This window comes from Aegilops tauschii, chromosome 4 (genome assembly GCF_002575655.3).
Source record: "Aegilops tauschii subsp. strangulata cultivar AL8/78 chromosome 4, Aet v6.0, whole genome shotgun sequence".
Classification (NCBI taxonomy): domain Eukaryota; kingdom Viridiplantae; phylum Streptophyta; class Magnoliopsida; order Poales; family Poaceae; genus Aegilops; species Aegilops tauschii.
In genome coordinates, this window is record NC_053038.3 from 135892276 (window position 1) to 135964364 (window position 72089).

The 72089-nt window shown below is 45.6% G+C and overlaps 1 protein-coding gene and 1 long non-coding RNA gene across 2 annotated transcripts; one reads left to right on the forward strand and one right to left on the reverse strand.

Annotated features, from left to right (window-relative positions):
* Positions 1 to 42904: 42904 nt before the first annotated feature.
* LOC109747884 (uncharacterized) lies at positions 42905 to 45622 on the reverse strand. Its single transcript, XR_002229247.4, has 2 exons — positions 45154 to 45622; positions 42905 to 43164 (listed from the first exon to the last, which is right to left on the reverse strand). It is a non-coding gene; the product is annotated as an uncharacterized lncRNA (long non-coding RNA).
* Positions 45623 to 45988: 366 nt separating this feature from the next.
* On the forward strand, positions 45989 to 48128 carry LOC109747883 (uncharacterized). Its single transcript, XM_020306924.4, has one exon. The coding sequence runs from the start codon at positions 46042 to 46044 to the stop codon at positions 47965 to 47967; it is 1926 nt and encodes a 641-aa protein (XP_020162513.2). The 5' UTR covers positions 45989 to 46041; the 3' UTR covers positions 47968 to 48128.
* The last annotated feature ends 23961 nt before the right edge of the window (positions 48129 to 72089 follow it).

The following is a 72089-nucleotide window of genomic DNA, read 5'->3' on the forward strand; positions in this document are numbered from 1 at the left end:
TCTACTCTTGCTCGCGCTGCTACTGCACGAGCAGCAGCTTTGACTCTCGCTTGAGCCCCTGCTGCTGCTACCTGAGATGCTACTACACGACCAACTGCCTCGGCTCTCGCGCGCGCTGCTGCTCCGGGCGCTGCTGCTGCACAACCAGCTGCCTCGGCTGCTCTCTGGTAGTACGTTCCCTGTTGGAGCGGCTACCGATTTAGATCACTACTGATCCGCCAGTAGTGCTTGAGCGGCCAAAACTATTAGTGCACTGCTTTTCCACTACTAGTGTGTTCAGTTCCGACAGTAAAATTCAGTTTCGACAGTTAAGTTCAGAGATGAGTGACTGATGTATTTTACATTTAGCACTTTTTGGTGATGTATTTTACATCATCTATTGGAGATGCTATTAGAATACCACTTCATGTTAACATTGTCTCTCTTGTCCTGCTTCATCCTCACCGTCGTACACCTCATCGGAGCTGCTCCAACGACGAAACCCTCCACAGCGGAGCAGTACCCTCAGCTCCATCTCCAGACGCCTAAGATCTTCTTCCCCTCCTCCGACAGCCACATCAACCGCAGCATCCTCAGCGACCAACCCAAAGAGGTTGTACACTTGTTGCATCGCTTTTTTACTCTACATGTTATATATATATATTGTGCACTTAGCACATGTAGTAATGTGAAATACGATTAGTTTCTCCTATATGACAAGCAATGAGGTACTAGGAAACTTAGCTATCCGTGATGGACTCTCTCGAAAGCCATCATTATTTATATCTATGTGTTTGAGTTGTGCATGTGTAGATGGGCCTGGGAGTAGAGCTAGTAGGGCAGTGTCCTGGGTCCAAAGTAGTAGAAGTAGTACAAAAACATTTTTGGAGTGTAGGCTTTTGCTTGTTCAAGCCTGCCTACCAGAATCGCCAATGGTTGAAAGGGAAGGTGTAGGAAAAACATAGGAATTGAAAAGTTTCCTATGGTACTAATATTTATGCATTTGGTTCAAAGGAATGGAGCAAAGGAAAATTGTAGGATTTGTTCCTTTAGTGTCTCTTTCAGAGAAAAATCATAGGAATTTTAATATCCACTTGGCCCTCCTTTTTGAATTCCTATTTATGAAGCACAAGACTAAGTGATAGTAGCATAATACCATTATAACTGTACATTTTCTTATGGTTTGACTTAATTTGACCATGCTTCTTTGCATTCCTGTGATCTTCCAATTCTTGTGAACCAAACACACAGATTGACAGAAATCTTATGTTTTTAAATTCTCTGTTTTGCATGTGCATTCCTATCCTATTCCTGTGTATTTCCTACCCCGGCGTTGTTAGAATCCTCCAATTCAAACAAGCCCTTACAGAATTACTTCAGTTACAAATATGTGTCAAAGAAAACCTTGTGTGGTTTGTCCTGCTCCTGCCGCGCCGTCGTCCACCCTAGCTCAGTTGCTCCAATGACGGAAGGGTTCACCACAAAAGGGATCCGCCCTCCAGACCATCTTTTGCTGCCTCGGATCTTCTTCCCCACCGCCGGCAGCCACGACAACTGCATTACCATCATCAACTAAGGAGATGACCTTGAAGACTACACGGGTCCGCAAGAGAGCTCACACTCTTTCGTGTGTGCTTACATAATGCGTCGCTTAATATTACATGCTACTTTATCGTCCTGTTCACCTCTTAGACTCTGAGTCGTGTCCAAACTAATACTCAAACTTGAGTTTTTAAATGGTTGTGGGGTACATATTGGGCCAGCAATCAATAGCATCTATCTACTATCTGGTTAATCTCGGGTGTCTACTATGAGTTTCATGTTGGGTGGGAAACAAGTAGTAAAGGAGCCATTATTTGTATTTTTTAACTGAAGCTATTATCTGTCTGCTATCATTGGTTTTGGGTCTATCCACAGCTTGCTACCATCACTCTGGATTTCTGCATGCACTCCTTACATAATCTCACTATGTTATATTCCTATGCATGTTAGTTATTATACACAATGGTACTGAACATGTAGAGAAAAAGAGACGAGCTTTGTGTGGCAATAAAATTTCATGTAGACGTCCCTCCATGGTGGGCACAAAAGCAACCCCCTCCCCCATTCCAGACTGTAATCAAGAGGAACATAACTATTCAGAGGGGGATTCACAGGGAGCAGACCACTCCTATTTACCCCCTGAGGTCTTTGCTCTAACTTGGCATGATGATGTTGGTCATATCATGCATATGACGCCTTGCATTGCTTACTTTATACATCAAATATGTCATCTGCTTAGTTTAGACATGATTTGTGTGAATGCCATCTGTTTAGTTTGTATATCATATATGTGAATTAAGAAATGCCATCTTGTTTAGCCAGGCATCATATGTGTGAATTTTGCAATGCCATCCTGCTTAGCCAGTCATCTTGTATGTGAATTATATCATGCCATCCTTTTTTCCATTATGTATTACATTTGTCAAAAATGTTAGTACATTCAACTACACTTCCAGTGCATCGGCCATTTGACACGGTCATGGAAAAATCTGGAGTGAAAACAAGGTCTTCAGAGCAGACAATGCTATCTGATGAAGCACACATCTTGCTGGTTACGGATTTCTCCTCAGAGGAGGATTCAGAGACAGATGACCAGTCCTATCCCCCCCCGAGGTGCATGCTCTAACTTAGCAGGGTTATATTGCTCATATTATGCATATGGTGTCTTGCATTGCTGTGTCATTTGCTTAGTTTAGACATGCTTAGTGTGAATGCCACCTGTTTACTGTCTAATTACCATATATGTGAATTATGCAATGCTATCTTGTTTCAAGACATTATATATGTGAATTATGCAATACTATCTTGTTGCAAGGCATTATATATGTGAATTATGCAATGCCATGATGTTTAGCCAAGCATCATATATGTGAATTATATCATGCCATCCTTTTTTGTATTATGTATTCCATTTGTCGACAATGTTTGTATATTCAACTACTCTTCCTGTGCATCAGCCATTTGAATCGGTGATGGAAAAATTTGGAGTGAAAACAAGGTCTTCAGAGCAGACAATGCTACATGCTGAAGCAGATATCTTGTTGGTTACACACAGCTCCTCAGAGGAGGATTCAGAGATAGATGACCAGTCCTATTTCCCCCCTGAGGTGTATGCTCAAACTTGACAGGGTTATATTACTCATATCATGCATATTTTATCTTGTAAAGCTTAGTTTTTACATCATATACACAATATTGCATGCCATCTGCTTAGTTTAGACATCATATATGTGATTGCCATATGCTTACTTGCTTAGTATATAAATCATATATTTGAATTATACCATGCCATGATGTTTACATAGACAACATGTATCTGAATTATGGCATGCCAACCCATTTTCTAAAGACATAATATAGTTATATCATCTCATCCTGTTTACATAGTCATCATATTTTGAATTATGTCCTTCTATCCATGATTATATCATGCCATCATGTTTCCGTCGATGGCATATATGCGAATTATGGCATGCCAACCACTTTAATGGACACATCATATAGTTATATCATGTCATCTTGTTTACAGAGTCATCATATTTTGAATTATGTCATTCTATCATTTTTAGTTAGCCACCATATATGTGAAATTTTGTCATGCTATCATGTTTAGTTAGCCATCATATAGGTATGTTTTAGACCTATTTATTTAACTGGATTGTTGTTCTAACTTCTTGTTCTATGTTAATTTCAGTTTCAATTGTATAAATAGTTATGTTCTCATGTCAAGCACATTACAAGTGTTGTGTAGTTTCCCACACTTATATTTTGTCTATGCTGCTTTGTCTTAAACAAATATGATTTGAACTGTGTCCCTATCTTGATTTGGCAACATAAACTTGAATGATATAGACAATACAGTGACCGTAGTACATAGATATATGTTTGTTTCATGCTGTTATCCTGTCCACCTTACTACTGAACCAGTTTACCAAAATGAGTTACATATACTGCATGCTAAACCCGTGATGTGTCTGCTTGTTTCTCTTGTAGAATGCCGACAGAATATTGGAGAAGAGCACCCCATTATGCAATGGTAGAGAAAGTAATGCAGATAAGGTTCAAGATAGTGAGACAACCCTGTTGGTCTCCAAAAAAGCTGATAAAAAATATCTTGTAGACAGTGAGACAACCCCAAAGTCCTGCCTTGATGTAGTGTTCGAGTTACTTGCCACTACCGCTGGCACAAGCTCTTCGAACTCGCTGCCTACATCACTTCGGCTTCTTGAGTCTCAGCTACAAGCTGAAAGGCATCAGTCAGCTGTGCTGCAACAAGAAGCCGAAGGACTGAGGATGTCCCTACAAAATTCAGATGCATACTTTCTGGTCCAACAGCAAGCGTTGGAGGATTTTAGCGCCAAACAAGAGAAAACTAATAAGCTTGCTAAGCTTGGTGGGTACCCAGGATATCGTTTCTTGAGCTCTTGTAAAGTGGTTTCAGTTCTGGACTTGTTTTGCTGCTGCGTTTATTTGCACTGGTGGCCAATTTAGACGCCCAATGTATGTAATATGCTGCTTTCTTCACTATATTTGCACTAGTAGCGAACTTTGATGCCCAGTGGATGTAATATATGTAGTAGCCATAATAGCCTAGCATAAGTTGCTTGCTTATTTATTTCCTTATTATCTTGTTCATTTATTTGCATGTAGTCACTGTAGTTCTTTTTCCGCGGTTTGTTAGTGGCCCCAATAACCATGGGCCACATACGGACCGTTGTAACCATGGCTTGCTACCTACTATAGTAGTATAGGCCTCCTACGGACCATCGGTGTGATGCCCGGATAATTAAGCTACACTGAACCTCTGTTAATGATGCCACGTCACCTCGGTTACTGTCGTCAATCTCCCGATGATTCAATCCCGTTCGAATTCAAAATTCAAACTCAAGTCAAACGGCAAAAGTTTTCAAACATTAAAGCTAAAATGTTCTATTTGTGACAAATAATCCCTAGCTAATAATGGTGAAGAAACCCCATTTTTATAAAATGTTTAAATACCCTTAGGTGAATAAAATGGTAGCAAAAACCAATATTTAAATGCTTTTATAATTAACAAAATACTAAACTAAATTGTTTTGGGGTAAAACCATTTGTTGTAGTGGGTTTTAATGTATTACTAAATTAGGGATCATTTTAATATTAGATAAAAACTAAATGACAGAGAAACTAGAAATAAAACAGAAAAGAAAAATAAATAAAAAGAAAAAAGAAAAGAAAAGAAAAGAAAAGAAACCCCCCGGCTCCCCAAGGGCCTTGGCCCACTGGCCCAGCTGCCCGGCTAGCCCAAACCGGCCCAGGCCGCCCAGCTCCCCCTCCCGCGTCGTCTTCACTGTGCGAGCAACCGAGCGCCCGTGCCTGCGGTCGCCGCCCGACCGGCTCGCCGCCCCACGCCGCGGCAACACCGAGGAGAAGGACGAGCCCTCCCCCCTCGACCTCATCCTCGTCAGCCCCCTCGCCGCGCAGATATCTTTCCCTCTCCCCCAGATCTCGCCCACTCTCCACCTCACGCGCTCCGTCTCGCCTGAGCGCCGCGTCGCCGCCGTCTGGCACCACCGCGGCGAGCGCCGCCCCCTCTTCCCTCCGACGTGCCCTTCCGCTTCACCGGCCTCCGCTGCATCTTCTCCGACCGCACGCTCGAGCGGGACGCCCCCGCGGCGCCGTCCCCGCCACCGGCTTCTTCCTCGGCTCCGACACACTCTGTCGACGAATCCGGCCACCTCGAGCCTCCATCAAGCCCGCTGCCATCCCCTACGGCCCCACGGTGAGCTCCCGCGCGTAACCCCTCACCCCCCCATCTGTTTCCATGCGTGTAACCGCCATCGCCATAGCTCCCGTAGGCCACCGCCGCCCTGCTCCATCGCCGCCATGGCCACCGCTCGTTCCGAGCTAGCCGAGCACGTGCTAAGAGCCTCCCGGTGAAGCCGCTAGTGCCCTCTGCTTGTCCTCCCATGTCCCCTTGCACCGGATCCATCTGCGCCCGACTCCGGCCGGCGCGTCGCTCATCGTCGTCGTCCCCACGGGCCTCCCCGCAGCCTCCCGCTACCTCCATTGGACGCGCGCGAGCGCCAGCAGCTCGTAGGCCCTCTCTGGGCGCCGACCCGTGCCCTGCATCGCCGAATCCACCATCGCCCGCCGCCGCCGCCTCTGCTCGACGCCGCCGTTGTTGCAGCCCGCCTCAGCCCGAGCTAAGGCCACAGTTGGATGCGCCGCTCCTCCCGCGTCCGAACGAGCCGGGCCGCGCTCGAAACGGCCCTCTGTGGCGCGTTTCCGGCGAGGTCCCGAGCGCCTCCGCCATGTTTTCGGTCGCCGGTGTTCAGCCGCCGGCCACTGCCAGCGTGGCACACCTGGGGCCACCCCTGGGTCACTGCCAGCAGGCCCCACAGGCCCCGTTGACTGGGTTGACCCAGTCAACGTACTAACTGTGCAGGCCCGTGCCACTGACATGCGGGCCCCGTGCTATTTTAAACAGGTTTTATAAATAATTAAAATGTTAATTAATCTGTTAACTAATTAGTAATTAGTTAGTCACTGACACCAGGGGCCCACCCCTCTAATTAGGCTGTTAGTTTAGTTTAAATTACTGTTAGACTAACAGAGGCTGACATGTGGGTCCCACTGGACCCACAGGCCCGGTTTGACCCTGGTCAGCGAGTCTGTTGACTGCTGACGTCATCCCCACGCAATGCTGACGTCATATTCCTTTTCTATTAATATAAATAATTCCAGAATATTGTTAAAACTTTCAAAAATCATATAAAATAATTCGTAACTCGGATGAAAATGTTTTCTATATGAAAGTTGCTCAGAAAAATCCAACGAATCTGAATACGCGGTCCATTCATTTGTCACATGCCTCTAGCATGCTGAACATGGAACTTTCCCCCTCCGGTCATCAGTCTAGCACAGGTGTGGAACCGGGAAAACATTCCCGGTTGAATTTCCCCCTTCACCTATTAGTGTAGACATACATTCGGTCACACCCGACACGTCGTATTACCACGTTATGCTTTGTGATGCTATGTTTGCTTTATATTTACTATTTCTTCCCCATCTTCTCTCCGGTAGACCCCGAGACCGATGCTGCCCCTGTGATCGACTACGTCGACGACGACCCCTCCTTGCCAGAGCAACCAGGCAAGCCCCCCCCCCCTTGATCACCAGATATCGCCTATTCTTCTCTATACTGCTTGCATTAGAGTAGTGTAGCATGTTACTGATTTCGGTTAATCCTATTCTGTTGCATAGCCTGTCATTGTTGCTACAGTTGTTACCCTTACCTGCTATCCTACTGCTTAGTATAGGATGCTAGTGTTCCATCAGTGGCCCTACACTCTTGTCCGTCTGCCATGCTATACTACTGGGCCATGATCACTTCGGGAGGTGATCACGGGTATATACTATATACTTTATATACATGACACATGGTGACTAAAGTCGGGTCAGCTCTTTGAGTACCCGCAAGTGATTCTGATGAGGGGGCTGAAAGGAGCCATCCCGGTAGAGGTGGGCCTGGGTTCCTGACGGCCCCCGACTATTACTTTGTGGCGGAGCGACAGGGCAGGTTGAGACCACCTAGGAGAGAGGTAGGCCTGGCCCTGGTCGGCGTTCGCGGATACTTAACACACTTAACGAGATCTTGGTATTTGATCTGAGTCTGGCCATTTGGTCTATACGCACTAACCAACTACGCGGGAACAATTATGGGCACTCGGCGTCGTGGTATCAGCCGAAGCTCTTTTTGACGTCAGCGACTGAGTGGCGCACGCCGCATTGGACCGTAAGCTCGCGCTTGTATTAAGGGGGCTAGGTCTGCTTCCGGTCGCGTACGCAACATGCAAGTGTGCAATGGGCGATGGGCCCAGACCCCTGCGCGCATAGGATTTAGACCGGCGTGCTGACCTCTCTGTTGAGCCTAGGTGGGGCTACGACGTGTTGATCTTCCAAGGCCGGGCATGACCCAGGAAAGTGTGTCCGGCCAAATGGGATCGAGCATGTTGGGTTATGTGGTGCACCCCTGCAGGGAAGTTTATCTATTCGAATAGCCGTGTCCCTCGGTAAAAGGACAACCCGGAGTTGTACCTTGACCTTATGACAACTAGAACTGGATACTTAATAAACCACACCCTTCCAAGTGCCAGATATAACCCGGTGATCGCTCTCTAACAGGGCGACGAGGAGGGGATTGCCGGGTAGGATTATGCTATGCGATGCTACTTGGTGAACTTACCATCTACTCTCTTCTACATGCTGCAAGATGGAGGTGGCCTGAAGCGTAGTCTTCGACAGGATTAGCTATCCCCCTCTTATTCTGGCATTCTGCAGTTCAGTCCACCGATATGGCCCTTTACACATATACCCATGCATATGTAGTGTAGCTCCTTGCTTGCGAGTACTTTGGATGAGTACTCATGGTTGCTTTTCTCCCTCTTTTCCCCTTTTCCTTTCTACCTGGTTGTCGCAACCAGATGCCGGAGCCCAGGAGCTAGACGCAACCGTCGACGACGACACCTACTACACCGGAGGTGCCTACTACTACGTGCAGCCCGCTGACGACGACCAGGAGTAGTTTAGGAGGATCCCAGGCAGGAGCCCTGTGCCTCTTTCGATCTGTATCCCAGTTTGTGCTAGCCTTCTTAAGGCAAACTTGTTTAACTTATGTCTGTACTCAGATATTGTTGCTTCCGCTGACTCGTGTATGATCGAGCACTTGTATTCGAGCCCTCAAGGCCCCTGGCTTGTATTATGATGCTTGTATGACTTATTTATGTTGTAGAGTTGTGTTGTGATATCTTCCCGTGAGTCCCTGATCTTGATCATATACATTTGTGTGCATGATTAGTGTACGATTGAATCGGGGGCGTCACAAGTTGGTATCAGAGCCGACTGCCTGTAGGAATCCCCCTTTCCAACTCCTTGGCTGAAGTCGAGTCTAGTCATTGAAAAACTTTTACTAACATGGCTGTGTGGCTTACGGGCACACGTCGCCATTGGGTGGTATTAGGATCTTTTACTCCTTGTCTATACTCTGGGACTCTGATCTCTCTTCTATTCGGGTTAAGTGAATTTTGCTAAATCTAACATTAGGATCTCGTTATCACTTTCACCCGGAGAGCCCCTTATTACTGATGATCGTCTGCTGCACGTGAAGACCCTGAAGATACTCTCCGCTGATAACCCGAGAACTTGTGTTCATCGCTTTTGCAATTCCCTTTCATCGATAAACTCCTATGGATAACCACGTATACTCACCATTCATACAATGTTTCCCAGTTGATCTTGTTATTACAAGATACCCCGAAATTCTCTCTGTTGTTCAGAGAATCCTTTGAGCTTACTGCCTTGTTGTTCTTTCTCACCTGAATACTCCTACGGATAATTCTCGCACTTACCGAGTATCCGCTCATCCCCAGTTGATTCAAGTATTTCACAAAAGTGTTCAAAATACCATTCGATCTTCCGAAAATCCTCAGGAGCCTTTTGCTCTTGAAATTCTTGCTTACTTGCATTATGATTAATCTCAAGTCTCGTAATCTTATTGGCATCTCTTGTCATTATCATTTTGAGTTCGTTGATTCAATTTGTTGCGAATGCTCGCAATCCTCAATCAGAGCCTAGAATTCATCCTTCCGGCTCAGACGTCATTTGAAACGTGAACTGGTTATGGACCCATCAAATTGCCATCGATTGTACCCCTAAGTCTATTCAACTTATCCATTCTTAATCAGACCGTTGGTTTCCGATCCCTTGATTTGGAAATGATAATTCCTTTGCATTTGAGCTTTGAGTTAGTCAGTTGTTTCTATAATCCGATGCACTTGCATTCCTTCTTCCTTGATAGAGTACCGATACTCACATTAGCTCCGTTGTAGACCACCAGACTTCTTGTTGGATTATTATCCGGCAGTGTCCTCCATATGCAAATAACCTTGTGAGCCTTTCCACGGATATATAAAGCCTTCGGTAAATTGTATCCTCTGCTTTCTCAACCATGCTCAGCTTTCGAGCTGGTGGTATTTACTATTGAAGCTTGTGGTATATATTTCCACGATACCCTGATGGGTTGAACCTATGCCTTAATATGTGTGGACTCGAAAGTTTTCACGAGTCATACTCTTCTGGTATTTTGCCAGATAAAATTTCAACACTACAACTTCTTCGAAAGTGAGGAGTAAATGAAAAGTTATGCATTAAAGAAGTGGGAGTCGACCTTGAACTTTGTGTTCATGCCCATGGACCCGATGTGGAACTTATCATGGAAGCTTCTTGCAAAATATTTAATCATTTGGGTAATTCTTTCGGCGTCATTAAATTGGATCCCCTGCAGCTATGGTTCCGACCATATTATTCTCCTTTGATCCCATTTCTCGGACAAGTTGAAGTACTTGTCTTCTGCAGGTCAATACATCTATCCAACCTCTATTCTGTTATACCTTCGAGTATACCCTCAGGTATCTCGAGAATATCACGGAACTAGATAACTTCTTATGAGTTCTTCATCAACTATTATTCTCGCCGATTCCAGTGCCCCCCCGGTTATGAGTTAATTGTCACTCGAGAACACCGATAAGTGAATCGATCCAGCACTCCGATTTAATAACTCTAAGTAATTTTTGTGGCTTATGAGTTTAATAATCCTTCAAGTCATTGCTAGCCTGATTGGCTATATCTTTATCGTGCTAAATTTTAACTGTGCCACCCGTTCCTTATTACCGGAGCACATCTTTCGACAATAAGCTAAGCTTACGTCGATTTCCTCGTCTTCTCATTTCACCTCGAACCACAAACTGGATTCTGAGTTTGTGTCGTACCCATGGTTCCAATAACCCTTCGCTTCATCATTCCTTTGGCCTGATGTCGTCGCTGATTGATTACATCTTCATGAGATCTCTCGACAAATGTGTTGTGATCATCATCAACATCCTGAGGTCTTCCAAGGTATCTATCGAATTCTTGATGAGAAATACCACCCTTTGCTCTCGATGATTTGTGTTATCATCGACCACTTTATTGCCTTTCGTTCAACACAAACTTGTTCGTGCTTTGTGATGTACCTTGAGATCCTTGCTATCCAGCAATTGTTCTTCTCTACCTTGGAGTATTACCATCTTTATGTTAGGGATGTCGTGAGAATCTCACCACCTCTTGAGAATTTTTGATATAAGTGATACTTCACCATCACCATTCTTTTCTTGGTCCCCGTGTTGTTCCTAACAGGAATACCGACATATGGACTAGTAATTTTAAAACTTCTAGCAACCTTATTGCTTTGAAGTTAATGGTCAACATTTCATTCTTAGACCATTGGTTATCGAATCGCCATTCTAACATTGTTTGTGCTACCTAAGTCCGTATTTCGGGTGCACCGTCAACCAATGTTTAATCGTGTATGTTTCCTCGAGCATACCTCATTATATCATTTGAACTGACAAAAGCTATCTCCTTGTTCACATAATTGTGGAAATCCATCTTTTGGAAATCTCGATGAATTGTCACTGAGTTAATCAACCACCTCCTCATTCTCTCCTTGATTTAATAATGAACTCATGATTCGGAACTTGCTTCCATAGTTCATTTACCGAGAATCTTACAATGTCATGTCGACAATTTGTGTTGCACCTTTTCTTCTCAGACATCCCGAGCCTGAGGTATCCTCACACAAATCAGATCTGAATCTTGGTCAGATATGATGGTTGGAATATATTTCCAAGAGTTATAACATTGGTCTTTTATATGACCCGGTAAGATGATGTCATGCCGAGTGCACCTTGCCGTAGGACCTATTGTTATAGTTTCCATTTTAGCAAGATTAACCATTCTTCCATGAGGAAATTGTAAGACTTATTCTATAAGTTGTTCCTAATGGATCCTTTGTGTATCGAAAGTCTGATCTTTGCTTGAAGACCATGCCAGTGCTATCTCTAAGCATGTCTGTGGTACTCCGATTTTCAACAAGAACATTTGAAGCCCAATGCTAAATGTTTCTTGCTCAATTATCCAAACACCGTTCCATGGGTATTGTCATGAAATTTCTCTCCCCTTACCTAGAGGGTTTTCTACATTATACCCTGTCACGGATACCATACTCTGTTTGTCCTTGGGAAGGAAATACCCCTGAAATATGTGTTTTAACACATTTTCCTTTCCATTGTTCTGTTTAATCTGATAATCACATTTTCCTTTCCATTGTTTGGTTTAACCTTTCTTGTGATCTATATGATCTAAGCAGAAATATTCTCCTGCTTACGTAAACACCACGGTGTACAATTCTGTCAGGAAGACCCTGTTACTATTGTTGATGACATTCCAGTAGCCACCGATGGACAAGAACTTTGCCTATTGGTCCGCCTCGTTCAACAAGCAGGAAAATAGTTCTCTTCGTCCCTCGCCCTTGGTACCGACGTTGTTGCCGACATAATCGACAGGCTACCCTCTGACATGCCTTTCTTGCATGATCACGCAAGACGTCTCCACCCTTCCAACTTTTATCCCACATGGTGGGCCCATAACCCACAGGTCCCGTACCCCTGTTCCCAAGGTTATTCCTCGCGCTTGCCTCCGTATGCAAGTCACGGGCCACCTACGTAGTAGTCTATTCTGGTATCAGACACAAGATTCATTCTTCGACGCTTTGAACCCATTTCACTCTGTTTCAGACATCGAACGATTGTCTATCCGCTTGGAACTCCTTATTGTACCTTCTTACTTTGCTCTCGAGGTCTTTCATTTGTTCAACTCGAGAGATATTCATCTGTTCTTTCATGGGATACTCCCAGACGATTACCCCTTATAGCATTCTATCATTGTCGAACTGCCCCTTATTCGTAAGTACGATGGAGTTTCCTAAGGAAGGAGGCTGACTTCATCATGATGACCTGGAGCAGAGAAATCAAGACATCAACATTAGGGATCAACTTCTTCGAGAAGAGCAAGCAAGACCGAGAAGGTTCGTTAGAATTTCGTAACCAGACCTTTCCCCTTACTCCCCCTCTTAAATCTCGGGACGAGATTTCTTGTAGTGGAGGAGAATTGTGACGCCCGGATAATTAAGCTACAGTGAACCTCTGTTAATGATGCCACGTCACCTCGGTTACTGTCGTCAATCTCCCGATGATTCAATCCCGTTCGAATTCAAAATTCAAACTCAAGTCAAACGGCAAAAGTTTTCAAACATTAAAGCTAAAATGTTCTATTTGTGACAAATAATCCCTAGCTAATAATGGTGAAGAAACCCCATTTTTATAAAATGTTTAAATACCCTTAGGTGAATAAAACGGTAGCAAAAACCAATATTTAAATGCTTTTATAATTAACAAAATACTAAACTAAATTGTATTGGGGTAAAACCTTTTGTTGTAGTGGGTTGTAGCGACCAGACCTCAAATGGTCTGTGCTGCTGTGCACCAGTGTCATCCCTGGATCAGTAATGCTGACACGCACAGTACAAATGGAGGATTTATAACAGAGTAGCAATCACACACTTATTACATCGAATATCTCCAAAGAGATTAAGTATGATAAACATGGCTTAAGGCCATCTAATACGATAACAGCGGAAGACTTGGAAGATAAGTGAGTCCATCAACTCCAGCGGCATCACTGAGTATAAGACCACGACCCAAAGCACCTTACTCGTCGTCTGAAAAGTCTGCAACATGAAACGTTGCAGCCCGAAAACGGGTCAGCACATAGAATATGCTGGCAAAGTAACACATAGAGAGTAATGAACAGTAATAATGCTATACTACATGCATATATGGCTGGTGGAAAGCTCTATGGTTAAAGTTTATGCGAAAAGCCAATTTTTCCCTACTACAAAGGAATAAATTTTATTTAACTATCATGGTGGTTGTTAAACATTGAGAAGGTACCTCCAACTCAATCCCAATTAAGTGTCATCATTAACCCAACAAAATTAATTAAAAGTAACATGGTGATGAGATTCAAATGATAATCCAGGTACTAGATACTCAAGTTGTCCATAACCGGGGACACGGCTAACCATGATTAGTTTGTACACTCTGCAGAGGTTTGCGCACTTTTCCCCACAAGACTCGATCGCCTCCGTTTTATTTCTCGCACTGCATGGTGTTTGAGCAACGGATGACCGAGACACAGTCTTTCAGAAACAATCACTCTTTACTCTGGATGGACCGGTACACCTACTTTTCCCTACATCTGCTAGCCCACCTCTTCAAGAGATCATGTAACCTACTCAACTATGCTAGAGCCCATAATAGCTTGTGGCTGCACACAGAAGTTTCTAGCATGAACAATCTTATGATCCCTTTGAGCCTGGGTGGCGGACCTTATAAAATCAGACAACACTGGATTCTCCAGGTGCCTCAATACACCCAGATGTGAGTTTTAGTTGCCACCTTAAGTAAACCATTATTAACAATCTCACATCTGTCATGAATATCACTCAAACCCAATCCACGTCTACGAGCATAGCATGGCAATAAAGTAGCAACGTAGAAGTAACTCCCAAGGGTTTGATAGATAAAACAGGCAGTAGGTACTACCTCAACTACTTCCCAGTTCCCACAATTTAAATAGATCCTAATCATGCAATGTTTGAGGAATAGATCTAATGCAATAAAAACTGGGTATGGAAAGTATGATCAAAGTGTTACTTGCCTTGCTGATGATCCGCAAAACCTAGCGATTCGAAGTAACAAGCGGCACACTCCGGGTACTCTATCGCAAAAAAACAAGCATACAATCAGTACTCATCTAATGCACAGGTAAAACTCGAATGAAAGATCCAACCAGAAAGTTCAACTAAAGAACTCCGGTTTGCAAAAAGAATCAACTCGAAAGAAGCAACGAAAGTCAAACGGCAAAAGAAACAAGCTTCGTTTACTAATCTGGATCTAGGTCAAATTTTACTGTAGCAAAAACTTGTTTGAGTAGGTTAAACGGAAAGAGAATTTCGAGACGAAACTCTAGGCGCTTGAATCGCCTGATTCCGATAAACGAGCGAGAAGTTAAACAGAAACAAAGATTCGATCAGAAATCGAATTTGAGATAATCGCAGAAAAATCCGACAAAAAAGAAAAACGGACGAACGCTTAAAGAACGGACGTTCGTTAACAGAGAAAAACCGACGAACGCGTTCGTTAAAACAAACGGTTCGGTGAACGCTCGCAAAATAATAAAACCAAAAAAAACCGATCTAGGTTTTTTTTAAACAAAGGTTTTTTTTAAAAAACGAAAACCGGCAAAGAACGGGCGGCGGCAGTACCACGGGGACGGGCTCCGGCGAAGCTCCGGCGGGCTCCGGGCTCGGCGACGGGGTGCGGGGCTCGGGGGGGGGGGGCGCGGCGGCGAGGGGCGGCGGCTCCGGCGGGCGAACGCGGCGGCGGCGGCGAGGCTACGGCGGCGGCGGCGGGGCGTGTTGCGGGCGGCGGCGGGTGCGGCTCCGGCGGCGGCGGTGGTGAGGAAAGAGAGGGAGGGCGCTATATATATAGGAGGGGGGGTCCGAGATTAGGGAAGGGGGCATCGGGCGGCGGCGTAGCCGGCCGGGACTCGGCGGCGATCCCGTCTCCAGGACGGAGACGACGGGCGGCGGGGCTGGGCCGTCGGCTGGGCCTTTGGCCCAGTCGGCGCGCGGGTGGATCTTTTTTTTAAATAAGTTCCGCGGAAAGAAAATTCGTAAAAAAATAAATAAAAATCAGAAAAATAAAAAATAAATTTTCCCCGTCTAGTTAGAAAATCTAGAATAGGGTGAACATTTTTTTAAACCAAAAAACATATTTTGAAAATATGCAATATTTTTAAAGCAATAAAAATTGCAAATAAAATCCAAATAAATCCAATAAATGATTTTAATATTTTTCCTCCAGTATTTCAATTGTTTTGAAGAAGTCATATTTTCTCCTCTCGTTTATTTTTTTTAAATTGAAATATTTTTCCGGAGAGAAAATAATTAAAATAAAATCCTCGTCTTATTATTTGATGAAAATCAAATATGAAAATTCGAGAAAATCCCCAACTCTCTCCGAGGGTCCTTGAGTTGCTTAGGATTTATCAAGGATTTGTTAAAAATGCAACAAAACATGATATGCAATGATGATCTATGTATAACATTCCAAATTGAAAATTTGGGATATTACAAACCTACCCCCCCTTAAGATGAATCTCGCCCTCGAGATTCGGGTTGGCTAGAAAACAGGTGGGAGTGGTTTTTCCGTAGATCTTCCTCTCGCTCCCAGGTGGCTTCATCTTCTGTGTGGTGACTCCACTGAACTTTGCAAAACTTGATAACCTTGCTGCGGGTAACTCGGCTGGCATACTCAAGAATCTTAACTGGTTTCTCCTCATAAGTCAAATCACTTTCCAGCTGAATCGCTTCCAGTGGCACGGTATCTCTCAGTGGTATCTCAGCCATCTCTGCGTGGCACTTCTTCAACTGGGAAACATGAAACACATCATGAACTCCAGACAATCCTTCGGGCAATTCCAGCTTGTAAGCAACCTCTCCCATACGTTCCACAACTCTGTATGGTCCGATAAAACGGGGTGCTAACTTTCCCTTAACTCCAAAGCGCTTCACTCCTCGAAGTGGTGATACTCGAAGATACACTCTGTCTCCGACTTCGTGAACTATCTCCTTTCGTTTAGAATCAGCATAACTCTTCTGCCTGGACTGGGCTACTTTGAGCCTATCGCGAATCAACCTCACTTTCTGCTCAGACTCCTTAATCAAATCTGGTCCAAACAACTGACGATCTCCAACTTCGTCCCATAACAACGGTGTTCTACACCTCCTTCCGTACAAAGCTTCGAAAGGGGCCATCTTCAAACTGGTTTGATAACTGTTGTTATATGAAAACTCCGCATATGGCAAATTGTCGTCCCAACTAGATCCATAATCTAGTGCACATGCTCTGAACATGTCCTCCAAAATCTGGTTGACTCTCTCGGTCTGTCCATCTGTCTGTGGGTGGAAAGCTATACTAAATTCCAGCCTGGTTCCCAACGTTTCATGTAACTGCTTCCAAAATTTCGAGGTAAATTGGGTTCCTCTGTCTGATACAATGGTCCTCGGCACTCCATGCAAACATACGATCCTGGTCATGTATATCTTTGCCAACTTAGCACTGGTGTAAGTGGTCTTCACTGGAATGAAATGAGCCACTTTCGTCAAACGGTCGACTACAACCCATATCAAGTCATAGCCTGAACGAGTCCTGAGTAATCCCGTGATAAAATCCATGCCTATTTTATCCCACTTCCATTCGGGTATCGGCAATGGTTGTAGCAATCCTGCTGGCTTCTGATGCTCTGCCTTCACTCTCTGACATACATCACAAACTGCTACATACTCCGCAATATCCTTCTTCATTCCGGTCCACCAGAAAGTATTCTTCAAATCCAAATACATCTTGGTATTCCCTGGGTGAATCGAGTATGGTGAATCATGGGCTTCTTGCAAAATCAACTTCCTGATCTCCGGATCATTTGGCACATATACGCGGTCCTCGAACCATAAGGTATCGTGCTCATCCTCACGAAATCCCTTGGTTTTTCCTTTGCTCATCTTCTCCTTTATCTCTTCAATCTCCTTGTCTGACTTCTGAGCTTCTCTGATCCTTTCCATCAAGGTAGACTGAATCTCCAATGTCGCTAAATAGCCTCTAGGGACTATCTCCAAGCATAGCTCGCGAAGGTCCTCGGCTAACTCCTGAGGTAACTCTCCTGTCATGAGGGTGTTGACATGACTCTTGCGGCTCAACGCGTCTGCTACTACGTTAGCCTTTCCAGGGTGATAATGCAATCTCATATCATAATCTTTAATGAGCTCCAACCATCTCCTCTGTCTGAGGTTTAACTCCTTCAGCGTGAAAATGTACTTCAAACTCTTGTGATCCGTGTACACCTCACAATGGTTTCCGATGAGAAAATGTCTCCATGTCTTCAATGCATGCACCACGGCTGCTAATTCCAAATCATGCGTAGCATAATTCTTCTCATGGGGTTTAAGTTGTCGTGAAGCATACGACACAACTCTTCCTGCATAAGCACTGCTCCAAGTCCTCGACGAGAAGCGTCGCAATAAACTTCATAGTCCTTGCGTTGATCTGGCAGAATCAACACTGGTGATGTAACCAATCGTTTCTTCAACTCTTGGAAACTAGCTTCACATTCCTCAGTCCAATTGAATTTGGTGTCCTTCTTCAATAGCTCAGTCATGGGCTTAGCAATCCTTGAGAAATTCTCGATGAATCTCCGGTAGTATCCTGCAAGTCCAAGAAAACTCCGGATTTCTCCAACTGTCGCGGGTGATTCCCAACTTGTCACTGTGTCAACCTTGGCAGGGTCTACTACTATTCCTTCTCCAGAAATAACATGTCCAAGGAATCCAACTTCCTTCAGCCAAAATTCACACTTGCTGAACTTGGCATATAACTGATGTTCTCTGAGCTTCTCAAGTACCAATCGCAAATGCTCCTCATGCTCTTCCTCGTTCTTGGAAAAGATTAAAATATCATCAATGAACACCACGACGAACTTATCCAAAAACTCCATAAACACTTTGTTCATCAGGTTCATGAAATAGGCAGGGGCGTTAGTCAGACCAAATGACATAACGGTATACTCATACAATCCATATCTGGTGGTAAAAGCCGTCTTAGGTATATCCTGCTCTCGAATCTTTAACTGATGGTATCCTGATCGTAGATCGATCTTGGAGAATACTTTAGCTCCTTGTAGGCGGTCAAACAAATCATTGATCATCGGCAGTGGATACTTGTTTTTGATGGTCACTTCATTCAATCCTCGATAATCAACAACCATCCTCAGCGATCCATCTTTCTTCTCCACTAGAAGTACTGGTGATCCCCAAGGTGACGAACTTGGGCGAATATAGCCTTTATCCAGTAACTCCTTGATCTGCTTCTTAATTTCCTCCAAATCCTTTGCTGGCATCCTGTACGGTCTCTTAGATATTGGCCCTGTGCCTGGCAAAAGTTCAATCAAGAACTCAATGTCTCTATCTGGTGGCATGCCTGGCAACTCTTCTGGAAATACATCCGGATAATCCTTCACCACTGGTACTTCCTCCTGTACAACTCCTGATAAGGAATTTACTTGAGTCCTCTTCGGCATATGCCGGGATACATACTTGATCCTTTTTCCTTCCGGGGTGGTAAGCAAAATCGTCTTGCTGGCGCAATCGATGTTTCCTCCATACAACGATAGCCAATCCATTCCCAAAATCACATCCACACCTTGCGATTCCAAAACAATGAGGTCTGAGGGGAAAACATGCCTTCCAATGGCCAATGGTATCTGAAAACATCCTTGGGTTGCCATATACTCTGCTCCTGGCGAGGTTACTAACATAGGGGTTTTGAGAACTTGGGTAGACATCTTAAACTTATTCACGAATCCCCTTGATATGTATGAATGCGATGCACCAGTATCGAAAAGAACGGTTGCAGTAAATGACTTAACCAAAAACTTACCTATTACTGCATCGGGCTGAGCTTCAACCTACTCCACGCTCACGTGGTTCACATGTCCTTTGTTGAACGGGTTCGGCTTCTTCCCAGAGCTTCCATTGCCATTTCCATTTTGGGCTTCAGGACAATCAGTTGCATAATGTCCGGTCTTCTGGCACTTGAAACAAGTAATGTGACTTAGATCCCTCTTGGTTGGGGTAGATGGGTTGGTGCGGTTCTGTCCGTTGCTTCCTCCATTCCCATTACCATTCTTGGAGCCATTATGGTTGTGCGAACTACCTCCTCCATGGGTATGCTGAAACTGTCCTCCCGGCTTCGGGGTAAATCGTCGCTTCTGCTGAGCTCCGGAATTATACTTCCCTTGTCCATACTTCCTCTTACGATTTTCAATCTGCTGTTTCTTTCCTTCAATCATGAGAGCTCTATCTACCAGCTCCTGGTAGTTGTTGAAGGTTGCTACCATCAACTGCATACTCAGTTCATCATTCAGCCCTTCCAAAAATTTCTCCTGCTTAGCAGCATCTGTAGCAACGTCATCTGGTGCATAACGTGCTAACTTACTGAAATCCTCCACATACTGTCCTACGGTGCGTCCTCCTTGGCGTAGGTTACGAAACTCGCGCTTCTTCATAGCCATAGCTCCTGCTGAAACATGTGCTGTACGGAAAGCTTGCTGAAACCGGTCCCATGTGACAGTGTCAATAGGGTGCGTGGCTGTATAATTCTCCCACCATGATGCTGCGGGTCCATCAAGCTGATGTGCGGCAAAACGCACTCTTTCCGCATATGTGCATCCTGCAGTGGTCAACTCCCTTCCAACTTTGCGGAGCCAATCATCTGCAACAATCGGCTCGGTGCTACTGGAAAACACCGGCGGATTTAGCCTCAAGAAACGGGCTAAGTGATCAACAGGTGGTGGTGGCGGTGGGTTGTTGTTGTTGTTGTTGCCTTGGTTCTGCACTAACACTTGCATCAGGGCATTCTGTTGCTGAATCAACTGGGTGATCTCTGGCGGGAAAACAAATCCGGTGTCGCGTCTCGGAGGCATCTGATAGGTTTAGAAAAGACGAGAATTAAGAATAGAATGAGGTCTAGAGAGAAACACTACCCATATGCTCATGAGACAAATACAATCAATATCACTCAATCAATTCAAACAAGGCATAACAATCGATCTAACTAGCGTTACAAAGTGCTTGAACTATACTATTAAATGGGGGAAAACTACTACTGATATGGTGGTCTACTAGAATTTCTGATCCGTTGAAGACTCCATGATGTCTGCTCCAGCTTCGTCAACCCAGTCATCTTCACTTGGTTCCGAGTCGGTGTCGTCGATGATGATGTAGTTATCCGGACAAGTGCATTCGTCGACTTCTGCTTTTGGCACTGGATTTCCCATGAATACTCCAATCTTCTTCTCCAGGTCGTCATTCTTCCCTACTAGTGCGTTGATTTCCTCCAAATAATCCTCGCGTGTAGCCTTGAGTTCTTCCTCCAGCTCCTTGATCTTGGTTAATGCCTTCTTTAGTTCTTCCTTGTCCGTGCACATCTGGTTCTCCTGGCGACGAATATGTTGATTTTGCTCCTGGATGAAAGCTGCAATTGATCCATCCTTCTTGGTTCTGATCATCTCCCATTGCGCGTCTCGGCGTCCACAAATTTGGTAAATTGTATCCTTAAGCTCCTGGTGATAGACTTCTCCAATGCGTCCCATGGCGATGTGTGCGGCCATGCTCTTCCCTAAACTCCAGGTTGGTGCTTCGAAACCAATCTTATGGGTTCAGTAACTGGCACAAACGTCCTTCCTGGAATGTGAACTTGAATCTTCCAGCTCTCCTCTTCGGGTAATGTGGCGTTGTAGGTTCCGGTGATGCTTGGTATTCCTATGTTCAAGTACTTGGTGACTTCCTTCAAGTGTCGACCAAAAGGCGTGCCTTCATCTGGTTGCATGAACTTGCTCCTTGCATCCGCCATTCCTAAAAGAGTAGAAAGTGGAGAGGGGTCAGAAATGAGAAGAGAGAAGCTTTATAGGGCTTAAGCTTAGTGGTCGTGTCCTACAGTCAGCGTGTGCTCTGATACCAACTTTGTAGCGACCAGACCTCAAATGGTCTGTGCTGCTGTGCACCAGTGTCATCCCTGGATCAGTAATGCTGACACGCACAGTACAAATGGAGGATTTATAACAGAGTAGCAATCACACACTTATTACATCGAATATCTCCAAAGAGATTAAGTATGATAAACATGGCTTAAGGCCATCTAATACAACAACAGCGGAAGGCTTGGAAGATAAGTGAGTCCATCAACTCCAGCGGCATCACTGAGTATAAGACCACGACCCAAAGCACCTTACTCGTCGTCTGAAAAGTCTGCAACATGAAACGTTGCAGCCCGAAAACGGGTCAGCACATAGAATATGCTGGCAAAGTAACACATAGAGAGTAATGAACAGTAATAATGCTATACTACATGCATATATGGCTGGTGGAAAGCTCTATGGTTAAAGTTTATGCGAAAAGCCAATTTTTCCCTACTACAAAGGAATAAATTTTATTTAACTATCATGGTGGTTGTTAAACATTGAGAAGGTACCTCCAACTCAATCCCAATTAAGTGTCATCATTAACCCAACAAAATTAATTAAAAGTAACATGGTGATGAGATTCAAATGATAATCCAGGTACTAGATACTCAAGTTGTCCATAACCGGGGACACGGCTAACCATGATTAGTTTGTACACTCTGCAGAGGTTTGCGCACTTTTCCCCACAAGACTCGATCGCCTCCGTTTTATTTCTCGCACTGCATGGTGTTTGAGAAACGGATGACCGAGACACAGTCTTTCAGAAACAATCACTCTTTACTCTGGATGGACCGGTACACCTACTTTCCCCTACATCTGCTAGCCCACCTCTTCAAGAGATCATGTAACCTACTCAACTATGCTAGAGCCCATAATAGCTTGTGGCTGCACACGGAAGTTTCTAGCATGAACAATCTTATGATCCCTTTGAGCCTGGGTGGCGGACCTTATAAAATCAGACAACACTGGGTTCTCCAGGTGCCTCAATCCACCCAGATGTGAGTTTTAGTTGCCACCTTAAGTAAACCATTATTAACAATCTCACATCTGTCATGAATATCACTCAAACCCAATCCACGTCTACGAGCATAGCATGGCAATAAAGTAGCAATGTAGAAGTAACTCCCAAGGGTTTGATAGATAAAACAGGCGGTAGGTACTACCTCAACTACTTCCCAGTTCCCACAATTTAAATAGATCCTAATCATGCAATGTTTGAGGAATAGATCTAATGCAATAAAAACTGGGTATGGAAAGTATGATCAAAGTGTTACTTGCCTTGCTGATGATCCGCAAAACCTAGCGATTCGAAGTAACAAGCGGCACACTCCGGGTACTCTATCGCAAACAAACAAGCATACAATCAGTACTCATCTAATGCACAGGTAAAACTCGAATGAAAGATCCAACCAGAAAGTTCAACTAAAGAACTCCGGTTTGCAAAAAGAATCAACTCGAAAGAAGCAACGAAAGTCAAACGGCGAAAGAAACAAGCTTCGTTTACTAATCTAGATCTAGGTCAAATTTTACTGTAGCAAAAACTTGTTTGAGTAGGTTATACGGAAAGAGAATTTCGAGACGAAACTCTAGGCGCTTGAATCGCCTGATTCCGATAAACGAGCGAGAAGTTAAACAGAAACAAAGATTCGATCAGAAATTGAATCTGAGATAATCGCAGAAAAATCCGACGAAAAAGAAAAACGGATGAACGCTTAAAGAACGGACGTTCGTTAACAGAGAAAAACCGACGAACGCGTTCGTTAAAACGAACGGTTCGGTGAACGCTCGCAAAATAATAAAACCGAAAAAAAACCGATCTAGGGTTTTTTTTAAAACGAATGGTTTTTTTTTAAAAACAAAAACCAGCGACGAACGAGGCGAGGCAGCGAGGTACCTCGTCGGGGCGGGGCTCCGGCGGCTCGGGGGGGAGCGCGGGGTGCGGCGGGGCTTGGGGCTCGGGCGAGGGGCGGCGGCTCCCGTGCGGGCGGTGGCGGCGGGCAAGTGCGGCGGCGGCGGCTCCGCGAGTGCGGCGGCGGCGGGCGAGGTGAGGGGAGAGAAGAGAGGGGGGGTATATAAAGGGGGGGCGGAGGTGGCTTGGGGAAGGGGGCGGCGGCGGCTCCCGTGCGGAGCTCGGACTCCGAGCGGCAGCGGCGGTCGTGCGCGAAGGGGACGACGCGGGCGGGCCGGCGGCCTGGCGCGGCTGGGCTCGGCCCAGCGGGCGCGCGTTTTTTTTAAATGTATCGCGGAAAATAATTCGTAGAAAAATAAATAAAAGTCCAAAAAAATATAAAATAAATTTTCCCCGTCTAGTTAGAAAATCTAGAATAGGGTGGACATTTTTTTTAACACAAAATAAATATTTTGAAAACATGCAATATTTTTAATGCAATAAAAATTGCAAATAAATTCCAATAAATGATTTTAACATTTTACCTCCAGTATTTCAATTGTTTTGGAGAAGTCATATTTTCTCCTCTCATATATTTTTAAAATGAAATATTTTTCCGGAGAGAAAATAATTAAAACCAAAATCCTCGTCTTATTATTTGATGAAAATCAAATATGAAAATTCGAGAAAATCCCCAACTCTCTCCGAGGGTCCTTGAGTTGCTTAGGATTTATCGAGGATTTGACAAAATGCAATAAAACATGATATGCAATGATGATCTATGTACAACATACCAAATTGAAAATATGGGATGTTACATGGGTTTTAATGTATTACTAAATTAGGGATCATTTTAATATTAGATAAAAACTAAATGAAAGAGAAACTAGAAATAAAACAGAAAAGAAAAATAAATAAAAAGTAAAAAAGTAAACAAAAGAAAAGAAACCCCCCCCCCGGCTCCCCAAGGGCCTTGGCCCAATGGCCCAGCTGGCCGGCTAGGCCAAACCGGCCCAGGCCGCCCAGCTCCCCCTCTTGCGTCTTCTTCACTGTGCGGGCGACCGAGCGCCCGTGCCCGCGGTCGCCGGCCGACCGGCTCGCCGCCCCACGCCGCGGCAACGCCGGGGATAAGGACGAGCCCTCCCCCCTCGACCTCATCCTCGTCAGCCCCCTCCCCGCGGAGATATCTTTCCCTCTCCCCCCATATCTCGCCCACTCTCCACCTCGCGCGCTCCGTCTCGCCTGAGCGCCGCGTCACCGCCGTCTGGCACCACCGCGGCGAGCGCCGCCCCCTCTTCCCTCCGACGTGCCCTTCCACTTCACCGGCCTCCGCTGCATCTTCTCCGACCGCACGCTCGAGCGGGATGCCCCCGCGGCGCCGTCCCCGCCACGGGCTTCTTCCTCGGCTCCGACACACTCCGTCGACGAATCCGGCCACCTCGAGCCTCCATCAAGCCCGCTGCCATCCCCTACGGCCCCACGGTGAGCTCCCGCGCGTAACCCCTCACCCCCCGTCCGTTTCCATGCATGTAACCGCCATCGCCATAGCTCCCGTAGGCCACCGCCGCCCTGCTCCATCGCCGCCATGGCCACCGCTCGTTCCGAGCTAGCCGAGCATGAGCACGTGCTAAGAGCCTCCCGGTGAAGCCGCTAGTGCCCTCTGCTTGTCCTCCCATGTCCCCTTGCACCGGATCTATCTGCGCCCGACTCCGGCCGGCGCGTCGCTCATCATCGTCGTCCCCACGGGCCTCCCCGCAGCCTCCCGCTACCTCCATCGGACGCGCGCGAGCGCCAGCTGCTCTTAGGCCCTCTCCGGGCGCCAACCCGTGCCCTGCATCGCCGAATCCACCATCGCCCACCGCCGCCGCCTCTGCTCGACGCCGCCGTTGTTGCAGCCTGCCTCAGCCTGAGCTAAGGCCACAGTTGGATGCCGCTCCTCCCGCGTCTGAACGAGCCGGGCCGCGCTCGAAACGGCCCTCTGTGGCGCGTTTCCGGCGAGGTCCCGAGCGCCTGCGCCATGTTTTCGGTCGCCGGCGTTCAGCCGCCGGCCACTGCCAGCGTGGCATACCTGGGGCCACCCCTGGGTCACTGCCAGCAGGCCCCGCAGGCCCCGTTGACTGGGTTGACCCAGTCAACGTACTGACTGTCCAGCCCAGTGCCACTGACATGCGGGCCCCGTGCTATTTTAAACAGGTTTTATAAATAATTAAAATGTTAATTAATCTGTTAACTAATTAGTAATTAGTTAGTCACTGACACCAGGGGCCCACCCCTCTAATTAGGCTGTTAGTTTAGTTTAAATTACTGTTAGACTAACAGAGGCTGACATGTGGGTCCCACTGGACCCACAGGCCCGGTTGACCTTGGTCAGCGAGTCTGTTGACTGCTGACATCATCCCCACGCAATGCTGACGTCATATTCCTTTTCTGTTAATATAAATAATTCTAGAATATTGTTAAAACTTTCAGAAATCATATAAAATAATCCGTAGCTCGGATGAAAATGTTTTCTATATGAAAGTTGCTCAGAAAAATCCAACGAATCCGAATACGCGGTCCGTTCATTTGTCACATGCCTCTAGCATGCTGAACATGGAACTTTCTCCCTCCGGTCATCTGTCTGGCACAGGTCCGGAACCGGGAAAACATTCCCGGTTGAATTTCCCCCTTCACCTATTCGTCTAGACATACATTAGGTCACACCCGACACGTCGTATTACCACGTTATGCTTTGTGATGCTATGTTTGCTTTATATTTACTGTTTCTTCCCCCTCTTCTCCCCGGTAGACCCCGAGACCGATGTTGCCCCTGTGATCGACTACGTCGACGATGACCCCTCCTTGCCAGAGCAACCAGCCAAGCCCCCCCCCTTGATCACCAGATATCGCCTATTCTTCTTTATACTGCTTGCATTAGAGTAGTGTAGCATGTTACTGATTTCGGTTAATCCTATTCTGTTGCATAGCCTGTCATTGTTGCTATAGTTGTTACCCTTACCTGCTATCCTACTGCTTAGTATAGGATGCTAGAGTTCCATCAGTGGCCCTACACTCTTGTCCGTCTGCCATGCTATACTACTGTGCCGTGATCACATCGGGAGGTGATCACGGGTATATACTATATACTTTATATACATGACACATGTGGTGACTAAAGTCGGGTCGGCTCGTTGAGTACCCGCAAGTGATTCTGATGAGGGGGCTGAAAGGAGAGGTGGCTCCATCCCGATAGAGGTGGGCCTGGGTTCCTGACGGCCCCCGACTGTTACTTTGTGGCGGAGCGACAGGGCAGGTTGAGACCACCTAGGAGAGAGGTGGGCCTGGCCCTGGTCGGCGTTCGCGGATACTTAACACACTTAACGAGATCTTGGTATTTGATCTGAGTCTGGCCATTTGGTCTATACGCACTAACCAACTACGCGGGAACAGTTATGGGCACTCGGCGTCGTGGTACCAGCCGAAGCTCTTTTTGACGTCAGCGACTGAGTGGCGCGCGCCGCATTGGACCGTAAGCTCGCGCTTGTATTAAGGGGGCTAGGTCTGCTTCCGGCCGCGTACGCAACGTGCAGGTGTGCAATGGGAGATGGGCCCAGACCCCTGCGCGCATAGGATTTAGACCGGCGTGCTGACCTCTCTGTTGAGCCTAGGTGGGGCTGCGATGTGTTGATCTTCCGAGGCCGGGCATGACCCAGGAAAGTGTGTCCGACCAAATGGGATCGAGCGTGTTGGGTTATGTGGTGCACCCCTGCAGGGAAGTTTATCTATTCGAGTAGCCGTGTCCCTCGGTAAAAGGACGACCCGGAGTTGTACCTTGACCTTATGACAACTAGAATTGGATACTTAATAAAACACACCCTTCCAAGTGCCAGATATAACCCGGTGATCGCTCTCTAACAAGGCGACGAGGAGGGGATCGCCGGGTAGGATTATGCTATGCGATGCTACTTCGTGAACTTACCATCTACTCTCTTCTACATGCTGCAAGATGGAGGTGGCCTGAAGCGTAGTCTTCGACAGGATTAGCTATCCCCCTCTTATTCTGGCATTCTGCAGTTCAGTCCACCGATATGGCCCTTTACACATATACCCATGCATATGTAGTGTAGCTCCTTGCTTGCGAGTACTTTGGATGAGTACTCACGGTTGCTTTTCTCCCTCTTTTCCCCTTTTCCTTTCTACCTGGTTGTCGCAACCAGATGCCGGAGCCCAGGAGCTAGACGCCACCGTCGACGACGACTCCTAATACACCGGAGGTGCCTACTACTACGTGCAGCCCGCTGTCGACGACCAGGAGTAGTTTAGGAGGATCCCAGGCAGGAGGCCTGCGCCTCTTTCGATCTGTATCCCAGTTTGTGCTAGCCTTCTTAAGGCAAACTTGTTTAACTTATGTCTGTACTCAGATATTGTTGCTTCCGCTGACTCGTCTATGATCGAGCACTTGTATTCGAGCCCTCGAGGCCCCTGGCTTGTATTATGATGCTTGTATGACTTATTTATGTTGTAGAGTTGTGTTGTGATATCTTCCCGTGAGTCCCTGATCTTGATCGTACACATTTGCGTTCATGATTAGTGTACGATTGAATCGGGGGCGTCACAATCGGATCCATGGGCCTCCTACGGGCTGTAGGATCCATGGGCCTTCTACGTGCCGGAGAATAAATGGGCCTTCTATGGGCAGTATGATCGATTGGCCAAACATGGGCCGTACAATTTGTGGACCAATAATGAACCACAATATGGGTCGTAAACACGCTAAAATTGGACTCTTCTTTTTATGGGCCCGATCATAATGGGCCATTAATAGGCCGGTATGTATGACGGGCTTAATTCTATCGGCAGACATAACATGTCGTTTATGGGCCATATTAGATGACGCTAGGAAAATGGCCCAATGGATTAACTGGCCACAAACGGGCCGACTGTAGCTACAGGCTGAATTTGGCTCATCAGCGGAATAGGCCACTAACGGATCGTAAGGAGTTGAGGGCTGGAAATGAACCCAAGAATAAAATGGGCCCTTATAAGGCCGAAAGTTAACACGGACTGAAAATGGCCCAACTGAATAATGGGTCGTTAATGGGTATAAAGTGATATATTGTTCATTGTGGGCCAGTTTCACCACAGGCCGCTAAAGGGCCCATAATTACAAAGGGCCTCATATGGGCCGAAAGACATCATGGGCCATACATGGCTAGAAGTTACAACGTGCTTAGAATCATATTGGACGACCCACATGACGCTGCTGGGCATAATTCGAAGAGGCCATAACGCGCTGTGAGTTAGCGGGCTATAAATGGGCTATATGCGACCATGCCGTTAACATGCCTTCTGTGGGCCGGCCTGCTAACTTTTGACCAAGTCAAACAGGCCGGCCTTTTAACCTAAATGGGTCGTTGTTGGGCCGAGCAAGGTGTCGACGTATCATAGGCTCGTCCCGTCCATCCGGTGGATCACATCTGTCCCAACGAGGAGCTCACACATGTTTCCTTCGACCAATGAGAATTTTACACATGGAAAATCGCCATTGGTCGTTGCTGTTAACAGGCTATCGGGTCCAAAACCAGGCCCAGTAGCTTAACGGCGGCCCGTTACGGTAGATGGCACATGCCGGTTACCGTTGAGGGAAACACTTCCATGACGCAGGATTTATCGTCATGGAAGTGGACACCTCCGTGATGATAATTTCAGTATTGTCATGGAAAATTTCTACGACAGCACAGGTATGACTATCTTGATTCTGTCATAAAATCGTCATGGATGTACATGCATGACAGAAAACGTGACCTACCGGGAAGTGTTTTTTTGTACTGATGATCACCCAGTTATGAAGTGGCGTTTGATACCCACAAAGCATTCTTCCGCCATTAGGGAGTGGCACGATCTCATTGTCTAAGGAATAGATACTTGACATGAAGAAAATTGTAGCAATTAAACTAAGTGATACGATCAGATGCTAAGCAAACGATTGGGTATGTCCATCACATCATTCTCCTAATGATGTGATCCTATTATTAAATGATAACTCATGTCTATGGTTAGGAAACCTTAACCATCTTCACTCAACGAGCTAGTCTAGTAGAGGCTCACTAGGGACACGGTGTCTGTTTATGTATCCACACATCTATTTGAGTTTTCGGTCAATACAATTCTATCATGGATAATAAACATTTATCAAGAACAAGGAAATATGATAATAACAACTTTATTATTGCCTCTAGAGCATATTCCCAACAGTTTCTGCCCCAGGCCTCTGCTCATAGGGCATATCCAACATTAAACCCCAAATCTGACATTGCATGCGTACCATAGCCGCAACACTGATGTGGGAGCCGGCCATCCTACCATAGCCGCAAATCTTCCGCTGTTTTTTTAACTTCGCAAGCTCAAAATAACCACATATCAAGCCATAGTTCTAACTTAAATATTACAATCCTACAAAGTTTTCAAATTAATGTAGTTCATACTTGAAATCAAATAGCATGTACGTTCTAGTTGTCCCCTTTTACCGCCCACATTGCTCAATCAAATCTTCCTTGAGTTGCTCGATGTCGAATTTGTCGATGCATTTGAACAAACTTATCAAACGTAGCCAGATTTTGATTTGGAAGTTTGATAGGAATCACCCATGTTCTCAAATCAAGAGCTGCAGTAGCATCCTCACCCTCACCCTCCACGATCATGTTGTGCATGATCACACAACATGTCATCACATCCCACAAGGTCTCTGGACCCCATTGTTTAGCAAGTCCATGACAACTGCAAAACGGGCCTACAGTACTTCAAATGCCCTCTCAACATCCTTGCTAGCTGCTTATTGTCTTTGGGCAAAGTGAGACCTTTTCTGACCAATTGGCTCAGAGTTAGAGATGGTCTTGACAAAGGTAGCCCAAGGAGGATAGATATCGTCAACCAGATAGTAGCCCATATTGTATTCATGGCCATTGATAGTATAGTTGCAGGAACAATTTTCCCTTCAGTCAACCTAGCAAACAATGGAGATTGATACAGATACATCGATGTCATTGTGAGACCCGGGTATTCCAAAGAAAGTGTGCCAAATCAAAAGATCATGCGATGCAGTTGCTTCAAGAATGATGGTGGGCTTGTTAACATGACCCTGATATTGCAAAGAGCCTGTTGAACAGGTATTGCCAAGAGCCTGTTGAATCCGTCGGGCGGATGGTACCTATGCGGCAAACGAAGGAGAGGTGTGGTGAGTACCGTAGGGGTAGATGGTACCTGCATGGCAAACGGAGGGGAGGTGTGGACCGGCGGTGGAGGAATGCGACGTGGGAGCCCAAGTGTAGCGGTAAAGGTCACGGAACTCCGGGAAGGGTTTGGCGGATGGCCATGGAGGTGTAGCGGCGGAGAGAGAAAATGGATGCAAAGAAAGAGGGAAGGATGGAGAAGTAGGGCCCGGGAGGGATTTTGGGTGAGGTTTCAGATGGGTCGAGGGTGTCGGAGTCCTACCTGGCTGTTGTCCGGACTCCCGTAAGGCCCCTCCTAGTTTTGCTTTCGGTTTGCGGGGAAAAAGACATTCGAACGGGCCCGCGGACGGATATAGCATGTAGCGACCAGACCTCAAATGGCCTATGCTGCTGTGCACCAGTGTCATCCCTGGATCAGTAATGCTGACACGCACAGTACAAATGGAGGATTTATAACAGAGTAGCAATCACACACTTATTACATCGAATATCTCCGAAGAGATTAAGTATGATAAACATGGCTTAAGGCCATCTAACAACGATAACAGCGGAAGACTTGGAAGATAAGTGAGTCCATCAACTCCAGCGGCATCACTGAGTATAAGACCACGACCTAAGGCACCTTACTCGTCGTCTGAAAAGTATGCAACATGAAACGTTGCAGCCCGAAAACGGGTCAGCACATAGAATATGCTGGCAATGTAACACACAGAGAGCAATGAACAGTAATAATGCTATACTATATGCATATATGGCTGGTGGAAAGCTCTATGGTTACGGTTTTGCGAAAAGCCAATTTTATCCTACTTCAAAAGGAATAAATTTTATTTAACTATCATGGTGGTTGAAACATTGAGAAGGTACCTCCAACTCAATCCCAATTAAGTATCATCATTACCCCAACAAAATTAATTATAAGTATCACGGTGATGAGATTCAAATGATAATCCAGGTACTAGATACTCAAGTTGTCCATAACCGGGGACACGGCTAATCATGATCAGTTTGTACACTCTGTAGATGTTTGCGCACTTTTCCCCACAAGACTCGATCGCCTCCGCTTGATTCTCGCACTGCATGATGTTTGAGAAACGGATGACCGAGACACAGTCTTTCAGAAACAATCACTCTTTACTCTGGATGGACCGGTACACCTACTTTCCCCTACATCTGCTAGTCCACCTCTTCAAGAGATCCTGTAACCTACTCAGCTATGCTAGAGCCCATAATAGCTTGTGGCTGCACACGGAAGTTTCTAGCATGAATAATCTTATGATCCCTTTGAGCCTGGGTGGCGGACCTTATACATACAGACAACACTGGGTTCTCCAGGTGCCTCAATCCACCCAGATGTGAGTTTTAGTTGCCACCTTAAGTTGAACCATTAATAAACATCTCACATCTGTCATGAATATCTCTCAAACCCAATCCACGTCTACGAGCATAGCATGGCAATAATAAAAGCAACGTAGAAGTAACTCCCAAGGGTTTGATAAAGTAAAACAGGTAATAGGTACTACCTCAACTACTTCCCAATACCCACAATTTAATTAGATCCTAATCATGCAATGTGTGAGGAAAACAGATCTAATGCAATAAAAACTGGGTATGAACGGAATATGATCAAAGTGTTACTTGCCTTGCTGATGATCCGCAAAACCTAGCGATTCGGAATAACAAGCGGCACACTCTGGGTACTCTATCGCAAACAAACAAGCATACAATCAGTACTCATCTAATGCATAGGTAAAACTCGAATGAAAGATCCAACCAGAAAGTTCAACTTAAGAACTCCGGTTTGCAAAAAGAATCAACTCGAAAGAAGCAACGAAAGTCAAACGGCGAAAGAAAGAAACTTCGTTTGCTAATCTGGATCTAGGTCAAATTTTACTGTAGTAAAAACTTGTTTGAGTAGGTTAAACGGAAAGAGAATTTCGAGACGAAACTCTAGGCGCTTGAATCACCTGATTCCGATAAACGAGCGAGAAGTTAAACAGAATCGAAGATTCGATCAGAAATCGAATCTGAGAAAATAACGAGAAAATCCGACGAAAAAGAAAAACGGACGAACGGTTAAAATAACGGACGTTCGTTAACAGAGAAAAACCGACGAACGCGTTCGTTAAAACGAACGGTTCGGTGAACGCTCGCAAAATAATAAAACCAAAAAAAACCGATCTAGGTTTTTTTTTAAACAAAGGTTTTTTTTTAAAACGAAAACTGGCAAAGAACGGGCGGCGGCAGTACCACGGGGACGGGCTCCGGCGAAGCTCCGGCGGGCTCCGGGCTCGGCGACGGGGTGCGGGGCTCGGGGGGGCGCGGCGGCGAGGGGCGGCGGCTCCGGCGGGCGAACGCGGCGGCGGCGGCGAGGCTACGGCGGCGGCGGCGGGGCGTGTTGCGGGCGGCGGCGGGTGCGGCTCCGGCGGCGGCGGTGGTGAGGAAAGAGAGGGGGGGCGCTATATATATAGGAGGGGGGTCCGAGATTGGGGAAGGGGACACCGGGCGGCGGCGTAGCCGGCCGGGACTCGGCGGCGATCCCGTCTCCGGGACGGAGACGACGGGCGGCGGGGCTGGGCCGTCGGCTGGGCCTTTGGCCCAGTCGGCGCGCGGGCGGATCTTTTTTTTTAAATAAGTTCCGCGGAAAGAAAATTCGTAAAAAAATAAATAAAAATCAGAAAAATAAAAAATAAATTTTCCCCGTCTAGTTAGAAAATCTAGAATAGGGTGAACATTTTTTTAAACCAAAATAAATATTTTGAAAATATGCAATATTTTTAATGCAATAAAAATTGCAAATAAAATCCAAATAAATCCAATAAATGATTTTAATATTTTTCCTCCAGTATTTCAATTGTTTTGGAGAAGTCATATTTTCTCCTCTCATTTTTTTTAAATTGAAATATTTTTCCGGAGAGAAAATAATTAAAATAAAATCCTCGTCTTATTATTTGATGAAAATCAAATATGAAAATTCGAGAAAATCCCCAACTCTCTCCGAGGGTCCTTGAGTTGCTTAGGATTTATCGAGGATTTGTCAAAAATGCAACAAAACATGATATGCAATGATGATCTATGTATAACATTCCAAATTGAAAATTTGGGATATTACAAACCTACCCCCCCTTAAGATGAATCTCGCCCTCGAGATTCGGGTTGGCTAGAAAACAGGTGGGAGTGGTTTTTCCGTAGATCTTCCTCTCGCTCCCAGGTGGCTTCATCTTCTGTGTGGTGACTCCACTGAACTTTGCAAAACTTGATAACCTTGCTGCGGGTAACTCGGCTGGCATACTCAAGAATCTTAACTGGTTTCTCCTCATAAGTCAAATCACTTTCCAGCTGAATCGCTTCTAGTGGCACGGTATCTCTCAGTGGTATCTCAGCCATCTCTGCGTGGCACTTCTTCAACTGGGAAACATGAAACACATCATGAACTCCAGACAATCCTTCGGGCAATTCCAGCTTGTAAGCAACCTCTCCCATACGTTCCACAACTCTGTATGGTCCGATAAAACGGGGTGCTAACTTTCCCTTAACTCCAAAGCGCTTCACTCCTCGAAGTGGTGATACTCGAAGATACACTCGGTCTCCAACTTCGTGAACTGTCTCCTTTCGTTTAGAATCAGCATAACTCTTCTGCCTGGACTGGGCTACCTTGAGCCTATCACGAATCAACCTCACTTTCTGTTCAGACTCCTTAATCAAATCTGGTCCAAACAACTGACGGTCTCCAACTTCGTCCCATAACAACGGTGTTCTACACCTCCTTCCGTACAAAGCTTCGAAAGGGGCCATCTTCAAACTGGTTTGATAACTGTTGTTATAAGAAAACTCCGCATATGGCAAATTGTCGTCCCAACTAGATCCATAATCTAGTGCACATGCTCTGAACATGTCCTCCAAAATCTGGTTGACTCTCTCGGTCTGTCCACCTGTCTGCGGGTGAAAAGCTGTACTGAATTCCAGCCTGGTTCCCAATGTTTCATGTAACTGCTTCCAAAACTTCGAGGTAAATTGGGTTCCTCTGTCTGATACAATGGTCCTCGGCACTCCATGCAAACATACGATCCTGGTCATGTATATCTTTGCCAACTTAGCACTGGTGTAAGTGGTCTTCACTGGAATAAAATGAGCCACTTTCGTCAAACGGTCGACTACAACCCATATTGAGTCATAGCCTGAACGAGTCCTGGGTAATCTTGTGATAAAATCCATGCCTATTTTATCCCACTTCCATTCGGGTATCGGCAATGGTTGTAGCAATCCTGCTGGCTTCTGATGCTCTGCCTTCACTCTCTGACACACATCACAAACTGCTACATACTCCGCAATATCCTTCTTCATTCCGGTCCACCAGAAAGTATTCTTCAAATCCAAATACATCTTGGTATTCCCTGGGTGAATCGAGTACGGTGAATCATGGGCTTCTTGCAAAATCAACTTCCTGATCTCCGGATCATTTGGCACATATACGCGGTCCTCGAACCATAAGGTATCGTGCTCATCCTCACGAAATCCCTTGGTTTTTCCTTTGCTCATCTTCTCCTTTATCTCTTCAATCTCCTTGTCTGACTTCTGAGCTTCTCTGATCCTTTCCATCAAGGTAGACTGAATCTCCAATGTCGCTAAATAGCCTCTAGGGACTATCTCCAAGCATAGCTCGCGAAGGTCCTCGGCTAACTCCTGAGGTAACTCTCCTGTCATGAGGGTGTTGACATGACTCTTGCGGCTCAACGCGTCTGCTACTACGTTAGCCTTTCCAGGGTGATAATGCAATCTCATATCATAATCTTTAATGAGCTCCAACCATCTCCTCTGTCTGAGGTTTAACTCCTTCTGCGTGAAAATGTACTTACAAACTCTTGTGATCCGTGTACACCTCACAATGGTTTCCGATGAGAAAATTTCTCCATGTCTTCAATGCATGCACCACGGCTGCTAATTCCAAATCATGCGTAGCATAATTCTTCTCATGGGGTTTAAGTTGTCGTGAAGCATACGACACAACTCTTCCTGCATAAGCACTGCTCCAAGTCCTCGACGAGAAGCGTCGCAATAAACTTCATAGTCCTTGCGTTGATCTGGCAGAATCAACACTGGTGATGTAACCAATCGTTTCTTCAACTCTTGGAAACTAGCTTCACATTCCTCAGTCCAATTGAATTTGGTGTCCTTCAATAGCTCAGTCATGGGCTTAGCAATCCTTGAGAAATTCTCGATGAATCTCCGGTAGTATCCTGCAAGTCCAAGAAAACTCCGGATTTCTCCAACTGTCGCGGGTGATTCCCAACTTGTCACTGTGTCAACCTTGGCAGGGTCTACTACTATTCCTTCTCCAGAAATAACATGTCCAAGGAATCCAACTTCCTTCAGCCAAAATTCACATTTGCTGAACTTGGCATATAACTGATGTTCTCTGAGCTTCTCAAGTACCAATCGCAAATGCTCTGCTCTTCTTCATCCTTGGAAAATATTAAAATATCATCAATGAACACCACGACGAACTTATCCAAAAACTCCATAAACACTTTGTTCATCAGGTTCATGAAATAGGCCGGTGCGTTAGTCAGTCCAAATGACATAACGGTATACTCATACAATCCATATCTGGTGGTAAATGTCGTCTTAGGTATATCCTGTTCTCGAATCTTTAACTGATGGTATCCTGATCGTAGATCGATCTTGGAAAATACTTTAGCTCCTTGCAAGCAGTCAAACAAATCATTTATCATCGGCAGTGGGTACTTGTTTTTGATGGTCACTTCATTCAATCCTCGGTAATCAACAACCATCCTTAGTGATCCATCTTTCTTCTCCACTAGAAGTACTGGTGATCCCCACGGTGACGAACTTGGGCGAATATAGCCTTTATCCAGTAACTCCTTGATCTGCTTCTTAATTTCCTTCAAATCATTTGCGGGCATCCTGTACGGTCTCTTAGATATTGGCCCTGTGCCTGGCAAAAGTTCAATCAAGAACTCAATGTCTCTATCCGGTGGCATGCTTGGCAACTCTTCTGGAAATACATCCGGATAATCCTTCACCACTGGTACTTCCTCCTGTACAACTCCTGATAAGGAATTCACTTGAGTCCTCTTCGGCATATGCCGGGATACATACTTGATCCTTTTTCCTTCTGGGGTGGTAAGCAAAATCGTCTTGCTGGCACAATCGATGTTTACTCAATACAACGATAGCCAATCCATTCCCAAGATCACATCCAAACCTTGCGATTCCAAAACAATGAGGTCTGAGGGGAAAACATGCCTACCAATGGCCAACGGTATCTGAAAACATCCTTGGGTGGCCATATACTCTGCTCCTGGCGAGGTTACTAACATGGGGCTTTTGAGAACTTGGGTGGACATCTTAAACTTGTTTATGAATCCCCTTGATATGTATGAATGCGATGCACCAGTATCGAAAAGAACAGTTGCAGTAAATGACTTAACCAAAAACTTACCTATTACTGCATCAGGCTGAACTTCAACCTCCTCCACGCTCACGTGGTTCACATGTCCTTTGTTGAACGGGTTCGGCTTCTTCCCAGAGCTTCCATTGCCAGTTCCATTTTGGGCTTCGGGACAATCAGTAGCATAATGTCCCGTCTTCTGGCACTTGAAACAAGTAATGTGACTTAGATCTCTCTTGGTTGGGGTAGATGGGTTGGTGCGGTTCTGTCCGTTTCCTCCTCCATTCCCATTACCATTCTTGGAGCCATTATGGTTGTGCGAACTACCTCCTCCATGGGTATGCTGAAACTGTCCTCCCGGCTTCGGGGTAAATCGTGGCTTCTGCTGGGCTCCAGAATTGTACTTCTCTTGTCCATACTTCCTCTTACGGTTTTCAATCTGCTGTTGCTTCCCTTCAATCATGAGAGCTCTATCTACCAGCTCCTGGTAGTTGTTGAAAGTTGCTACCATCAACTGCATACTCAGCTCATCATTCACTCCTTCCAGAAACTTCTCCTGCTTGGCTGCATCTGTAGCAACGTCATCTGGTGCATAACGTGCTAACTTACTGAAATCCTCCACATACTGGCCTACGGTGCGTCCTCCTTGGCGTAGGTTGCGAAACTCACGCTTCTTCATAGCCATAGCTCCTGCTGAAACATGAGCTGTACGGAAAGCTTGCTGAAACTGGTCCCATGTGACAGTGTCAATAGGGTGCGTGGCTGTATAATTCTCCCACCATGATGCTGCGGGTCCATCAAGCTGATGTGCGGCAAAACGCACTCTTTCCGCATCTGTGCATCCTGCAGTGGTCAACTCCCTTCCAACTTTGCGGAGCCAATCATCTGCAACAATCGGCTCGGTGCTACTGGAAAACACCGGCGGATTTAGCCTCAAGAAACGGGCTAAGTGATCAACAGGTGGTGGTGGCGGTGGGTTGTTGTTGTTGTTGTTGCCTTGGTTCTGCACTAACACTTGCATCAGGGCATTCTGTTGCTGAATCAACTGGGTGATCTCTGGCGGGAAAACAAATCCGGTGTCGCGTCTCGGAGGCATCTGATAGGTTTAGAAAAGACGAGAATTAAGAATAGAATGAGGTCTAGTGAGAAAACACTACCCATATGCTCATGAGACAAATTCAATCAATATCACTCAATCAATTCAAACAAGGCAAAACAATCGATCTAACTAGCGTTACAAAGTGCTTGAACTATACTATTAAATGGGGGAAAACTACTACTGATATGGTGGTCTACTAGAAATTCTGATCCGTTGAAGACTCCATGATGTCTGCTCCAGCTTCATCAATCCATTTGTCTTCACTTGGTTCCGAGTCGGTGTCGTCGATGATGATGTAATTATCCGGACAAGTGCATTCGTCGACTTCTGCTTTTGGCACTGGATTTTCCACGAATGCTCCAATCTTCTTCTCCAGGTCGTCAATCTTCCCTACTAGCGCGTTGATTTCCTCCAAGTAATCTTCGCGTGTAGTCTTGAGTTCTTCTTGGAGTTCCTTAATCTTCGTGAATGCCTTCTTCAGTTCTTCCTTGTCCGTGCACATCTGATTCTCCTGGCGTCGAATATGTTGGTTCTGCTCCTGGATGAAAGCTGCAATTGATCCATCCTTCTTGGTCTTGATCATCTCCCATTGCGCGTCTCGACGTCCACAAATCTGATAAATTGTATCCTTAAGCTCCTGGTGGTAGACTTCTCCGATGCGTCCCATGGCGATGTGTGCGGCCATGCTCTTCCCTAAACTCCAAGTTGGTGCTTCGAAAACCAATCTCATGGCACTAAACATCCTTCCTGGAATGATAACTTGAATCTTCCAGCTCTCCTCTTCCGGTAATGTGGCGTTGTAGGTTCCGGTGACGCTTGGTATTCCTATGTTCAAGTACTTGGTGACTTCCTTCAAATGTCGTCCAAACGGCGTGTCTTCATCTGGTTGCATGAACTTGCTCCTTGCATTCGCCATTCCTAAATGAGTAGAAAGTGGAGAGGGGTCAGAAATGAGAAGAGAGAAGTTTTCTAGGGCTTAAGCTTAGTGGTCGTGTCCTACAGTCAGCGTGTGCTCTGATACCAACTTTGTAGAGACCAGACCTCAAATGGCATGTGCTGCTGTGCACCAGTGTCATCCCTGGATCAGTAATGCTGACATGCACAGTACAAATGGAGGATTTATAACAGAGTAGCAATCACACACTTATTACATCGAATATCTCCGAAGAGATTAAGTATGATAAACATGGCTTAAGGCCATCTAACAACGATAACAGCGGAAGACTTGGAAGATAAGTGAGTCCATCAACTCCAGCGGCATCACTGAGTATAAGACCACGACCTAAGGCACCTTACTCGTCGTCTGAAAAGTATGCAACATGAAACGTTGCAGCCCGAAAACGGGTCAGCACATAGAATATGCTGGCAATGTAACACACAGAGAGCAATGAACAGTAATAATGCTATACTATATGCATATATGGCTGGTGGAAAGCTCTATGGTTACAGTTTTGCGAAAAGCCAATTTTATCCTACTTCAAAAGGAATAAATTTTATTTAACTATCATGGTGGTTGAAACATTGAGAAGGTACCTCCAACTCAATCCCAATTAAGTATCATCATTACCCCAACAAAATTAATTATAAGTATCACGGTGATGAGATTCAAATGATAATCCAGGTACTAGATACTCAAGTTGTCCATAACCGGGGACACGGCTAATCATGATCAGTTTGTACACTCTGTAGATGTTTGCGCACTTTTCCCCACAAGACTCGATCGCCTCCGCTTGATTCTCGCACTGCATGATGTTTGAGAAACGGATGACCGAGACACAGTCTTTCAGAAACAATCACTCTTTACTCTGGATGGACCGGTACACCTACTTTCCCCTACATCTGCTAGTCCACCTCTTCAAGAGATCCTGTAACCTACTCAGCTATGCTAGAGCCCATAATAGCTTGTGGCTGCACACGGAAGTTTCTAGCATGAATAATCTTATGATCCCTTTGAGCCTGGGTGGCGGACCTTATACATACAGACAACACTGGGTTCTCCAGGTGCCTCAATCCACCCAGATGTGAGTTTTAGTTGCCACCTTAAGTTGAACCATTAATAAACATCTCACATCTGTCATGAATATCTCTCAAACCCAATCCACGTCTACGAGCATAGCATGGCAATAATAAAAGCAACGTAGAAGTAACTCCCAAGGGTTTGATAAAGTAAAACAGGTAATAGGTACTACCTCAACTACTTCCCAATACCCACAATTTAATTAGATCCTAATCATGCAATGTGTGAGGAAAACAGATCTAATGCAATAAAAACTAGGTATGAACGGAATATGATCAAAGTGTTACTTGCCTTGCTGATGATCCGCAAAACCTAGCGATTCGAAGTAACAAGCGGCACACTCCGGGTACTCTATCGCAAACAAACAAGCATACAATCAGTACTCATCTAATGCACAGGTAAAACTCGAATGAAAGATCCAACCAGAAAGTTCAACTTAAGAACTCCGGTTTGCAAAAAGAATCAACTCGAAAGAAGCAACGAAAGTCAAACGGCGAAAGAAAGAAACTCTGTTTGCTAATCTGGATCTAGGTCAAATTTTACTGTAGTAAAAACTTGTTTGAGTAGGTTAAACGGAAAGAGAATTTCGAGACGAAACTCTAGGCGCTTGAATCACCTGATTCCGATAAACGAGCGAGAAGTTAAACAGAATCGAAGATTCGATCAGAAATCGAATCTGAGAAAATAACGAGAAAATCCGACGAAAAAGAAAAACGGACGAACGGTTAAAATAACGAACGTTCGTTAACAGAGAAAAACCGACGAACGCGTTCGTTAAAACGAACGGTTCGGTGAACGCTCGCAAAATAATAAAACCAAAAAAACCGATCTTGGTTTTTTTTAAAACAAAGGTTTTTTTTTAAACGAAAACCGGCAAAGAACGGGCGGCGGCAGTACCACGGGGACGGGCTCCGGCGAAGCTCTGGCGGGCTCCGGGCTCGGCGACGGGGTGCGGGGCTCGGGGGGGGGGGGGGGGCGGCGAGGGGCGGCGGCTCCGGCGGGCGAACGCGGCGGCGGCGGCGAGGCTACGGCGGCGGCGGCGGGGCGTGTTGCGGGCGGCGGCGGGTGCGGCTCCGGCGGCGGCGGTGGTGAGGAAAGAGAGGGGAGGCGCTATATATATAGGAGGGGGGTCCGAGCTTGGGGAAGGGGGCACCGGGCGGCGGCGTAGCCGGCCGGGACTCGGCGGCGTAGCCGGCCGGGACTCGGCGGCGATCCCGTCTCCGGGATGGAGACGACGGGCGGCGGGGCTGGGCCGTCGGCTGGGCCTTTGGCCCAGTCGGCGCGCGGGCGGATCTTTTTTTTTTAAATAAGTTCCGCGGAAAAAAAATTCATAGAAAAAGAAATAAAAATCAAAAAAATATAAAATAAATTTTCCCCGTCTAGTTAGAAAATCTAGAATAGGGTGAACATTTTTTTAAACCAAAATAAATATTTTGAAAACATGCAATAAAAATTGCAAATAAAATCCAAATAAATCCAATAAATGATTTTAATATTTTTCCTCCAGTATTTCAATTGTTTTGGAGAAGTCATATTTTCTCCTCTCGTTTATTTTTTTTAAAATTGAAATATTTTCCGGAGAGAAAATAATTAAAATAAAATCCTCGTCTTATTATTTGATGAAAATCAAATATGAAAATTCGAGAAAATCCCCAACTCTCTCCGAGGGTCCTTGAGTTGCTTAGGATTTATTAAGGATTTGTCAAAAATGCAACAAAACATGATATGCAATGATGATCTATGTATAACATTCCAAATTGAAAATTTGGGATGTTACATAGGACCACGTTGGATGGCAAAACATGTTGAATCGCGCGGTCCAGATGTTTGCAGACGGTCTGGGGTCCGCTTTGGAGATGCCCTTATCTATATATATGTGATGATCCTCACTGACACTACACAAATACTAGAGAATACTGTACGTACCATTTGGTAAGGAGCTCAATTTTTCTCTATTACATTGGTTCTCCATTGGTTCAACGGAAAGAAGACCTCGAGTTTGTGTTTATACTGCAACTAACATCTTGTCCTTCATCGACAGAATGCATGAATCAATGTTTGATACTCGGTAAAATCAGACTTTTTGTTGCATTCACAAAATAATTATTTTGTTGTCTGCCCAGATGCATAAAAGTACATTGTGCCCCCTCCTTGTGCATGGTGGGATATAGAATCAGAGTCTATGGTGAAAGAATAGAAAAAATGAATCTGGGCCATTGGATGGAAGATGACTGGTATAGATTTAGATGGAGGGTTCTTGGTGTATATTTCTTGGAAACCCCCAGTACTAGTTACATATAGAACATAACTTTTACAGTAACCACGTCAAATCTCTCATATATCAATCAAGTTGTCCTTACAGTAACCACCTCAAATCTCTCATACATCAATCAAGTTGTCCTTACAATAACCACCTCAGATCTCTCATATATCCTCAGATCTCTCATATATCAATCAAGTTGTGCTTCATAAATAAGACAATTTTTCAAACCTGTACGAGTGCCCCTCTCCTCTTAGGTTTACACAAAACCGCACATACATATGTACTATACGAGATTCCATGTATATTGATTTCATTAGTAGCTTCTACTACATCACGGACCATGCAAGAAATCCATACATTTGAGCATGCTAGTCACTAAAAGTATGTGAAGATCATCACCAATACTAGAGTACATGAGAACATTAATCTATCCACTTGAAATCATAACTAAACATACATTTCAAATTGCATGATCGCGGACCAAACACAACAGAAGAGACACACATACATAACTTATCAAGTGTAACATAGCATGCGAGGATCATTTTCGGTACATCTCATGCAAAACTAATTATGAAGGACCAAAATAATCACATTGCATCAACTTTTGCTACTTGATGGCACATAACAGAAAAGCTATTGCCTCTGCCTCCATTACTAGTGCTTATTGCTCATCGAGCTTCTTGTGCTGGGAGAGATCAAACCTAATAACAAATCAGATTCAGTTAGCACATGTCTGTACAAGTGCCAAGCACTTATTGCTCATGATCTAATCAAATAAATATGCATCAACAATGCCATCTCGCTGTGTGCTGCACATACCACATGGAAGGAAAAATAGAGATGAATCAAATTCATCCCAAAACACAACCTGAGGTATGCTTCTATGCTGGAACTGGCAGAACTGCTAGCTATTTTGTGGATCATCCTAACTCTAATAATGGAACAGATTATAAAACATTATTTATCTTGTACAAAAAAACACTCTGGTGCAGATTCTGTTCATAGGTGAGATTGGCAACTACTGGCGGAATTAGGCAATACAAATATTTACATATAAAGTTTGGATAAACTTAGGTTAACAAGCAAATGCAGAATCATATTAGACATCAATCCTATAAACCTTTGGGATTTTCAAATAGATCATCGTATGTTCAAATAAGAAAATAGCCGTATGATCAAATAGTATCCCTCGATGCATCTGGACAGTTCTATCACTCAAAAGCAGTCATAATTCAAGAACAATAGTAGCTATAACTAGTTAACCACATAGATAGTACAATATTACACACACAACAATGGCAATTGTTCACATGTGAAAGAAAAATGTGCACCTAGAAAGTATAGAAGGCAAAATAGGAGCTACCTTGTGCATATTGGAAATCATGAAATCACCAAGTTAGGTCATCCTGTAATTAATCGTTGACCCTCAGGTCACATTTTCGTTGACAAGAAGATTTTTCGGCAAACAAGTGCGACTACTTTTCTTTTTCTGGAAGAAGACATTCAGTTTTCTTTTGACTATAAAGCTTGAACAGAATGCATCGATCATATTAACCAAAAAAATAGGCATTCTCCAAAGCACCTACGGCCCTCCTCCTTAAATCTACAACCCACACCAGTAAATGGATTTTATTAGTTATTGATGCTTAGAGAAAAAATAATTTTCAATGAGAAAAATAAAAGGACCATGGTCTTTTCCGCCCTTTCAAAGAGAGAGGAATTTGTTAAAATCTGCGAGCTCCAGGGTTCAAATACATGGAGATCGACAGGAAGCACAAAATGTAACAATACTTTTGTCGATTGACGGTCACTAGTCACCACTATCAAACAACACTAGAGACCAGGCCGCCAACTAAGCATATGCTACCATGCGATACAACCTAAAGGGGGTACTGAGAGTCTCCTGATACTGAGAGTCTAAATGTGTTGTACACAAAATCCAGATACTGAGAGTCTTCTGAAACATATCAAATTAAGGAAGTCATCTCCAATTGCCAGGTTGCAAATTAGAAGGTACAGTCTTATTTTACACGTGGAAGGTTACAATGAATGCAAACTGAAACAAGAATGATATACTTCAACTTCTCGGTTAAATATATACCCTATTCTCTAAATATTTTGGTCACGTGAATTCGATATTTAAAAATCTAAAACAACACATGAACACACTGCTAGTCATATTCAAGTTTCTCAGCCTCTCACCAGAATCTACTATGTCCATCTGGTTTTGCTCCAACTCTCTGTGCACTCCTTCGAAAATTAAAGGAGTAAGCTTGTCCGTTTCATCAAATATAGTTAAAACCACGGGTGAGGCGCTTTGGAGCTCAACCTCCATTGAACCACTTTTTTTGGAAAATACAAAATGCATATTTAAAAGTAGAACGAAATTCTGAACAAAAATCTAACATGTACGTATACACTGCATATGTGTAAATTTTCAATAGATGGATATGCTTCTTCTTGAACACAACACAGTACAAAATATGAGCTACAATGACAAATGTTGACAGACCCATGTGTTTTTGGTTAGCATACCACAACTAAGTCCTATCAGTAAGCATCATGCTATGTTTAATCATCAAAGAATACCAGTGAAAGCCATCCACGTCATCACAGGAGAGGGAAGCTACCATTAGAGATAAATCTATAGGAGGGAGAGGGGAGAGGGGAGTGGGAGAAACGCAGCTCACCTAGCTGCTGATCCTGCGAGGTGAAGGAGGCGAGGAGATCGAGCACCACCGGCTTGCCTCCGGTGAGATATTATTGGATCTAGGAGCACCGGGGAGGAGACCGTGGCAGCATCACGGCGCACTAGACCAGTACCAGGTTGCCTCCAGATCTAGAATATGCAGCTGAGCGGGCGGACCGCCCGCGGCCACCAGGGAGGAGGAGACCGTGGCGGCAGCGGTGGCCCGGTCGCTGACGACGATGCGCAGCGTGATGTTGCCCTGGGGACGGCCCCAAGAGACATGGATGCCGGAGTAGAAGGGGACGAGGCAGGGAGCAGGTGCCGTGGGAGTAGCTGTCGTCGACCAGGGAAGCACCGGATCTGCCTGGCCGCCGCCCCCGTCGACGAGGGATTGTTGGGGAACGGTGAAGCGAGCGACAGAGAGAGTCTGTTTGAAGGGGAGGGACCTGACGCAAATTACTGGGAGCACAGGGACATATTTGCACAGAGTTGTGTCGTTATGAATACAGATCTATCCTCATGAATCAGTAGCGTACATCAATGATCCAACAGCCCAGGATCTTTTTTCTATTCTTTCACCGTATGCCTAGATTCTATACTAGCCCCATCCGCCAAGGGTGGAAGCACACGGGAAATTTGTTATATTATTATACTATTTTTAGCGGATCAATGTGTGGTAATTTCTAAGTCTTTTGTAGTCCATTTGTTGTCCTGCCTTCACGGCATGCGCTTAATTATGCAGGATGATGATGACTTGCATGTTATCGGCTACAGTTCTCAGAGGAAATGGTAAAGACCAGCACGACCTCCCATTCCCCCCCCCCCCCCCCCCCCCTAAACGTGGCCAACCACCTACTACCCTTCCCGGTTCAAATACCCCTCATCTCCTATGGCCTCCAGTCCAAACTTTTCACCGTACCACCGCCACCCTGTCCCGATGATCACAATGAGGGCGCAGCTCGCTCCAGCCCTCCTCCTCCTCCTCCTCATGGTTGCCGCCGCGCCGCTCATATCGGCGATGACTGTTGAGGAGGAAACCAAGGAGAAATTGCTACAGGGCGCCCACAAAGAGGACCTCGCCAATAAACTCAGTATCGCGAGTGTCGACTCAGACGCTTATGCAGCCGAGCAGAAATCAGTTGGGCCCGATAGCAAGAAGCAGGCCGCTAAGGATGTCGTCGATAACACAAGCTATATTATGGGTGCTGTGCCTGAGAAGAAACCTGAAAGTAAAAGCGACGAGAAGAAACTCAAGGAGGAGGCCAAGGTCATCGCTCAAGTCAAAGGAGAGACGAACTACGAGGATGCCGCCGCTGAGCAGAATGCCAAGGAGGAGAAGAAATCCAAACTCAAGAGTGACATCTCCGAGGATGATGATGCTGAGAAGAAGGAGAAGAAATCAAAAAACAAAGACGACGACGAGGACAAAGAGAAGAAATCTAAAAATAAGGATGATGACGATGTTGAGAAAAAGGAGAAGAATTCCAAAAGCAAAGACGAGGACTCTATATATGACACCGAGAAGAAATCCAAAAACAAGGATGCTGATGATGATGATGATGATGAGAAGAAAGATAACAAGTCTAAAAGCAAGGACGACGACGACGACAATGATGATGATGATGAGAAGAAAGAGAAGAAATTGAAAAACAAGGATGATGACGATGATGATGAGAAGAAAGAAAAGAAATTGGAAAACAAGGATGATGACGATGATGAGAAGAAATCCAAAGAAAAAAGCGACTCGTCCGAGGATGATGATGCCGAGAAGAAATCTAAAAGCAAGAGCGAGTCCTACGAGGACGACGATGACAATAAGAAATCCAAAAGCAAAAACAAGGCATCAGAGGAAGATTTTGATGCCGTCCCCATGGAGGTCAAGGCCGATGAATCTATGCCAGCTGTCGACACGCCCGACGGGTACCAAGCGCCAATGACCAAGACCAAGCCACAGTTGCCCGCGGCCGACACACCCGACGGCCACACCGCGCCGACCACGGCCCAACCAAATATGTCTGCAGCAGACACTCCCGACGGCTATGCCATGCCGACAACAAAGATGTCAGCGACTGACACACCAGACGACTATGTCACGCCGAGCAAGGCCCAGCCGGCGATGTCCGCGACCGACTCACCCGACGGCAACGTCCCGGCGACCGACTCACCCGATGGCAACGTCCCCGCGACCGACTCGCCCGACGGTAACGTCCAAGCGACCGACTCGCCCGACGGCAACGTCCAAGCGACCGACTCGCCCGACGGCTACGCGACGCCGACGAAGCCCGAGGTGGACGTGCAGTCCTACTCGGAGACGGTGCCCCAGCCGGTGCTCCGGATGCTGAGCCCGCTGGTGAAGTCCATGTGCGCCAGGACGAGCTACCCGTACGAGTGCGAGGCATCGATCGCCAGGCTGCCGGAGACGACGGCGGTACCAGGGCGGCAGAAGAACCTCTTGGGCGTGCTGACCCTGGCCATAGATGCCGTGCGCGCGAAGATCGTGGAGGCGAAGAACGCGGCCACGGACGTGTCCAAGGACCCGCACGTGGACAAGCTCGCCAAGGGCGCCGTCAAAGACTGCATCAGTAATTACGACGACATGAACTACGAGTTCGACTCGGCGCTGACCGCGCTCAAGCGAGGAGACAAGGGGACGGCGGGCAGCGCGCTCGACGCGGCGCGCACCGCTGTTGACACCTGCGACGAAGGTTTCCTCGACCGCCCGCAGCTGAAGCCAATCCTGGGAGGTTACGAGAAGGTGCTCGCGGAGCTCTCAAGCAACGTCCTCGCCATTAATGCCAACGGCAAGAAGTATTAGCATGACCTCACCATTCCTTCCGATCGCCGAAACATACAGTATTGACATTGGTGCTAACATCTGTCTTGCGTGCAGACTGTATGAATATGTATACGATTGTTTTTCTTTTTCTTTTTGAAAGGATGTATATGACTGTTTATATGGCTGTGTGTGTGATGATGATGATGATGTACAGCAGTACATTAGTTGACCCTCTTGTTAAACTTCTTCATTTAATTTGATTTGCTGCTCCTTTGTGGCCCATCAAGTAGCGATGCTAATCAAAATGTGAATGCCAAGTTTCAAACAAAGTTTGTCCAGGATCTGAGGCTAACCTAGACGAGAGTGAAATTTCGCACAAAATTAAGATTATTCAGAGTCTGACGCAGATTAAACTTCACATTGATTACTGACAACAATGTAAAAACGGCGGGGCATTCCGAGAACTGAACTCAGGACCTCTCACACCCTAAGCGAGAATCATACCATTAGACCAAATACCTTCAACTTGGTGATAATTAAGGAATTAGAATAGCAAAAACATTAAAGTTTGTGTTCTCGCTCTACATACAAGTCATGAAAGTTTTGACCCCTTTTTGCTAGGGATGTAGGCGGGCGCGAGGCCCAAAACATATATTTCTAAATATTATGTGGAGTAATAATTCAGTCTTCGTAATTTAAACTATGTGAGTGATTTATCCTTAAGCAAAAAATATCTTAACATGAAAATTTTGCATGTCACTTAAATGCAATGTGATTTAAACCCACTTATAAATGCACTAATTCATTATGCATGATAGATAATTCACATGCGTAGATCGGACGGATGGTAGTGAATCAATCTAGTAAATCTAAGCAATTTTGATAATCACATGTGATTAGATAACACGACAAAATATGTGTTATTCTGTGACGAAAACCCTGGTGGCGAAGAGCAAACCGTTGCCTAAGGTCATTTTCCGTGATAGAAACCATCACTAGTTGATTTCTCCCCGGCGTAGCTCCATGCGGCAACTTTGGTGATGTTCAGACCTGATTTTAGGCGAAACTTTTCCCGTCATTAACCATGTGCATTTTTCACGACGGATTTGAGTGTCATAGAAAATGTTGAACGGGCCAATTTCTAAAATATAAATAGAAAAATAACTAATTGTTTTTGCAGCTGACTTATCTAGTGCTGAACTTCACTTGGTGAGAGTCTTTGTTCATATTTTTTGAAGGTGGTCAACCTACTTTCTGATAGTGCTTCTAAATTTTTTTGAAGTGCTTAGAATATTCATTAATGCATGTAAGTTCATATGCAAACATGAACACACCACATGTAAATAAATACATATACAAAACACATCAAACGTAAATAAATTAAATCAATACATATACAAACGTGATTGGCGAACCCCTACTAAATAATTTATAATGGACATTGAGACATAAACAATGTGTGCTTCTTATGCCCCGAGCGCAGGAGGTGGAGCACACAATACATATTGTAATGCCAATACGGTATTGATCAGTTCTTGATCAAAGTGATGGCACTTCTTTACTTATAGGAAGTCTAGCAGAGTCGTAAGAATGGATGTTCTTGTTCTATCGATCCGCACTGCTCATCTTGTCGCCTAACGAAGGCGGACGCCAAGTTTCAGTGATGTAGTGTGGCGATTACTAGCAGTCGGCCGCATGCCAACTGCCATCGGCTATTGACGCCACTTTCCCCCTCCGCCCGCCAACTTTTGCCACCAGGCGCTCGTTGCCCACAGCTATAAGAAGGTTGTCGCATAACCAAAGAGGTCATCTTCTATCCTACAACCTCCACATCCCACCAATTACCATGGCCAGATAGGTGACCGCCTCCAAGACCAAATAGCTCATCCTCTTCCAGCCTTGACATCATGCTCCATTGACATGTCTGAATAGCTCACTATGGTCGTGGTGCTTATCCTCCATAAGCGGCCGAACTTGGCGCCAGTCTTGAAGGAGATGGGCGCGACAGAGGATCCCTTCGCCATCTGGTTGCATCGCCAGGAGAGAGCTGGCGCTCATAGCTCTTTTCGGGCACCACCAACTCGCCTATTGCGTTGCATAATGGAGCCACATGAGGTGCATGGAATGCGACATTTGGCTTCGTTACACGGAGCATCATGCGCACTTGGCGCAAGAGAAGGAGCACATCAAATGACACAATTTACCTCCCTTGTCGGTCTGCCACACCGCCGTGCATAGACGAGGAGGCGAATCGTCACATATGCATGCCCATGTGTAGCATTCACAGTCGCCATGGTAACAAGTAGGACAACTAGTGCGGTCAATTTTTGGGTTATTACACGGGCATTGTTACATATTCAAAGGGTCGAAAAACTATTGTACTCTTTCCGGCGATGTTCGTTCGATGGGAGGAGACGTTACCATCGACTACAAAGTTTATGCATGTATGCATGAGCATCTGCATCTATACTGTTTTAAAAACAACTAGTGCAGTCACTTTGTTTAGTAAAACAAATATAGCAAAGTTTCTATGTGCTGCTCAAGGGATTGTGTATAATTCTGAGAGTGCTCAATTTACTTTCTTATATTGATCCCAAAAAAGTCTGAAAGTGATCAGAGTATTTATCCATGAATGCAGCTCATATTAATAAAGTGCTAACAAATTCCTCATAATATTTGTCAAATTATCCACAACATTACACAACCTTTAAACATACAAACACACCGAGTAAATTGCTCAAAACCACCACATTTGTGGATAGGGTACTCCAAAACCACCACTTTTGCCAAAAATCACAAAATACCACCACCTCCGCGGAAAATGAGTAACAAATCGTACCAATTCCAAGCCGAGCCGCATCTAACAGCGAAACTAACGGATGGGACCCACATGTCAAGCTGATTTGGCGTGCCAACATGTACAATATGCTGAGGTGGATGATAGCCCCACCAGTCAGTCTCTCATATCTCCCCTTTTTTTTCTTCTTCCCCATTGTCAATGCCATGACTCACACCTGGCTCACCCCCAGCTGCTGCCCAGGATCCTACCGCCGCTGGCGCCCACTGCTAACACGCCACCCCTTCTCTGGCTAGCCACCGCGACCTGGTACTACGCCACCCAGCGAGGAACTACCCGCACCGCAAATTCCCGACGCTCCATGACCGCCGCCACTCTCCATGACCCGGCGATGGATTCGAGCACCACCGGCTTCCCTGCGCCACCCAACGACGGGTCCAAAGCACCGCTGACCTCCCTGCCCCCCACCCCCGCGCGCAACCCCGACGACAGATCCGAGGGCGACGCGAAGCGGGCAAGCCACCCGCCGGATCCTCCTCCAGTTCATGACCTCGCCAGTGTCGTCGGGCTCGTCTTGGGCATGAGGAGACCCAGCCCGGCGCCACTTGGAGGGGTGTGACTGGAGGCGGTGGCTGGCACCGCCGGGGGATGGTGATGGACGCAGCTTCGCACCGCTTCACGCGCAACCGTCGCATCCTGCCGCACCGCGCCGCCCGGCTGGTCCACGACCAGTGATGACCCACAAGTATAGGGGATCTATCGTAGTCCTTTCGATAAGTAAGGGTGTCAAACCCAACGAGGAGCAGAAGGAAATGACTAGCGGTTTTCAGCAAGGTATTCTCTGCAAGCACTGAAATTGTCGGTAACAGATAGTTGTGTGATAAGATAATTCATAACGAGTAACAAGTAACAAAAGTAACTAAGGCGCAACAAGGTGGCCCAATCCTTTTTGTAGCAAAGGACAAGCCTGGATGAACTCTTATATAACGCAAAGCGCTCCCGAGGACACATGGGAATTTCTGTCAAGTTAGTTTTCATCATGCTCATATGATTCGCGTTCGTTACCTTGATAATTTCATATGTGGGTGGACCGGTGCTTGGGTGCTGTCCTTACTTGGACAAGCCTCCCACTTACGATTAACCACTCTCGCAAGCATCCGCAACTACGAAAGAAGAATTAAGATAAATCTAACCATAGCATGAAACATGTGGATCCAAATCAGCCCCTTACAAAGCAACGCATAAACTAGGGTTTAAGCTTCTGTCACTCTAGCAACCCATCATCTACTTATTACTTCCCAATGCCTTCCCCTAGGCCCAAATCATGGTGAAGTGTCATGTAGTCGACGTTCACATAACACCACTAGAGGAAAGACAACATACATCTCATCAAAATATCGAACGAATACCAAATTCACATGATTACTTATAACAAGACTTCTCTCATGTCCTTAGGAACAAACATAACTACTCACAAAGCATATTCATGTTCATAATCAGAGGAATAATAATTACCATTAAGAATATGAACATATGATCTTCCACCGAATAAACCAACTAGCATCAACTACAAGGAGTAATCAACACTACTAGCAACCCACAGGTACCAATCTGAGGTTTTGGGACAAAGATCAGATACAAGAGATGAACTAGGGTTTGAGAGGAGATGGTGTTGGTGAAGATGTTGATGGAGATTGACCCCCTCTCGATGAGAGGATTGAAGGAAATATGCCCTAGAGGCAATAATAAAGTTGTTATTTATATTTCCTTATATCATGATAAATGTTTATTATTCATGCTAGAATTGTATTAACCGGAAACTTAGTACATGTGTGAATACATAGACAAACAGAGTGTCACTCCTCTACTTGACTAGCTCGTTAATCAAAGATGGTTAAGTTTCCTGGCCATAGACATGAGTTGTCATTTGATTAACGGGATCACATCATTAGGGAATGATGTGATTGACAAGACCCGTCCGTTAGCTTAGCACGATGATCGTTTAGTTTGTTGCTATTGCTTTCTTCATGACTTATACATGTTCCTATGACTATGAGATTATGCAACTCCCGAATACCGGAGGAACACTTAGTGTGCTATCAAATGTCACAATGTAACTGGGTGATTATAAAGATGCTCTACATGTGTCTCCGATGGTGTTTGTTGAGTTGGCATAGATCAAGATTAGGATTTGTCACTCCGATTGTCGGAGAGGTATCTTTGGGCCCTCTCGGTAATGCACATCACTATAAGCCTTGCAAGCAATGTGACTAATGAGTTAGTTGCGGGATGATGCAGTACGCAACGAGCAAAGAGACTTGCCGGTAACGAGATTGAACTAGGTATTGAGATACCGATGATCGAATCTCGGGCAAGTAACATACCGATGACAAAGGGGACAACGTATGTTGTTGTGCGGTTTGACCGATAAAGATCTTTGTAGAATATGTAGGAACCAATATGAGCATCTAGGTTCCGCTATTGGTTATTGACCGGAGATGAGTCTCGGTCATGTCTACATAATTCTCGAACCCGTAGCGTCCGCACGCTTAACGTTCGATGACGATAGGTATTATGAGTTTATGTGTTTTGATGTACCGAAGGTAGTTCGGAGTCCCGGATGTGATCACGGACATGACGAGGAGTCTCGAAATGGTCGAGACATAAAGATTGATATATTGGAAGGCTATGTTTGGACACCGGAAAGGTTTCAGATGAGTTCGGGCATTTTCCGGAGTACCGGGGGTTACTGGAACCCCCCGGGGAGTTAATGGGCCTTAATGGGCCATGGTGGGAGAGAGAGGAGGAGGCGGCCAAGTGGGAGGCGCGCGCCCCCCAAGCCGAATCCGAAATAGGGGGGCCCTTTCCTTCTCTCCTTCTCCCTCTTCCTTCTTCTCCTACTCCAACTAGGGAAGGGGCGCGCCATAGAGAGGACCGGCCCTCCCTTCCTCCAATCCTTTATATACGGGGGAGGGGGGCACCCCATAGACACAAAAGTTGTTTGTTTAGCCGTGTGCGGTGCCCCCTCCACAGATTTCCACCTCGGTCATATCGTTGTAGTTCTTAGGAGAAGCCCTACGTCGGTAACTTCATCATCACCGTCATCACGCCGTCGTGCTGACGAAACTTTCCCTCGGCCTTTGCTGGATCAAGAATACGAGGGACGTCACCGAGCTGAACGTGTGCAGATCGCGGAGGTGTCGTGCGTTCGGTACTTGATCAGTTGGATCGCGAAGACGTTCGACTACATCAACCGCGTTACTTAACGCTTCCGCTTTCAGTCTACGAGGGTACGTGGACACACTCTCCCCGCTCGTTGCTATGCTTCTCCTAGATAGATCTTGCGTGATCGTAGGTAATTTTTTTGAAATACTACGTTCCCCAACAATGGCATCCGAGCCAGGTCTATGCGTAGATGTTATATGCACGAGTAGAACAGAAAGAGTTGTGGGCGATAATAGCCATACTGCTTACCAGCATGTCATACTTTGATTCGGCGGTATTGTTGGATGAAGCGGCTCAGACCGACATTACGCGTACGCTTACGCAAGACTGGTTCTACCGACGTGCTTCACACACAGGTGGCTAGTGGGTGTCTGTTTCTCCAACTTTAGTTGAAACGAGTGTGACTACGCCTGGTCCTTGTTGAAGGTTAAAACAACACACTTGACGAAAAATCGTTGTGGTTTTTGGTGCATAGGTAAGAACGGTTCTTGCTAAACCCGTAGCAGCCACATAAAATTTGCAACAACAAGTAGAGGACGTCTAACTTGTTTTTGCAGGGTATGTTGTGATGTGACATGGTCAAGACGTGATGATATATAAATTGTTGTATGAGATGATCATGTTTTGTAAAAGTTATCGGCAACTGGCAGGAGCCTTATGGTTGTCGCTTTATTGTATGAAATGCAATCGCCATGCAATTGATTTACTTTATCACTAAGAGGTAGCGATAGTCGTGATAGCAATAGTTGGCGAGACGACAACGATGCTTCGATGGAGATCAAGGTGTAGAGCCGGTGACGATGGTGATCATGACGGTGCTTTGGAGATGGAGATCAAAGGCACAACATGATGATGGCCATATCATATCACTTATATTGATTGCATGTGATGTTTATCCTTTATGCATCTTATTTTGCTTAGTTCGGCGGTAGCATTATAAGATGATCTCTCACTAAATTTCAAGGTATAAGTGTTCTCCCTGAGTATGCACCGTTGCAACAGTTCGTCGTGCCGAGACACCACGTGATGATCGGGTGTGATAAGCTCTACGTTCACATACAACGGGTGCAAGCCAGTTTTGCACACGCAGAATACTCGGGTTAAACTTGACGAGCCTAGCATATGCAGATATGGCCTCGGAACACTGAGACCGAAAGGTCGAGCATGAATCATATAGTAGATATGATCAACATAGTGATGTTCACCATTGAAAACTACTCCATCTCATGTGATAATCGGACATGGTTTAGTTGATCTGGATCACGTGATCACTTAGATGATTAGAGGGATGTCTATCTAAGTGGGAGTTTTAAGTAATATGATTAATTGAACTTAAATTTATCATGAACTTAGTACCTGATAGTATTTTGCATGTCTATGTTGTTGTAGATCAATGGCCCGTGCTACTGTTCCTTTGAATTTTAATGCGTTCCTAGAGAAAGCTAAGTTGAAAGATGATGGTAGCAACTACACGGACTGGGTCCGTAACTTGAGGATTATCCTCATTGCTGCATAGAAGAATTACGTCCTGGAAGCACCGCTAGGTGCAAGACCCGCTGCAGGAGCAACGCCAGACGTTGTGAACGCCTGGCACATCAAAGCTGATGACTACTCAATAGTTCAGTGTGCCATGCTTTACGGCTTAGAACCGGGACTTCAATGACGTTTTGAACATCATGGAGTATATGAGATGTTCCAGGAGTTGAAGTTAATATTTCAAGTAAATGCCCGGATTGAGAGATATGAAGTCTCCAATAAGTTCTACAACTGTAAAATGGAGGAGAATAGTTCTGTCAGTGAACATATACTCAAAATGTCTGGGTATCATAATCACTTGACTCAGCTGGGAGTTAATCTTCCAGTTGATAGTGTCATTGACATAGTTCTTCAAACACTGCCACCAGGCTACAAAAGCTTCGTGATGAACTATAATATGCAAGGGATGGATAAGACAATTACCAAGCTCTTCGCGATGCTAAAGGCTGCGGAGGTAGAAATCAAGAAGGAGCATCAAGTGTTGATGGTCAACAAGACCACCAGTTTCAAGAAAAAGGGTAAAGGGAAGAAGGGGAACTTCAAGAAGAATAGCAAGCAAGTTGCTGCTCAAATGAAGAAGCCCAAGTCTGGACCTAAGCCTGAGACTGAGTGCTTCTACTGCAAAGGGACTGGTCACTGGAAGCGGAACCGCCCCAAGTATTTGGCGGATAAGAAGGATGGCAAAGTGAGCAAAGGTATATGTGATATACATGTTATTGATGTGTACCTTACTAATACTCGCAGTAGTACCCTAAGATGCAGAGTTGATAATGATAGTGCAACTTATTTGTGGCACTGCCATTTGGGCCATATTGGTGTAAAGCGCATGAAGAAACTCCACACTAATGGACTTTTGGAATCACTTGATTATGAATCACTTGGTACTTGCGAACCATGCCTCATGGGCAAGATGACTAAAACTCCGTTCTCCAGAACAATGGAGCGAGCAACAGATTTGTTGGAAATAATACATACTGATGTATGCGATCCGATGAATATTGAGGCTCGCGGCGGGTATCGTTCTTTTCTGACCTTCACAGATGATTTAAGCAGATATGGGTATATCTACTTGATGAAACATAAGTCTGAAACATTTGAAAAGTTCAAAGAATTTCAGAGTGAAGTGGAAAATCATTGTAACAAGAAAATAAAGTTTCTACGATCTGATCGTGGAGGAGAATATTTGAGTTATGATACGTCTCCATCATATCTACTTTTCCAAACACTTTTGCCCTTGTTTTGGACTCCAACTTGCATGATTTGAACGAAACTAAACCGGACTGGCGCTGTTTTCAGCAGAATTGCCATGGTGTTATTTTTGTGCAGAAATAAAAGTTCTTGGAATGACCTGAAACTTCACGGAGAATATTTTTGGAAATAATAAAAAATACTGGCGAAAGAATCAAGGCCAGGGGGCCCACACCCTGTCCACGAGGGTGGGGGGTGCCTACCCTCTGGGCGCGCCCCCTGCCTTGTGGGCCCCCTAGAGCTCCACCGACCTCAACTCCAACTCTATAAATTCACGTTCGGGGAGAAAAAAATTCAGAGAGAAGGATTCATCGCGTTTTACGATACGGAGCCGCCGCCAAGCCCTAATCTCTCTCGGGAGGGCTGATCTAGAGTCCGTTCGGGGCTCCGGAGAGGGGAATCCGTCGCCGTCGTCATCATCAATCTTCCTCCATCACCAATCTCATGATGCTCACCGCCGTGCGTGAGTAATTCCATCGTAGCTGGACGGTGATGGGTTGGTTGAGATTTATCATGTAATCGAGTTAGTTTTCAAGACTATTGCGATCCCCTATACTTGTGGGTTATCAAGACTATTTTCTGGCGCTATTGCCGGGGAGCATATCTCTATTTTTTGAGTCACTTGGGATTGATATCTGCTGATCACTATGAGGAACTTGAAAGACGAGAAAACCAAGATTTATCCCTCAACTACGAGGGAAGGTAAGGAACTGCCATCTAGCTCTGCACTTGATTCGACTTCTGTTTTGAGTAAACTTGCAACACTTAAACCTGCTTCTACTATTAATTCTGATATGTCGCATATTATTGATGGTGCCACTTCTGCTATGCGTGATACTTATGATGAAACTACTTCTATGCTTGATAATACTGTGCCACTAGGTGAATTTCTGGATGAACAACTTGCTAGGGCTAGAGAGAAAGAAATTATTGAAACTGATAATATTGATGAAAGTGATGATGAAGATTCTCCCCCTAGATATGAATTGCCTGTTGTGCCTGAGGGTTATTGTAAGGGCATTTCCCTACTTTGTGTTTTGGATGATGATGACAACCCTCTGTTGGTCTAATCTTGTGCTAAGTGCTTCAGGTTCTCGGTGTTTAGGCTTTCATCGGATAGCTATTCTCTCTGGAAGGAAAAGATCGAAGACAGAGTTTTCTACGCTTTTTATCTCTTTGGTCGTAGGGAACTCGTACTATCAAGATGGAATCCACATTGGAAGGAGTTGGGGAAATCTTTTCACGTGCACTTTCCTCACCCCTCTCTTGCCTTCCTTAGTTGTGAGAGAGAGCATTTCCCTTCTTATCTTACTGCTAGCTGTGGTTTCCCAGCGGTTGTACCGCTCAATGGAGCGGTTGTACCACTGGTTCTTGGATCTTACTAGTCTTGATCAAGCGGTTGTACCGCTGCTTCCGGGCGGTGGTACCGCCACCATGCTCAGCAAAGACTCGGCAGTTGTTCCGGCCAAGTACCGCCCAAGTACCGGTCAAACTTCTGTTTTGATGCGGTACTCGGGCGGTGGTGGCCTGGTTGGTCCGGTCGTACCGGTACCACCGGTGCCCTGAGTGGTTCTACCGCTCAAGACTTAGCCGCCCAAGCGCTCAAGGCCAAGCGGTTGCAACGGTCCTGTACCGCTCGACTACCGCACTCAGGGGTGACTCCCTACTGTTTCTATGCGGTGGTTGAGCGGTGGCTGGGCGGTTGGTCTGGTTATTCACATAAACCGGTAATACTGCCTGGTCGCCCGGTTGTACCGCCTGGTAGGGTTCTGCAGGTAAACCGCGAGTCTCGGTTGTACCGGGACAAGGAGCGGTTGTACCGCTACAGTACAGAAAACGCAGTAATGGTTGGATTTTTAGGGTTGCTATATAAGGGTTGTTCTTCCACCTACCACACTCACCTCTTACCTCTCTCACTCCACCATTAATGCTACTCAAGCTCTCTTGCCCGATCTCTCTCTCTAGCCACTCAAACTTGTTGATTTGCTAGGGATTGAAGGAGGAGACCTAGATCTACACTTCCACCAAGGATATTTGCTTCCCCCATACTTTCTTGTGTGGATTTTGTTACTCTTGGGTGTTTGAGCACCCTAGACGGTTGAGGTCACCTCGGAGCCACATTCCATTGTGGTGAAGCTCCACGGTTTCGTTGGGAGCCTCCAATTAAGTTGTGGAGAGAGCCCCAACCTTGTTTGTAAAGGTCCGGTTGCCGCCTCCAAGGGCACCAATAGTGGAATCACGGCATCTCGCATTGTGTGAGGGCGTGAGGAGAATACGGTGGCCCTAGTGGCTTCTTGGGGAGCATTGTGCCTCCACACCGCTCCAACGGAGACGTACTTCCCCTCAAAAGGAAGGAACTTCGGTAACACATCCTCGTCTTCACCGGCTCCACTCTTGGTTATTTTGTGCCTTTACTTGTGCAAGCTTATTTGTGTTATATCCCTTGCTTGCTTGTGTGCTTGTTGTTGTTGCATCATATAGGTTGCTCACCTAGTTGCATATCTAGACAACCTACTTTGATGCAAAGTTTAAATTGGTAAAGAAAAGCTAAAAATTGTTAGTTGCCTATTCACCCCCCCTCTAGTCAACTATATCGATCCTTTCAATTTGTTTTAGAGCCTCGTCTCTTTATTAAGGACTTTGCCGTCCAAAGAGTATGGTTGACACCGTAGACGGTGTGGAGGAGCACTTTGGTGTGAATCCAGTCTCGTCTACGGCCGATGGGGGAACCGCAGTCTCTTGTGAGGAATTCAATGTGGCTTTGGACACATTGAAAACCTCCATGACGATCTAGGTTTAAAGCATGTTTAATAAATTCGTAGAAGGGCTTAAATTATCCACCGCACCGTTGAAAGTGGGTGATCCCACTAACAAGGTGACGGATGCTAACTCCGACAAGGGGGAAGCTACTAGTGAAAAGGCTCCTTCTTCCAGTGGTAAAAATGGCACCGGCATCTTTGCCCATGTGGAACCTCCACTTGTTTATGGTGGACCAATTCCTTCCACTCATTTGAATCATGCCGGTCCTCCCCCTAAGATTGTGAAAAATGAGGACTTTGATTCTTGGGTTTATCGCTTTAAGCGTCATTTAAATCATGTGAATACTAATCTTTGGAGAATCATTGAAGAAGGTTTCTATCCGCATGACCGAAGCAACTTCACTCCTAGAGAAGCCGTGGATAATCAATTCAATGAGAATGCTCTCTTCATCATCCAAAATGCAATTCCACCCAAAGATCTTCCTCATCTTCGGCCCTTCGCCATGGCCAAAGATGCATGGCATTGTGTGTTTCCCTCTATAGGGGAAGCGCAAGCATTCAACGCTCCAACTATGAAGTGCTACAAGATGGAGCCGATGAGTTTGCAATGAAAGAATATGAAGAACCTCATGAGCTTTATCGGAGAGTAACCAAACTCGCGGTCTCACTCCGAGATCATGGGAGCAAGGACATGAATGACAATTGGATCAAGCACAAATTCCTCAAGGCAATGATGCCTTACCACAAGGCCATGTCCTCCGTCATTCGTCAAAGGCCGGACTTCCACACCTTTTCCTCAAGTGACGTGTTGGATGAGTTTGTGGCTATGAGCATCTTGGACAAGACCGCCAACAATGCGGTGCTACGTTCTCAAAGAGCAAAGAAGCCCAACCTTGCATTGAAGGCCAAGATTAGTGTGGAAGAAGAGGAAGAAGAGGAGAGCAACCCCGAAGATACAAAGTATGCCTATCATGAACACATGGCTCTTGCTTCAAGGCAATTTTGGAGTAAGAAGAACACAAGGCCCAACTTCAACAAGAACAACTCAAGTGGCGCAAAGGTCAAGCAACGAGTGAGGACTTGCTATAATTGTGGCAATGTGAGCCATTTTGTTGCGGAATGCCCTTATGAGAAGAGGGAGGATAATGGTGGCAAGCTCATCCGAAAGGACAAGGCCAAGTCTTTCCCCAACAAGAGCAACTTCACCAGGAAGACTCCTCCCAAGGCGTTGGTGGTTCAAGAAGAGTACAATGAGGATGATGATGATGATGAAGATGGTGAGTCGGTTTCCGTGGCCTCCGTTGCCATTGCGACAACTCCACGGGTGTCTCTCTTCGACTCACCCAATGAGAGCATCACCACCAAGTGCCTCATGGCTAAAGCCACCAACAAGGTAACCCCCAACATCAAAACTACCATAATTAATAATCCTTCTTTGACGGATTTCATTGATGAACATGAGGGATCTAATGTGGAGGAGAATGAGTCTGAGTCTTTTATGAGTAAACTCAAGGGTAACAACTTGGTGAAGCCAATGACATGATCGAGGCTCACGAAGATACCATCTCTAAGATGGAGGGGCATAGTTGTGATTATGCCGATGAGATTTCGAATCTTTCCAATGCTCTTGAGGAAGAGCGTGGTCTTCGTTTGGCTCTTGAGGAGTCACACAACGATGATCATGCTAAATTAAAGAAAGATCTTGATCATGCTCTTGTTGTCTCTCGTGTGCTAACCTCTGAGAAGGCCAAGCTTGGGGTTGATCTTGCTAGAATCAAAGAGGAGTTTGACTTACTTGACAAGGCTCACAAGGTCTTGATGGGTGCTCATGCTAGCCTCAAAGAGTCTCATGATCAACTCCAAGTAAAGCTAACCAAGGAGAAAGCCACATTTCCTCATATGGTCTTAATTGATAATGCAAATGCTACTAACCCGTGTTGTGAGCATGTGCATCTTGTTGAGGAGAATGCTAAGTTGAAGGAGCAACTTGAGAAAGGCCTTGTGTCTTGCATACAAGGCGAGAAGAACCTCAACGACCTTTCGAGAAACCAAAAGGAAGTTGTGGCCAAGGAAGGGATTGGGTACGCACCCAAGTCCAAGAACAAGAAGAAGAATGACAAGGCCAAAAGACCTCCCCTTCTCAAGCAAACCTTTGTGAAGGAGGGAGAGGGTGCTACTAAGGAGAAGAAGAAGAACACCGTGAAGGGTGGTGATGCTAAGAAGGGCAACACTTCCCTTCCCAACAAAGCCGGCGACTTTAACCCTTCTTATGTGTTGTGCCGTGCTAGTGATGGACATGTTTATGCCAAATTTGTTGGTTCTCCTTATGAGTACATTGAATGGTCTATTTGGGTTCCGAAGACCCTTGTTACTAAAATCAAAGGACCCATTACAAAATGGGTACCTAAAACCAAGCATTGATCTCTTGTAGGTGTTTGCTTCCGGTGGGGGATCATGGTTGCTCGATAGTGGAGCCACTAATCATATGACCGGACGCAAGGACTTGGTGGTGGGCGTTCACAAGATTCCATCTATGCCCACCAATGTCGAGTGGGGTGATGCCTCGTCCTCTAAGGTATTGGGGCTTGGCAAGGTTGTCATTTCTCATGATCTCACGATCGAGAAGGTCATGCTTGTTGAGTCCCTTGCATACAATTTACTTTCCGTTCGTCAAATTGCACTCATGGGCTTTGCCACTTTCTTTGATGTTGATACCGTGGCCCTCTTATGGAGCAAGACTCTTAAAGTAGCCTTTATTGGGCATGTCGAGAACGGTCTCTATGTGATTAACTTTTCGGAGCGACCCACTAAGACCACGACATGCCTAATGGCTAAAGTTGATGTGGGATGGCTTTGGTATCGCCGTTTAGCCCATGTCAATATGATATCTTTGCAAAATCTTCTCAAGGGGGGCCACGTCCGTGGACTAACAAATGTTAGTTTTGCTAAAGATCGTGCTTGCAGTGCTTGTATCGAAGGAAAGCTACATGAAAAGGCTCACCCTCCCACGACTATCATTTACTCGAAGAGGCCTTTGGAGCTCCTTCACTTGGATCTCTTTGGGCCTCCATCCTTTGATAGTCTTGTGGGTAGAAAGTATTGCTTGGTGATTGTGGATGATTATTCAAGATACACTTGGGTATACTTCTTCAAGAGGAAGAGCGAGACCCAACAAACCGCCATTGACTTTGCAAATGAAGCCCAACGACAACACAATGCAAAGATCTTGACAATAAGAAGCGACAATGGCACCGAGTTCAAGAACTACACCTTGGATGAGTTTCTTAGTGATGAGGGGATCAAGCATCAATATTCCGCACCATACACCCCTCAACAAAATGGTGTAGCGGAGAGGAAGAACCGGACGTTGATGGATGCGGCAAGGACCATGATGGCGGAGTTCAAATCTCCATACAACTTTTGGGCCGAAGCCATCAACACCGCATGTCATGCATCCAATAGGCTCTATTTCCGCAAAGGCTTGAACAAGACTCCATATGAGATTCTCACCAGTAACAAGCCCAACCTCAAGTACTTCCGGGTGTTCGGGTGTAAGTGTTTCATTCTCAAGAAAGGTGTCCGGTTGTCTAAATTTGAGGCTAGAGCTTATGAGTGCATTTTTGTTGGTTATGCTACAAACTCTCATGCTTACCGTGTCCTCAATAAGTCCACGAGACTTATTGAGGAGACGTGTAACGTGAAGTTTTATGAGAATAACGGCTCCCAAGTGGAGCAAAGTGGCACTTGTGATGTAGGTGATGAAATTCCTCCTCAAGCCATAAGAAGAATGGGAGTTGGTCTTATCCTACCCATTGAGGAACCCCTTGTGGCCGAAGGAGAAGGACAATGCTCCACTCAAGTGGAGCCATCACCAACCCAAGGCCCACACGCTTCCGAAGAACAAAGTGAAGGCCCTCAACCTCATGAACAAGACCAAGGGCAAGATCAATCTCAAGACGGTGTTGAATCACCAAGTGATGCCCAAGGTCAAGTTCTCTCCTCCGAGCAAGTTCAAGATCAAGAGCATCCTCAAGATCAAGAACAGGCTCAAGACGACACTCAAGATGATCAAGTGACCGCTCCTCAACTCACCCCTGAGGAGGTATTGGAGCGTCGTGCCGCCAAGATTGCATCCAAGCTCTCCACCAAGGGTCATCTTATGAAGAATGTGCTTGGAAGTATTCAAAAGGGGGTAAGCACTCATAGACAATTGGCAAACTATTGTGAACATCACGCGTTTGTCTCGTGTGTTGAACCCCAAAAGGTCTATGAGGCGCTCGAAGATCCGGATTGGCTCAATGCCATGCATGAAGAACTCAACAACTTCGAGTACAACAAGGTGTGGAGATTGGTGCCAAGGCCAACAGGGAACCACAATGTCATTGGAACCAAGTGGATATTCAAGAACAAGCAAGATGCTCATGGGACCATCGTTCGCAACAAGGCACGATTGGTAGCACAAGGCTACTCCCAAGTCGAGGGTATCGACTACGGTGAAACCTTTGCTCCCATTGCTCACCTTGAATCCATTCATTTATTGATTGCTTATGCTTCTCATCATAACTTTAAGTTGCAACAAATGGATGTGAAGAGTGCTTTTCTTAATGGTCCTATTAATGAGTTGGTGTATGTCAAGCAACCCCCCGGGTTCGGGGATCCCTACTTCCCCAATCATGTGTATCAACTCGATAAGGCACTCTATGGCCTTAAACAAGCCCCACGTGCGTGGTATGACCATCTTACCGAGTTGTTGCAAGATCGTGGATTTGAAGTTGGGAAAATCGACCCCACTCTTTTTACTAAGAAGGTCAAAGGGGAGTTGTTTGTGTGCCAACTATATGTTGATGATATTATCTTTGGTTCCCCTAACAAAGCATTCAATGAGGAATTTGCCGCTCTCATGACCTCAAAGTTCAAGATGTCTTCAATGGGAGAGTTGAAGTTCTTTCTCGGGTTCGAAGTCAAGCAAAGGAGAGAAGGGACCTTCATCAACCAAGCCAAATACACTCAAGACATGCTAAAGAGATTCAAGCTAAGTGATGTCAAGCCGAATTCCACTCCAATGCCCACCAAGTGCCAACTTGACATTAATCCCAATGGTAAAGCGGCGGATCAAAAGGTATATCACTCCATGATTGGCTCCTTGCTTTACCTTTGTGCATCTAGACCGGATATCATGTTGAGTGTGGGAATTTGTGCATGGTTTCAAGCCGCACCTAAGGAAAGCCACTTTGTGGCGGTCAAGCGAATCTTTCGATATTTGGCTCATACCCCAAACTCTGGCTTATGGTACCCAAAAGGAGCAAACTTCAAGCTTGTAGGTTATTCGAACTCAGATTGGGCGGGAGACAAGGTGGATAGGAAGTCCACTTCCGGAGGGTGCCAATTCCTTGGTTGCTCTTTGGTAAGTTGGTCTTCTAAGAAGCAAAGTTGTGTGTCTCTCTCGTCCACCAAAGCGGAGTATGTGGCGGCCGGTAGTTGTTGTGCACAACTTCTTTGGATGAGGCAAAATTTAAAGGATTACGGTGTCATTTGTGACAAAGTGCCTCTTTGGTGTGACAATGAAAGTGCCATCAAGATTTCTCTCAACCCGGTTCAACACTTCAAGACGAAGCATATTGAGATTCGGTGTCACTTCATCCGGGATGACATTAGGCGAGGGGAGATCGAGCTCAAATATGTCAACACTCATGATAACCTTGCAGATATTTTCATGAAGCCCTTGGATGAAGCAAGATTTCGCGAGTTAAGGCATGAGCTAAATATCATTGATTCGAGCAATGTTGCTTGAACCCTTGCACACCTCACCATACTCAACTTGTTATCTTGTTTAGGTGTAGGCATGGACATAGGGGGAGTGTTGTTCTCTCAATGAACTCTCCCTCCCCCCATTATGCATAAATTAATCAACTCTTTCACATAAGCCATTTTTGATGGTATTTGTGCTTCAAAGACGAGTGTTGGTCATGGGCCCAAGGATAATTTTTCGCGGTGCCATACCAATTGACTCAAACATAGGTGGCTCCGGCCACCGCCCTCTTTGGAGAGGTTGTGCTTCGAGTTTTGTCCTTGTTGTCTTTGTCCTTCTTTGTCTTCTTAGGCTCTAGGTGTTGTGGTCTCCAAGTGTGGTTTTTCCTTCGTTGTCGTCCTTTTAGTCTCTTGGAGATCCTCACACCATATTCCAGTCCGGTGCTCTATCCCAAGCCTTCCTCTTCCCTTGTGAACCTTCTAATCCAATTGCACACACTTGATCTTGGCTTAGGTGGTGGTGACCGGGCGGTACAACTGGTGTTACGGGCGGTTCTACCGCTGGTACACTCGGGTTGTCCCGCCACAGGAGGACTCCCAGCGGTGCTTCAGCTGTTCCACCGCTCAATCACTAGGGTGCCCGTCTGGCCGGTACTACCGGTTGGTTACAGGCGGTACTACCGCTGCCTACTTGGCGACGGAAGTACCGCCCGCAACCACTGGCTCGTACTAGGTAGCGGTACAACCGCTCTCTTTAGCGGTACAACCGCCGCGCGTCTATGGGCCTATATATTGTGGACGGGGCTGAAGGGAGTTTCTTTTTCCTCTCATCCCCTGTCCTTCCCATCTTGTGCCCTAGCCGCCGGTCGCCATTGCCACTGCCCCGGAGTGCTTCTCGCGCTTCGGATCCGTGGGGTCTCCGTGGATCCTCTCCGAGGAGGTCTCCTCCCTCCCGATCTCTTCCCATGGATGCCGGTAATGCCCCATGTCCTGCGTTCTTCGTTCTAGGGTTCCTTCCCTACTCCTAGGGCATTACTTGACATTCCGCGTTTATTGTTTAAACTATTGGGTGGAAGAGATCTATATTTGCCTCCTGCTAAGATTGCACTTCTTAGAGATTAGAATATGGCTAGTGTGATTCATATTTCGCGGTTAGATCTATTTCCCACTGGTAGTGTCACTGATCAACGGTTCTACCGCCTCTACGGGCGGTACAACCGCTGGAGCGGTACTACCGGTAGGAGACCCGGTACAACCGGGATATCTGCACCACGTAGCCCTGTTCTGTCTTCTATGTTTGTGCAATGTATCTATTCCTCTGCTTGTGTGTGCAATCCTCTCATCTTTGCTGGGTTTCTTGTGTTCTCCTCGTGCATGTGTATAGGTGGCTCTAGTTCTCGCTCTGCTCCTCGCAAGACCAAGAAGAGGGCACGAAGGACCTTGCGCCTGGTTGCGTCTGATGACGAAGAAGAAGTTGTGATTCCCACCAAGCCCACTCGCCGTGAAAAGTCTGCCGCTGCCAAGCAACGTGTGGTTTTGCCTTTGCACCGTTGGAAAGCCAAGGATTGGGAAGCCTTCCGCTCGAAGAATCCTTATGAGGTTCCCATTGCTCCTCGTTGGACCACCATTCAGTTCCGGAATGATATGCAAGTGCGGATTGTTCATGAACTCTTTGAGCACAACAAGAACAGGTATGCCAAGCAGTGGACCATCGATCTTGAATATTGGAGGAACAACTTGGAGTATTTTGGTGAGGCTTTGGCTCTCTGTGAGGAGTTTGACCTGGTCAAGCTCATGTCAGTTAACTATGACTTTGATGTTCAGCTTATCCATCAGTTCTATGCCACTATTCACTTTGGAGAAGATGACGCTCGCACACTCTCGTTTATGTGCCGTGATGAGCTCTTTCAAGTGCCCTGGAGGGCTTTCTGCAATGCACTTGGTTATGACGATACTGGCCTTGAGGGGAATGGTGGCATTCGCCCTCACGACCATCCTGAGTCCATGCCTAAGGAGAAGCTTGCCCCTCTGTACATTCAAGGCCGTGGGATTATTGGAGAATCCAAGGACTTGGTGAAGGTCTATGACATCATGCATCGAGTGTTTCGCAATGTACTTCTGCCCAAAGTGGGGAATCAAGATGAAATTCATGGCTATCTTGTTGACTTGATGGTTGCAATGAAGACCAAGGTGGGCTCTGGTGAAACGTTTGATGTGTCCAACTGGCTGTGGCACGAGATGTACAACATGGTCATCTACAGGAAGGTCCCCATTTATGCTCCGTTTGTCATGTGCTTTCTGAACTCAGTGTGGGCGGTTCGCCATCCTGGAGAGCCTCTCACTTCTCCCGATAATCTCACTGTTCATGAGGTCAAGCTACTTAAGAAGAAGAAGCATGCCGAGCCTCGCTTTCCTGCTAATGCTCCTGAGGATGTCTATGCCACTTCTGACGATGAGGACTTTGAGATGGAGCCAGAGGCCAAGCCCTCATGGGTGGCCAAGCTCACTGCCAAGGTGAAGAAGACTTTCTGCCTCCAGACTGACATCCAGAAGAAGATGTATGAGGCCCATGTCAATGAGAAGCTTGCTAGGCGTCGTCAGATTGCAATGATGAAGCACCTCAACATGCCTATCCAGAGTGGTTCTGAGAAGAGCATCACACCGGAGGAGCGATGGATCTCTGCACACAACACGTGGTCTAATGATGAGGTCCCTCGCCAGCCTTCCACCTCCTTTCCTGCAGCTGATGATATCATGGAGGAATCCGATCACGACAATGATGACGAGTCTGCTGATGGTGAGGATCCAGATGATACCGAGGAGTCAGAGGAGGACGACTGAGCTTTGGGGCGCTAGCTTCGCTCTTTTCCTTTTTGGTGTCTTGATGCCAAAGGGGGAGAGAGTTCTATAGGTCTCAGGATTTGCATGGGTTTTTTTCCTTGCTTGGGTTGTGTTTTCCTCTTTCGTGCATCGTGTTGAACTTTAGTTTGTGGAACTTGTTGCTTATCTCGTCCTGCATGGTGTGAGACATGCGCATCTTTATCTATCCTTTGTCGTTAACTTTGTTGTTCTATCTGTTATAGTCCTTACCTTCCTATTATGTACTTTATGCTTACATTCGCATGTCTAGTAGGAGTGGCGAGTCTATAAAATCTAGGGGGAGTCTCCCCCTTAATGAGTGCCAAAATTGGGGCACACATCTAGGGGGATTCTCGTCTACATTTTCTAGACTTCCCTTGTGCAAATCGTGTTGTTGTCATCATCCACCAAAAAGGGGGAGATTGTAAGGGTATTTCCCTACTTTGTGTTTTGGATGATGATGACAACCCTTTGTTGGTCTAATCTTGTACTAAGTGCTTCAGGTTCTCGGTGTTTAGGCTTTCATCGGATAGCTATTCTCTCTGGAAGGAAAAGATCGAAGATGGAGTTTTCTATGCTTTTTATCTCTTTGGTCGTAGGGAACCCGTACTATCAAGAGGGAATCCTCATTGGAAGGAGTTGGGGGAATCTTTTCACGTACACTTGCCTCACCCCTCTCTTGCCTTCCTTAGTTGTGAGAGAGATCATTTCCCTTCTTATCTTACTGCTTGTTGTGGTTTCCCAGCGGTTGTACCGCTCACTGGAGCGGTTGTACCACTGGTTCTTGGCGCTTACTAGTCTTGATCGAGCGGTTGTACCGCTGCTTCCGGGCGGTGGTACCGCCACCATGCTCAGCAAAGACTGCGGCGGTTGTTCTGGCCAAGTACGACCCAAGTACGGGTCAACTTCTATTTTGATGCGGTACTCGGGCGGTGGTGGCCCGGTTGGTCGTACCGGTACAACTGGTGCCCTCAGCGGTTCTACCGCTCAGGACTTAGCCGCCCAAGCGCTCAAGGCCAAGCGGTTGCACTGGTCCTGTACCGCTCGACTACCGCACTCAGGGGCGACTCCCTACTGTTTCTATGTCGTGGTTGAGCGGTGGCTGGGCGGTTGGTCCAGTTATTCACATAAACCGGTACTACCGCCTGGTCGCCCGGTTGTACCGCCTGGTAGGGTTCTGTAGGTAAACCGTGAGTCCCAGTTGTACCGGGACAAGGAGCGGTTGTACCGTTGTAGTACAGAAAATGCAGTAACGGTTGGATTTTTAGGGTTGCTATATAAGGGTGGTTCTTCCACCTACCACACTCACCTCTTACCTCTCTCACTCCACCATTAATGCTACTCAAGCTCTCTTGCCCGATCTCTCTCTCTAGCCACTCAAACTTGTTGATTTGCTAGGGATTGAAGGAGGAGACCTAGATCTACACTTCCACAAAAGGATATTTGCTCCCCCCATACTTTCTTGTGTGGATTTTGTTACTCTTGGGTGTTTGAGCACCCTAGACGGTTGAGGTCACCTTGGAGCCACATTCCATTGTGGTGAAGCTCCGCGGTTTCGTTGGGAGCCTCCAATTAAGTTGTGGAGAGAGCCCCAACCTTGTTTGTAAAGGTCCGGTTGCCGCCTCCAAGGGCACCAATAGTGGAATCACGGCATCTCGCATTGTGTGAGGGCGTGAGGAGAATACGGTGGCCCTAGTGGCTTCTTGGGGAGCATTGTGCCTCCACACCGCTCCAACGGAGACGTACTTCCCCTCAAAAGGAAGGAACTTCGGTAACACATCCTCATCTTCACCGGCTCCACTCTTGGTTATTTTGTGCTTTTACTTGTGCAAGCTTATTTGTGTTATATCCCTTGCTTGCTTGTGTGCTTGTTGTTGTTGCATCATATAGGTTGCTCACCTAGTTGCATATCTAGACAACCTACTTTGATGCAAAGTTTAAATTGGTAAAGAAAAGCTAAAAATTGTTAATTGCCTATTAACCCCCCTCTAGTCAACTATATCGATCCTTTCAGTTATGTTATGGACGAAGAAACTGCTAGAGACTTTCTTGCTTGCAACGATAGGAATGATCTTAAGAAATTATTAGCTAAGATGAAAGAAAAATCTTTGAATACTAGAATGAAATATGACCCTGCTTTTGCTACTTCACCTATCTGTGTTACTGATAAGGATTATGATTTCTCTGTTGATCCTGAGATAATTACTTTGGTTGAATATGATCCTTTTTATGGCTATGAATCTGAAACTGTTGTGGCACATCTTACTAAATTGAATGATATAGCCACCCTGTTCACTAATGATGAGAAAACTCGCTACTTTTATATCCTTAAATTATTTCCGTTCTCATTAAAGGGTGATGCTAAAACATGGTTTAATTCTCTTGATCCTGGTTGTGTGCGTAGCCCCTAGGATATGATTTATTACTTCTCTGTTAAATATTTCCCCGCTCATAAGAAACAAGCTGCTTTAAGGGATATATATAATTTTGTGCAAATTGAAGAAGAGAGTCTCCCACAAGCTTGGGGGGAGGCTTCTCCAATTACTTAATGCTTTGCCTGACCATCCTCTCAAGAAAAATGAAATACTTGATATCTTTTATAATGGACTAAACGATGCTTCCAGAGACCACCTGGATAGTTGTGCTGGTTGTGTTTTCAGGGAAAGAACAGTTGATCAAGCTGAATTGCTATTGAATAATATGGACTAATGAAAATAATTGGACACTTCCTGAACCAACTCCTAAGCCAACTCCGAAGTAAAGGGGTATTCTATTTCTCAGTCCTGAAGATATGCTAGAGGCAAAGAAATCTATGAAAGAAAAGGGTATTAAAGCTGAAGATGTTAATAATTTACCTCCTATTGAAGAAATACATGGTCTTAATTTGCCACCTGTTGAAGAAATACATGGTCTTGATAACCCGACACAGGTAGTAAAGGTAAATTCTCTCTATAGATTTGATGAAGGTGATATTCCTCGTTATAAGTCTGCTAGCCAATGCTTAGATGAGTTTGATAATTTTATTGTTAAACAAGAAAACTTTAATGTTTATGTTGGTAGACAATTGAAACGCAATGCTTATATGATTGAATACTTGAGTGATTATATGTCTAGTGTTAAAGGTGAACTTAAACTTATTAGTAAGCATGCTTCTATGGTTACCACTCAAGTACAACAAGTGCTTAAAGCTCAGAATGATTTGCTCAATGAATTAAATAATAAGAAAAAGGATAATGCTATTAGAGTTATGACTAGAGGGGGTAAAATGACTCAGGAACCTTTGTATCCTGAAGGTCACCCTAAGAGAATTGAGCAAGATTCTTAGAGAACTAATGTTGATGCACCTAGTCCTTCTAAGAGAAAGAAAAAGAAAAATGATAGGACTTTGCATGCTGCTAGTGAACCTGTTGTAGACACACCTGAGAATCCCAATGATATTTCTATTTCTGATGCTGAAACACAATATGGTAATGAACATGAGCCTAGTGATAATATTAATGATGATGTTCATGTTGATGCTCAACCTAGCAATGACAATGATGTAGAGATTGAACCTGCTGTTGATCTTGATAACCCACAATCAAAGAATCAACGTTATTATAAGAGAGACTTTGTTGCTAGGAAGCACTGTAAAGAAAGAGAACCATGGGTTCAGAAACCCATGCCTTTTCCTCCTAAACCATCCAAGAAAAAGGATGATGAGGATTTTGAGCGCTTTGCTGAAATGATTAGACCCATCTTCTTGCGTATGCGTTTCATTGATATGCTTAAAATGAATCCTTATGCCAAGTATATGAAAGATATTATTACAAATAAAAGAAAGATACTGGAAGCTGAAATTTCCACCATGCTTGCTAATTATACTTTTAAAGGTGGAATGCCTAAGAAACTTGGAGATCCAGGAGTACCAACTATACCATGCTCCATTAAAAGAAACTATGTTAGAACTGCTTTATGTGATCTTGGAGCCGGTGTTAGTGTTATGCCTC

Coding starts and splice junctions, on each gene's coding strand:
- LOC109747883 (XM_020306924.4), top strand. CDS start 46,042: ATGGCCTCCAGTCCAAACTTTTCACCGTACCACCGCCACCCTGTCCCG.